The sequence below is a fragment of the Aplidium turbinatum genome, chromosome 2 (genome assembly GCF_918807975.1).
Source record: "Aplidium turbinatum chromosome 2, kaAplTurb1.1, whole genome shotgun sequence".
NCBI lineage: Eukaryota > Metazoa > Chordata > Ascidiacea > Aplousobranchia > Polyclinidae > Aplidium > Aplidium turbinatum.
Window position 1 is genome coordinate 37,138,315 of NC_137473.1, and position 72,089 is coordinate 37,210,403.

General features: G+C 37.8%; 2 protein-coding genes and 1 pseudogene across 4 annotated transcripts; 1 reads left to right on the plus strand and 2 right to left on the minus strand.

The window, feature by feature from the left end:
* The first annotated feature begins 14,030 nt into the window (after positions 1–14,030).
* On the plus strand, positions 14,031–41,262 carry LOC145765499 (vesicle-associated membrane protein 3-like). 3 transcript variants are annotated; one of them, XM_082577327.1, is made up of 7 exons: positions 14,031–14,515; positions 21,881–21,944; positions 23,362–23,452; positions 25,509–25,667; positions 26,018–26,069; positions 26,648–26,699; positions 38,378–41,262. In XM_082577327.1, the coding sequence occupies exons 2-7, from the start codon at positions 21,916–21,918 to the stop codon at positions 38,484–38,486; spliced, it is 492 nt and encodes a 163-aa protein (XP_082433453.1). In that variant the 5' UTR covers positions 14,031–14,515; positions 21,881–21,915; the 3' UTR covers positions 38,487–41,262. The 3 variants fall into 3 exon arrangements, with proteins under 3 accessions (XP_082433453.1, XP_082433455.1, XP_082433454.1); XM_082577329.1 differs by lacking the exon at positions 26,018–26,069; XM_082577328.1 differs by lacking the exon at positions 21,881–21,944.
* A 76-nt stretch (positions 41,263–41,338) lies between these two features.
* On the minus strand, positions 41,339–42,837 carry LOC145765498 (enkurin pseudogene; annotated as a pseudogene).
* A 6,540-nt stretch (positions 42,838–49,377) lies between these two features.
* LOC145764575 (pre-mRNA 3' end processing protein WDR33-like) lies at positions 49,378–63,673 on the minus strand. The gene is made up of 13 exons (XM_082576201.1): positions 63,483–63,673; positions 62,713–62,965; positions 62,362–62,529; positions 61,788–61,889; positions 58,473–58,627; positions 58,165–58,285; positions 57,732–57,835; positions 56,886–57,009; positions 55,084–55,193; positions 54,554–54,664; positions 51,907–52,046; positions 51,337–51,455; positions 49,378–50,947 (listed from the first exon to the last, which is right to left on the minus strand). Exons 1-13 carry the CDS (start codon positions 63,566–63,568, stop codon positions 49,928–49,930), a joined length of 2,613 nt encoding a protein of 870 aa, XP_082432327.1. The 5' UTR covers positions 63,569–63,673; the 3' UTR covers positions 49,378–49,927.
* Positions 63,674–72,089: the final 8,416 nt, after the last annotated feature.

The following is a 72,089-nucleotide window of genomic DNA, read 5'->3' on the forward strand; positions in this document are numbered from 1 at the left end:
GTGTGCAAGGATGGATTGGAGTAATCAATGATTATATCTGTAATGCGCACATACTTTTTATGCTCCACATAATGCTTTGTAGGACGACTTGACTTGTGATGACACCAGTCGCCAGTGCTAACATTAGTTGAATCATTATATATAATACTTTAGCTGTGCAGGCTACCATAACACTGGACCAGTATATATTTGTAAACATCAGAGTGGTTTTGTTGGTTGTCAACTATTTTTCTAGCCACTAGTTTTCTCTTTTGTCATTCTTTTTTTCCCGTTAGAGTCAAACTGTGAGGTTACATTCTTGCGTGTTTTGTAAGTAATTGATTGCATGTTTTACTTTCTGTACAACTGTATGGTTAATTGGACTGTGGGCTATAATACTATGACAATATTTGAAAAATGAAAATGCATGCACAACATCAATGTTGTTTCCAATGTGATTGATTCCTACAGCATTGTGTTGGTTGTCATTTGTCAATCAGTCTTTTTAACTTGATTTTTATACAGAATCTGTTTCTTCAGTATGAATCGAACTGTGATGGTACCCATAGGTGGGCAAAGTTACTTTCAAAAGTAACTGAGTTACAGTTACAGTTACTTGGCAAAAATAGTAACTGAGTTACCGTTACAGTTACCAATTTTAAAAACTAACTAGTTACCGTTACTAGTTACAGTTACTAGTTACTTTCAGTTACTCACAAATCTGAACATAAAATTCTGCACCTGGCCAGCTCTGCATGCAAGTCCAGTTTAACCGCAATGTTTGATATATAGTGTTAGAGCCATCCATGCTAACATAACAGCACAAGTACAATAACAACAAGGTTTTATTTACAAAAAATACTCAGTGGCTTATATGTTTATTTCCTTTGATAAATACGAACATTTCAAAGTGCTCGCTACTCAGGCCTGCCCTTTTGGGGTTTAAAATGTCCTTGCCCAATCGTCGTTGTCGTGTGAGCCTCTGGGGCCGAGAGTCTATCCTTTTACCGCCCCAAATTTACGATGTTCCCGGACTACATTGGAAAGCTACTAGAGAGCAACCAGTCTTTGGTTTCATCATTCATGACACGCAGACCTTCCACTCCGTTAGGTGGCTTGAAGATGTTACAGTCATTGATGATGTCCGTCCCGATAGTTCAATTGGTTAGCGCGTCACTTCTGGAACGAAGAAGCTTCAAGATCAAGCTGCACTGGTTCGACTCTCAGGGCATGCGCTTGAGCAACGCACGTTAAGGACTGCTCTCCATTTAGCGGCATCTAATAGATGGAATAATTTCCCGGCAACAAGACTTCAACAATCGGAAACGTCACTCTGTCAATCTTGGTGACCGGGCCTGCGTCAGTGATTTAAAGCCTTTAGTCTACAAGTATGCGAAACTGCCAGAATTTAGTTCTGCAAGAAGCTTTCCCAGTCTGATAAGAAAAAGATTTAATCAATCAATGATGTGGTCTGCGGTCTGTTCCTCGGCACCACATTCACAGGAGGAGGAAGAGGCCATTTTCCATTGGTGCATGGTTGAGCGGAAAAGCCCGACGCCCGTACGGAGACGGTTGAGGCGCACCCATGCCTGTCTTGGTGGTGTCAGGTCGATGGAGCGTGTGTCGGCGTCGGGGATGAACGAATAAAGTCTGGTGATGAACAAGTGCTGCAATGAAAACAATATTTCTACTGCAGCACTTGACGGAATGGGAGTGTTATGTTTTTAAAACAGTTTTTTTATCGGTCCAATTGTGAATGTGGATCCGCTTAACTTGTCCTCAGGGTCCACTTCCAAATACTCCTGTAACAGATTCAACGCGCATTGCTTTCTTTTCTTGGTTTTTGCTTAAAGTGGTGCAAAAAGTCCTCCGTGGCTCTACCTACCACGCAGAGGTGGGCAAAAAGTAGCGCTTCTCCCGCTACCGCTACTTTGGAAAAAAAGTAGCGCCGCTACTGCAGACATTATTCCAACTAAAAAGTAGCGCCGTTACCGCTACTTTTACCAAAAAAGTAGCGGTAGCGGAGAGGCGCTACTTTTTGCCCACCTCTGCTACCACGGTACCACCATCCACTTCAGTGTCGCTGCTACTCCCTTCTTCAGCAGAGCAGTTTGCTTCTTCAATTGCTTGAAGCATGTTCTGTTTTATTTTGGACTTCAATTCAGCAGTGTCGCTTAATTGTCAGGCATTAAACACAAATAAGTCTAAATTATGGGTGGAATGCAGTCGCAAGCTGAAAGTCGCTGTCCTCGAACCAATGACCAAATCTGGTGTGTATTGCTTCCACAAGAACGTCCACCATCGGCAAGCAAACAGCAATGCTGTTGCTGGTTTTAATGTCAGACAATCTTTTTAGAGGCATTGCAAGCGTTACACTAAATGCAATAAATTTCAACTTCTTGAAAGTAACTAACTAACTGACTATATAAGCATCAAGAAATTGCTTTTAATCGCTGCGTGTGTCTTGATGCTTATAGTCAGTTAGTTAGTTACCTTCAAGAAGTTGAAATTTACTGCATTTTTATAAATATTTTCAGGTTCCTGATGAGGGCTTAAGTTAAACCGAAAACGTTTGACTGTTAAACTCATTGTAAATATGTAAAATATATTATTATAATGCTCAACCCTGTTGTATTGTTGTGTCTTGCCTGTCTTTGGTACATATTGATTAATCGCCAAAAACAATTAATTTAGCCAAATCAGTTATCAAAAATCGCCAAAAAAGAGCCAAATCATAAATATGAAGCTAAACGTCTTAAAACATTGCCAGATTTCTGGACTTTGGCAATAAATTTGCCAATATGGCAAACCTTCTCCACCAAACCACAAAACAAAAGTAGAACTGCGCATGCGCAGTGCTGCGCCGATACATCTGCGAGAAAAATGCATTATTGCGTAAAACGCAGCTAACACGCACGAAGCAAGACACAAACACGTGCAGAGAAATAAACGGCAATTAAAAACTGAAATTTCAATACAAAAGTAACTTGTAACTGTAACTGTTGAAAAAGTGCTAAAATAGGAACTAGTTACCGCGTTTCGTTACTTTTGGAAAATAGTAACGAAGTTACCGTTACAGTTACTCAAAAAGTAACTAGTTACAGTAACTAGTTACTTTTGTAACTAGTTACTGCCCACCTCTGATGGTACCCTACTTTCTTGTTTGTTTTGTAGATACCTGACCAACCAAAGTTTAGGTTGATAGCATTAAAGAAAAATGTAGTAGGCTACAAGCTGACATGAACAGCATAGTCATCACTAATTAGGAGCTCCTATTGCTTTTTTTTTAATGAATTACAAACTGTTAGAACGCGACGTGAGAATTACCTACAAGTGACTTGTTTGGCTAGTTTTTGGCCTTTATTAGTTTAATGTTTGGCTTGTTTTTACAGTTTTATTGGCCTTTTTTTTTTTAAATTTAAAATCTGGCAACTTTGTTTCCGTCGCTTGATTTCTATTCTCGCCATTTTGGGAATTGGAGTTGGACCTATGGTTGGATGTGAGTGAAGTGAGTGAGTTAGTTCTCAATTCTTTTAGTAACAAAACAGTTGAACTTGAGTAGCAATGACAAAGTTCGACGGACAGTATGATTAAGCTTAGGCTAGTGGTATCCTTCCGGTTTAGAAAAGTTAGTTATAGCCTATGCTAACCTATTACCATATGGTGTCAAAATAATAGCCTAGAGCTAGCTAGGCTGTGTATGTGTATACAACATAGTGTACACAGTCAGACTGAGTCAGTATCCTGAAGTTTTTCATCAGTCTCAGATGATTGTGAAGACGTTACTGACAAGGAGAAAAAATAGATAGCCTGGCCTATAGTGTTAAGTTAGCGCATCAAGGAAAACTGTAATTAACACAAAAATAAATTTATTAATGGACTTTTTCTTGGTGTTTTTTCTCTTGTTTATAACTGCTTGTTGGTATTCTATTTCGTTTTTATTTTATTTAATACCGGTAATAGCCTATTGCTACGTAAGTTATCATGAAGGTGAAAAAGCACCACTGTACTTGCAACACCATTATTATTATAATGGATAGCTGCTTGACTAAAAAGCAGCTTGCTTGACCTAAGGGTGGCTGCTTGACTTGAAGACCTTGAACGGTCACTTCGCAGCCTCCCGATGCTGTGATGCTACCATCATTTTTTACTCATTTTTTTTTTTTTTTTAATTGTAAACTTTTCAACAGTTTTACTGTACATTGTGTTTTAATTTATTGTACATATTTTTCGCAGCGGCCAATAAACAAACCAATAAAAAAAAAAAAAAAAATTCGTTACTGGACATTTACCACCTCTACATTTTCAGTGTTAGGGATAGGTTAGAAGTCCGGGTGGAAAACATGGGAGTGGTAATTGATCAATGATGTCCAGGACTCCAGGTGGTAAATGTTCTAGAACTGACTAAGTTTTTTGGCTGAACAGTGAACAAAGGAAGTAAACCATGTTATTGTAAAATATGTGCTGCTTTTGTGCAGCCTAATGTTCTAATGAAACAACTTTTCTTCGACATTCTGGTGCTTTTGAAAAAAATTGTGATTAAAATAGCTTTAACTGAGATTGTAATATCTCTAAAGTTGTATTAGCACCTTTTTTAACTTAAATAACGTCAAAAATAACCTCACCTATGAAGGAAATTTTGAAGGATTTTTGACTGAGAAAAAAGGAATTTTTCAGGACAAAAAAGGAAACTGAAGAGGATTTATCAATTGTCAGAAGTGGAAGCACTGCATTGGTGTGTTCACTAGGGTGAGGCTGGTGCCCCTCAAAAATTAAAAACTTAAGCTAGTCATTCGGCCCTTTGTATATATGTTCTACAGCCTCTCTTTACTCACTATTTGAAAGAAAAGATGTGAAAAAGGACCATTTAAGGGTGCCAGTTTTGATTTGAAAATTTGAAAAAAATGGCGTTTTTGTTAAAAAAAACACATAAATTGCGTTTCTACGGTAATTCAATCAAAAATTTGTTTTTGCCAAATCATCAGCAAAAAAGAACTTCATTGTCAATACCATTTTTCACAGTTTTATGTTGTTGAAAAGATCCAAGGATAAAATAGGAATGATTTATAAAGTCAATTTGTGTCGTTTTCTTTGATTGGAGTCAACTTGCAGCACATTTTGAAAGTTTTCTTCCTGCCTACATCCACTGATAAAATCACTTGTGAGTTTAACACCTCTTTCTGCACAATCGTTGATAACCAGCAGAGATTTGATAACATCTTTGGCATTAAGAAAATTGATATCTGTTTTCCACAAGGAAACAGGCCACAAAAACTCTGTGTTGTTTAACACTTCAAAGAAAAACCAAGAGTCTTGTTCTTGTATGTAATTGAGTAGGTGAAAGTGCAAATATCAGGAACTGTGGTTTTCCAATAAACCCAGTGCCGTATCTTTTTAAGGGTTTTGATGTTTTTTTCAAAAGACAGCAATTTTGCACTTTTAGCTTGCTTGCCACTTTCATTTACTTTGTCACTGAACAAGATCATGAGGACAGATTCTGCTGTCAGATACCAAAGATGTTTTTTGAAGGCAAATAAAGCTGACTCTGCAATTTTTTCATCAATTTCTTTATAAAGGAGTATTTTTTTCAGAAGCTTGGTGTCATTGTAAGCAGCATCAGCAGAGGAACCACATTCTATCCACCAGTGAACATAAACAAACACAAGAAATTTTACAAAACGTTGAATTTTCTGCATTTGTTTTGGGGTACAAATAGTGTGACTCTTTGGAAGGGTAAGAATTTCTTCGGATAAAAGTGGCATTTTAATAGCATAAATCAGTTTTGCCATCCATCTGGCATCATGTATTGCCCCACAGCTCAAGAACGTGAACTTTTTGTGTACATCGGAGATGTCTGCTTGTAGGTAGAAGGCTGATAGCTCAATCAACTCTTTGTAATCATCTCTTGGTGTTTTCTTGGAATGTAAGATAGCTTTCATTACTATAATCAGCTCTTCTTTGTATATTTCAAGTTCAGGGTGAGCATCTTTGATATAGGAAAATTAAATTTTGTCTAAAACTACTATGCGACGAGGTGTTGAAGTTTTCTTTGAATCTTTAAAATATCATAACATCAGAAGATTTTGATGATTCTATTTGCCAACTATGAAACACCCGGCCGACAATTACTCACCTACGTGATGCCTGCATGCAATCCATGCCAAAGTAACGATTTATTTAACTAATTTTAGATGGCAATACAGCCAGCTGTGACGTGGCCAGTATTGGAGCTGGTGGTGTCAAACACCATAGCTCCCACTAATGCTTTGCAGTTCCACTCATCAAGCAGCTTTTCTGTTGCAGTACCGATCAATTCTCCCATAGGCTCTGATGAGCTAGCAGGTAACTTATGCGTTCCTAACAGTTTAACACCACTAGGACCAGAAACAAGGACAGGTAGCCTTTCATCAATAACTTTTAAATTGAGGCTGGACATCAGCTTTCTATCCCAATGTAGGGATCCAGTTCCAGGTAACGGAGGTTGCTACTTTCCTTTAATGGCACTGGCAGTTTCTTTAGCTGTTTTGGTGCGATGCCTCAGTGCCTGTGTATAATTAAAGTTCACCTTCGACATGTCTCCACCACACGCAGTGATACATTCCCTTATCATTGTGGAAGCGGTCACAGGGCTAATTTTGTTCCTATCCAACTCACCCAACTATCTAAGGGTGTTTGAGAATATCATAAGGCACCCGAATCGTTGTGCCATCTTTAACGATTTGACGATGACACCTATTGGAAGATGTTGGCAAAGTAGCTTCAGTTCCCGAGTCATTATCAGATGAAAAGTCTGCTGTTTCATCAAGTGTTTTGTCTATGAATGTATCTAACTTTTTCATGTCTTCTTCCTTTTTAGCTAATTCTACAAAGTGCTGCTCTCGTTCCATTTTTCTTTTTGTTTTTCTTATTGTTACCATGTCTCGACCTGCAAATGTGGCAATCCTGTCTGTCATCATACTTTCTAAACATTTGACATCTTCTTCCTCCTTAAGCAACTTGAATATGTTTTAAGTCCAAAACGGCATAGTCGATTAAAACAAAACATTCTAAAAATTATTATTGCTGTATTGTGATCACGATCAGCGGCATTTATTTTTTGAAACTTATTTAAATCTTTGTCATAAAAATTAACAATTTTTTCCTCCATATGCTTTTGGGTACCGGTAATTACATTTATGTTTGCAAGTGAATATAATCTAACTATTTGATTAGCACCTTTTTTGGCAGCAAAGTTAGTGCTGGTGATTAGTGATTATTACACTTTTATACAAACTGCTCTACTGATAGATATATTTCTTCAATGGTAAGTTTGGTATGTTAAGCCACTGTGCTGTGTGTACCTCTGTACATAATTCATAGTATCGCCATAGTAGGCTACATAGATCCATGTTCTATGTTTCTGTAGGCTGAACTGAAATGAATTGAGAACCTACTGCAAATTGTTGACTACATTAGCCTTATACAGTACGTATATAGCGTATGTTGCTGCCTTTTTGTTCTGCTATGCTGATGGTAGGTAGCCTCCCTCCAAGTAATGCCTCCAATTCTCATGTATATATTACAAGCGGTATGACCATTACCTCACCTTGATGATATTCTTGGCCTGTTGAGTAGATCCGAAATTGATTAACATTGCTAAAAATGGCTATTTCTTTAGATTTTGCTATACGAAGCTGGAGGGTATGCATAGCACACCACTGCAGGAATTTGAACATGAAACTGGCACCCCAAGGGGTCAACCAATTTTGTTGAAACTTTGGATTTTTACTATTTATATGATGTAGAACATTTGTTAAAAGGGCCAGAAAAATTGGGAGTCATAGGGGCATCAGCCTCACCCTAGTGTTCACTTCATCCAGTTCCACTGTTTTGTGAAGTCCACATATTGCCACATATAGTCCTTGAGGTTGGTAGTCGGTACATTGGATATTGTTAGATAATGTTATTTAATTGGTATTTTTATCATAAAAGCAACAAATAAAAAAATGCGTAGTCATGTACATGTTGGTTGTTGTGCCACTAGTAGGCCTAAACCTTAAGCCATGTACTTCTAGACTACCTAGAAGGGTAGTCTAGAAGTACATGCCTAAGCTGCACTGAGGTACCGGTAGGTAGGTGTCTGCATAAGCAATGGTGTCGAGTTTGAAACCAAATTAGGCTATTTATTTGCATCAGTGCCTATTAGTAAATCGCTTTCAAGCAAGGGAAAAGAAAACAGCTCGTACCCTAACTTAAAGTCTTTAGCCAAAAAACGTTTGGAAGTTGGAATAAAGTTTAGGCCTACTTTATAGCTATTTAACAAATTTTTGAAGTACAGTACAATCAAGTAATATTTTGTTTTTAATTTTTCTTCAGATGGCAAGCTCAGGACGTTCTGGAATTTGGAAGCATTTCAATAAAGTTAACGAAAGCAATGATTGTTTTTTAGTGTGCAATTTATATAAAAAGAAGTACAAGCATACAGACAGAAGTACCACAGGCGCTAGACAACACCTTAAGCTCAAACTTATTGATTTGCATGAACAGATGAAGACAGAGGATCAAAAGAGACAAAGCGTAAAACGACAGAAGTCATCAGTTGACGTTGGTACAAAGCAGTCAAACAACTGTCATGGAGTTCATAAGGTTAAAGTGGAAACCATCATCTCAGGAACAAGAGATACTTGCACAGCTTATACAGACGAAATCGGTTAATCGTATCACCTATTTGCCAGACGTTTTGATACGATTATACAATTGATTCGTTTAACCAATTTGCTAAAAAAAAGTTCGTTGTGAATGGCGTAATTGTTGAGAAGACGTCTGTGCTGACTAGACTGCAACGCATATTACAACCAGAGGTGGGCAGTAGCGCGCTACTTTTTTGGTAGCGGTAGCGGCGCTACTTTTTAGTTGGAGTAGCGGCTGCAGTAGCGGCGCTATTTTTTTTCTGAAGTAGCGGAAGCGGGAGAAGCGCTACTTTTTTTCAGTTGCACTCCCGCTACCCGCTACTTTTTAATTTAAATTGAAAAAAAATGCTTGTTTTTTTGACAATGCTGGTGTGGTCAAGCAGCTATATAATCGGTTTGGTTGCAAAGCTTTGGTCTTTTCTAGCTGACGTCAACTTCTTCGTCGAATATCTCCGTGTGATGAAGCCTATCTGCCAGGCTTTAGACATTCTCCAGGGCCAGTCCAAGGCGTATTACAGAGTCTTGCTTCCAACCATCACAATTTTCGCGAAGAAGTTGACCGAGATCAGTGATCTTGTGACCTGTGAGGAGTTGAAAGTGAAAGTCCTTGAAGGGGTGAAGAAATGATTCAACAAGTGCTTCAACGACATGAAATGCGTTATGGCATCATGTCTTCATCCCTCCTTCAAGACGTCGTGGCTACAATTTCTGCACTACGTTTCCACGGATGATGCTAACGCACTGCGAGAAAAAGTCAAGACAGATGTAATTCGACTGTTGCGGAGACATCAAGCCAGGTTGATACCGAGAAGAATGACACCAACACCAGTCATGACTCCGAGGATGTATTTTTTGGAGTGTATGCGCCATCCCGTGAAACGTCGGTGCAGAAGGAAGCAGCAATTGTGGACACCTTTTTTTCGAACAAGAGCAAGTCCTTGAGCTTTTCAAATACCGAGTTAAAACATCTGTTCATTAAATACAACTCCCCCATACCTTCTAGTGCTGCGGTGGAGAGACTTTTCTCTGTTGGAAAAGATGTGCTTAAGCGAAAGCGGGCAGGACTTACTTAGTGACTCTCATTTTGAAACGTTCGATCGTGTCTTTGAAAGATGCGTAACAATAAATTTCCCTTACAATGTGTTTTCTATAACGACGTTAAAATGACAGCGTAAACGAATGATAACATTCGTTTTCAAGGTCATTTTTGCGTCACTAGGGACTTGAGTGTTTCTTAGTGTCATTTTTGACAAAAGTAGTGGAAGAAGTAGCGGTAGCACGCGCTACTTTGGCCCGAGTAGCGGTAGCGGGTAGCGCTACTTTTTTAAATTGGTAGCGGTAGCGCGTGCTATTTTGGTCCTAGTCATTGGCGTAATTTTTTTTAAAAATTTGTCGAAATTAGGGGTGCTCTAACTCTAAGTTATCTTATGAAAATTGTCAATATAGGCTAATCAATTGAAAACCTGACCGATGGAAAATGTTAAAACAAATGACTCAATCTAATAGTAAATTCAACCATGTTTAGCCTACGTCATGAAACGTCGAATCAACATAAAAGATAATTTTGTCGTATGTGTAATCGAATAGACTGCAGCGGTGTGTCAAACGATCAGATAGAAATGAAAACAAGTATTACATGCGAGGCGAAAGTGATCTTACATTGAATATTGAAATATATTCGACTTTAATTTGTTCACGTCTGCCTTATAATGCGGCTTGCTATAAATTAATTACATCCAAATTTGTTTCTGCGGGTCGTTGTCTTGGAAACAAACTCCGTGACAAGTTCTTCCATGTTTAATTTCTCCGCCAATTCGCGATGACTACCCTACCTATAACGGCCAAATTGTTCAGTCGTTGTTGCGTTTGAGTGCTGCGAAGGTAGGTCTTCAAGCGCCGTAATAACGAAAAGGAACGTTCGGCTTCACAGGAAGAAGTCGGCATAACAATGTAAGTTACCAAAGCTGCATATATATTTGGCATTATATCGACCATTGACGGCTGTGCAATGAAGTTCTGACGTAGAGTATTCACTGTCACAACATCACCGTCACGTTTGCAACAAGCGAACCACTGTTTGCGTTCACGCAGCAAATCCTTGCGTTCCCAATCACCATCATAAAATTGGCTTACTTTCGTAACATCGGCTTCTTTCATTGTGGGATTCTCTAGCAGCTCTCGTAGCAAGTCTGCCATTCGGTATGATGAACAAGGGAAACGGCTAACGATTGCATCTGACGCCGTTTGCAGAATGTTTTTGTAGACGTTTGAGTAGAAAACAGCAATTTTCTTCGAGCCAGACAAATTGTTTTCTCTCGAACGGCACTTCTTGACGCAGTGCGCGTGTTTGTGCTTAATTGTTACGCAATAGTACAATCATGTCTGCCTTTGATATGTGTGGCGCTGCGTGCCACACACAAATGTAAAACACTGAAAATATTGCGCTTTGGTGAAACGACTTTCAAGAAAGAAAAAAAACGTTATTTAGCAATTTAGCAAAAAATGCAAATTTCCATTTGAATCGGTGTATTTTGTATGCAAACCAGGACCCAGGGGTGCTCTCGCATTTATGTTGTTAATTCAGATTTTCATTTTGGGGTGCTCAAGCACCCTTCGCACCCCTGAAATGACGCCTATGGTCCTACTAGCGGTAGCGGGTAGCGCGCTACTTTAAAAGTAGCGGGTGCCCAGTGCCCACCTCTGATTACAACTGATACTTCCTACAACTGTTTACACTTCTGGTTAAACTTTAACGAGTTTACTAGTTTTCTGTTACATAACACTATGTGATATGTTCCAGCCAGCAAAACGGGTTCTTTTTACATTGATTTATCGTGTGCAGACGTTGAATCAATGTAAAACATACCAGCTTTGCTGACTGGGAAGAGATTGTATGACTGCGGCAATCGGACTTGTTTTCATCTCACCGATCTCTGTGACATCACAACGCGAACTTTGACCGTTTAAGTTTTTGATTCAAGCGTGCTATTTTAGCCTACCAGCTGTGTAGTTTTGAGAACGGAATGTGGCCTACAAAAATAGAGATATGGTAGAAAAACACGGCTCACACTTATTGTTTGTTTTGAAATCACAAAGGTTTTTTTTTCAAGTCTTTTGCGCTGTTTGGTAAAATAATTAATTTGCAATGTTCTTCAACTAAACGAAACTGCACAAATGAAATTACGCACTGCATTTCACAACATTAGGCTACTTTTATTCAGCAATTTTAAAAAAATTCTCCAAAGTTTTCTGGTTTAAACTTTTGGACATGCTTCCCTTTCAAGTCGAAAAAATTTGTCGTCCTCCATTCCTTGGAAGGCTAGTCGCAGACGGATGACATAAAAAGCATTTGAACTTCTTAATTGGGAAGTGTGATTATTCCTTTTGTCTGCTCTTCTGTTGTAATGAAGCCCAGCTGTGCGAAAATTGGTTGTTTGCAGTGCGATGTCTAGCACATAAGATTATGGCCTGAGATTACAGACACGTGTCTTTGTTTTGATCGCTTGTGTCTGTCACACCTTTGCTTCATTTCGCCTTTGAACATTGCAGACAAAAAGAGACATTCTCTTTTTGCTTGCGTGTACAATTATACGATTAAATGAATGAAGTATGCAAACGTGAAGCAAATCCTGATGCTTTTATCCGACTTATTCTTTTAAGCGGTATACGCTTAACCGATGTTTTTACTTAACATTAGATTGGATTTGGTTTGGGATTTCAGGTTTTGATTCAAATAAACGATTGATACGTTTAAGCGGTATACTATTAATCGATTTTGTCTGTATTAGCAATGATTTTAAAATAAAACCTCCCATTTTCATTTGTTGACGAGACAACGTGTAAGGCGCTGTCGCGCTGATACAAGAATTGATACCGGCCAAGTGAAATTCCTGGAAGGAAAGTATTTTCTACCACTCATTTGGAAACTGCTATGCAAAAGCAAGTGCAAAGTCTATGAGAAAAGATTAGGCAGTGCAATCCACACTGAATTGCTTTCATTTCGGATGTTTGACCAATCCAAAAGCTGTGACTTAGGTTATGTGACTTTATCTGTCGCAATAGAAAAAAGGATTGTGATAACTTTATGGGCCATTAACTTCATTGAAACAAGGGCTGTCAATATAAATCCACAGATCATACACAAAAGTTAAGAAGAATTGATTGTAAAGCTGGTTTGAGATGCATATTGCATATTATCTGCTAAAAAGGCATGAATTAACTGCTGATTCCCACAATAAGCTGCATCATATCCTCTTCACTAATGAAAGTTAAAGTAAAAAAATGATGTTGGACAATTAAACACGAATTTTTTTTAAGATTGTTATTTATACCAGTGGGTCTAGAGCAGCGGTTCTTAACCTTTACTAACCTGCCGAACCCTTACGCTAAGCTGCAAGCTTTCGTTGAACCCCAAATTTTCGCTGAGTCACAAAATCAAAAATCTACCACATTTTATAGTAATAGGCTACATTACTGTATCAATGAGACTTCTGTTGTTGTTTTTCTGAGACCAATAGTGAGATTCGAGGCTTTGTCTCGGAAACAGCAATTCTCATGTCATTTTCGCATGCAAGCCTGTTTCGTTTTTTTTGCTTTAAACATCCACCAGAATAGAAAACGTATGCTCGCATAAATAAGTGGTTACAAATGGCATGAGAACTTCAATGACAACTTTTGTAATAAAAGAATAACTTTCCATTTGTTGGCACCAAAACGACTGAAGATTTGTTGTGTTGAAGTTTCTTTTTTGCATCTCGCTTTCTGGAAGCTCGATAATGTCATCCACGTTACGTATGGACTGTTTATATCTGCTGTTGTAGTATCATAAGCAAATGGTTGACGTATCCATGCTGGATAGTGCGTTTGTTCAAGAAACTAGTTTTGAAATGAATTTTGCAACTTCTGCAAATGCTCAGTAAATATTGGCTTAAGCCTCTGAACTTCTGCAACTGAAGAAGGTGGTGCCACCACGTTTTATATTAAATGTTTCATGGCAAAAGTTGCTGCAATTTCCTGTGAAAAGCACTCATTTACTGTTCAGCTTCTATTGTATACATTTTTACCACCTTCTCGCATTTGGTAGTTCAGCTGATTGAGGGCACCAAAGATGTAAGCTAAATAAGCCAAAGTAAGGATAAAACTTGTCCTCAATGAATGCCGATGGTTGTGACTTTTCAAAAACTCTAATAATTCTGTACACAAAACAAAAACGCGATTCATCACTTTTCCCCTCAATAACCATCGTACTTCAGTGTGGTTCAAAAATATTTCAAAAAACATTCTCTGATATACCATTCATAGGCCGTGTGTTAATGTTTCAGAAGATGTTCGCGCCGAACCCCTGAAACAGCTTCATCGAACCCCAAGGGTTCGATCGAACCCTGGTTAAGAACCACTGGTCTAGAGTAATAGTCATAAATGTGTTGCTCTTCTGTTAGCGAGGACACCTAGTGGCAGTATATAAATTATGCGATATCTTGAAAACCACTTACCCAATTTTCATAAAATTGGTGTCATTTTTCTCAGCATAATGAGAGAAATAAAATAAGCCAAGAAAAATATTGCATGGTTCCAATGCCCGTTCGAATTATAATGAAATGACCCTAGCCCTAGATGGACATATATCAAATAGTTTAAGAAGGTTTGCTTTAATCTATGTTTCAAAAATATTTTGCAGGTATTATAGGAAAAATCGGCAAGAAAGTACCATTAAAAACTTTCGTACTTGTGTTACAAAGAGCAAAGGCGTAAAATTTTTCAAGAAAACAACTATTATTGCTGATTTTGAAAGCAGTTTCAACTAAGAATTTTCACTCACCAGTATATGCAACTTGGTTAATTAGTAGCTTCCATATTTGAGTTGTCATGTAAGTATTATATTTTATTTTGTTATCAGATATGCTATGAGTTGGGCCATATGTGGTTTGGGCCATAAAATTTAGTTTCCTTTAACTCCTTCATGACCACAGACGTGCCTATACATTCAGGGTGGAATGGTTAAAAATTTTAATGATGGTTGAAACATTTTGTGCTTAAAGAACTGTTTTACCTTGAATGCATGAGCGCATCCTTGGTCGCCATGGCAAAATTCCTAAGAGGTATACACACGTCCGTGGTCGCAAAAGAGTTAACATCTGGAAATAATGTCCTCATTACTCAAATTCAACATAGTTATTTTAGTGTACATGAAATATTTATTTATACCATGGTCAAACTTTTGAAAGCAAATCCATAGTTTTAGATTTATCGCAATGCTTTCAGTCTATTCTCACTCTGCCATATGTCAGGATGTGACAGGAAACACTTGTGATATTAGATGACATCCTGTTCTCGAAAGTTAGATTTAGTCTTATATTTCCAGTATCTTGGGTTAGTGCAAAAACTAGTTATTTCTGAGTCTGCAAATTTGGTTTCAAAGCTTTGTTAGGTCATGTGTGAGTCACTGGAAAATGGTTATACAATTTCGATTAATGGGACTGGTAAAGTGTTAGAATTATATAATTAAATGTTAAAAAAGGTGGTTACTTTGCTTCTAATCTCTATGGTTATCATGCAGGCCTCGAAATTCGTTTTTGTTGACGCCGGACAAACGTGTCCAGTCTGAGCAGCTATCTCGGCGGACAAATTAAGTCTTACGGCGGACACACCAGTTTTAACGTCGATCGTCATACTTAATCCCTTTATCTTGATAAGTCTTCGCCATTTGAGAACCATAGCTACGGTTTAGGCTTTTTAAAATTTCAGCGAAGTCACTCTGAAAGGCTTTCATCAGACCAATGACGTGCGCTTGACGCCGTGTAGCTACTAAATATGATGATGATGATGATAATATGATGATTGTTAAAAACTTAAAGTCTATGGACTTTTTGTGTCTGATGCAAATAAATAATAAAAAAATAATCCGCCGCATAACTGATTAACTTCCACCGAACGAGGTCGTGTGGCTTCTTGCGTCACAATGCTCTGGGCACGAGTCGGAAAACTTCTACACTAACGCGTAACGCTACTATTTTCTAATGTACAAAGTTTCACTAAGCTTTTTTCTTTAGGTTTATTTTTGCGTGACATGTGAGCGAAAGTGACGAAAAGAACAAACAAAACATTAGAAAAAGCACAATTATTTTTTCCCCTCTCTGTGATGCGGTCGCCTCTCCAAAATAGTATCAGTATTCCACGAGACCACGGCAGGCTCGGAGTTATAATCAGCGCAGTCAAGGCCATTCAAACAAATGCGCATGATTAGAGCTTCAATAACATCGATCTTCAAAGACGTGCGCCAATCTCCACGAGATCACTGCTTGTCGTTAAGATACGTGATACCAAGATCTATTCCGTGTCTTTTCTCCAGACCGGCTAGTTGAGGGAAAAGCGTAAATGCGAGCTCTTCTTTAGCGATAAAATATGCGATTTCAAACAACCTCTTAATTTTGATTTTTTTTTTGTCACTCATATTGTCGATGGCCTTGATGACCGGAAATTGATGGCTTGGGGTAAACGATGTGTTGTGATCTTTGACAGAGCTAATCCTTACATTTGTTGTTCCTTTAATATATGCGTCTATCACCACTAAAATTCCTAGTAGTAGGTTGATCGCCCTCATTCTCACTTTCAGAAATTTCCCTGGGCCTCTTCTTTCTTACTGTAATACCATAACTTAGTTTTGCGGCATCTTGCTGTAGTAGCCTATACTCTTATAATCTAACTTTGTAACCAACCTTGCCTTATCAATATTACTCGGAGATCAAAGCCAGACATTGTGACTTAAGACTTGAACTAAGTTGCGTGTGATTAGTGTAGAAGTACCGGTACTCCCATCAATTCTTAGCTAAGAATTCACCTCTGTTACGCTGATTCAATGTCATTAATCGTTGAAGCAACGTAAAATTCGAAAGTTTTTCTGCTTGAATGGAAGCTAAGAGATACAGTATTAACTTTTTCTAGATGCGCGCTTGGAATGCGATAATTTCGCATTCCCAGCGCAAATTATATTCTTGCAACAGTTGTTCGTGCTATGCAATGACGATTTGTATCGCCAGTTTCTGCGATATTTCTCGGCGGACAAAATACGGAATGGCCCGTTTCGGCGAGTCCGATTCGACGAGTCCGATTCGACTAGTCCGATTCGGCGAGTTCCCTATTCGGCGAGAGCCTTTTTCGGCGAGTGCCCTATTCGGCGAGTTTTTGAAATTTTTAAAAGGAAATTATCGGGTACCCTAGCCTCATAGGCGCCGACTTTTCATAAAACCTTAGGGCGAGAAAGGTGATGACGTCATAACCGTAACGCTATTTTACTCAATTAAAATAGTCTTTGATTAAGCTTAGTGTCTTGTTTATATTGACAAATAGGTCGCAAACCGAGTTTATTAGAACCGCTGCTTGAAAGGATTAGTTTTACGTATAGTCGTAAAAATGTTGATATTGTTAGCTCATAATTGGAACTGTTGGAAAACAAGCCGATTCATTTCCTTTTCGTGCGAGTGAACAACAACGATCAAGACAGTGAAGTTATCGAAATAAAACGCAAAAAATCATGATCTCAAGCAGAGTGGAAACCCGCTATCAGTTTTATTAACTTCGTTTCGCTAATTACTTACTTTCAAAGTGTTAACAACGGCGAAGTGTTTTCTCTTCTGTTTTTTATCAAAAGTCTTTGTAGTCTTTTATTGAATACAGTAGGGCAGTAGGATATATATTCGAGTAAAGGTCTAGATGTTCGCAAGTGATTTTCACCTCAAAAAGGCAAGTTCAACTAACACAGGACATGCTGTTGTCTCCAGCTCGGCAGTTTTCAAAATGAACGCACTAAAAATCATTGTCGACGTAGATTACGGATTGTGAAATCGCGTCGGCCTAAGTAAAAGTTTTGAATACGTTTATTTGCAGTGATTCAAACTTAATTTTCAAATTCAATGATTTTTTGTCAATTCTAAACTTTATGCACTTGTTGAGCTATATGCAAAGCTCACGAAACAAAACAGAAAGAGCTGTTTTAAGAAATCATTTTTTTATTTTTGCGTGTAGGATATAATCGTTCTTATTATTACGTAACATTCCATGATCGTTAAAGTCGATGTCAAACCTTAGCGGCCGCATAAAACAATGTCAGGTTGGCTAGGTGATAATAGCGGTAAGAGACGTCGTTAATGCAGGCAATATCTGCGACCAAGACCATTAAACACCTTTTCTTTTTATCGGTTTTCGATTTAATTCTCACACATTGCGAAGAAAACAATGCGTTCTGTTGAATCATAATTGTCTCACAGCGGAAAGACCTCGTTGAAAATAGCGCGTCTAATTTAGCTGGTTTACTGAATATTGCCGTGAATAGTTACGTGACTATTCCAGCAGCGTAAGTTACTCTACCATCTGCTTTTAATTTCCATACCGTGTGAGAAAGCCATGCGATCAGCTGCTGTTTTGCGGGCAAGAGCAACGCAGGCTTTTCTTGCTTTCGGCATTCTTTAAGTCCGTTTAAATTATCTAAATCTCTTTCGCGAAGTGTTTTAACTTTAAAACACCACTTGTAATCACCATTTTTGTTGCCCCTCAACCATAAATTTACGGGGGGCGCCGGCCCCCCCGGAAGTCGGCGCGTATGCCTAGCCTAATTACAACTGCCGTTTTTACATAGTTTTAACGTCGCTAAACGTTGAAATCGTGCAGAAAGGAATAAAAATAAAATGTTTGAACTATTAAATTAAAATTCGTCATGTCAGTTCAGTTGTTTTTATTTTTGACCATCATATCAAAAACAATACACGTCGACATAGCAAAGGTGTAGAAAAAGGTAGAAGCGACAAAACGCGAACGTTAAAACGTGCTTGTGACCGAAGTATCATAATTATTGAGTTGAAAGAAATTTGGCACGGTCGCAACACCTTCAGAAAAATTTAAGATATGAAGGGAAAATAAAACAAAGAAAATGTTACAAAAAAAATCATGCTTATGTGTATAAGTTAGTACTTTTGAATAGTTAAAATGATTAGTTTGGATCAACAAATGAGAACCCATTGTAGTAACAGAATGAAAAGGCTAACCAAATGTGTGGCCTATCGTTTTAACGTCGCTAAACGTTGAAATCCTGTAGAAAAGAGAACTTTGCTGACTAGGATACGTTGAAACTGAAAAACATTCACAGAAGCCCTACGATACGTTGCATTTTTAAGATAATGTATTCAGACGTTGAATCAATGTACAAATAAAATGTTATGCTAAATGGGTTCTTGGAACAATTCGAAGGGCTTCTGTGAATGTTTCTCAGCTTCAACGTATCCTAGTCAGCAAAGTTCTCTTTTCTACACGATTTCAACAGTTAGCGACGTTAAAACGATGTAAAAACGGAAATTTTTGCTGGTTGGGATAACTGGGCTACGGTACCCGATAATTTCTTTTAAATCCAAGCTGTAGGCCACACATTTGTTGATCCAAACTAATCATTTTAACTATTCAAAAGTGCTAACTTACAGACATAAACATGATTTATTTATTTATTTTTTTGTAACATTTTCTTTGTTTTATTTTCCCTTCATATCTTAAATTTTTCTGAAGGTGTTGCGACCGTGCCAAATTTCTTTCCATAGGCGCCGACTTTTCAAAAAACCTTGGGGGGCGAGAAAGGTGATAACGTCATAACCATAGCGCTATTTACTCGGTTAAAATAGTCTTTGATTAAGCTTAGTGTCGTGTTTATATTAACAAATAGGTCGCAAACCGAATTTATTAGAACCGCTGCTTGAAAGGATTAGTTTTACGCACGCAGTACGCCTAGTCATAAAAATTTTGATATTGTTAGCTCATAATTGGAACTGTTGGAAAACAAGCCGATTCATGTCCTTTTCGTGCGAGTGAACAACAACGATCAAGACAGTGAAGTTATCGAAATAAAACGCAAAAAATCATGATCTCAAGCAGAGTGAAAACCCGGTATCAGTTTTATTAACCTCGTTTCGCTAATTACTTACTTTCAAAGCGTTGACAACGGCGAAGTGTTTTCTCTTCTGTTTTTTATCGAAAGTCTTTATAGTCTTTTATTGAATACAGTAGGCTATACTCGAGTAAAGATCGAGATGTTCGCAAGTGATTTTCACCTCAAAAAGACAAGTTCAACTAACACGGGACAAGCTGTTGTCTCCAGCTCAGCAATTTTCAAAATAAACGCACTAAAAATCATTGTCGACGTAGATTACGGATTGTGAAATCGCGTCGGCTTAAGTGAAAGTTTTGAATACGTTTATTTGCAGTGATTCAAACTTAATTTTCAAATTCAATGATTTCTTGTCAATTCTAAACTTTGTGCACTTGTTGAGCAATATGCAAAGCTCACGAGACAAAACAGAAAGAGATCATTTTTTTATTTTTGCGTGTAGGATATAATCGTTCTTATTATTACGTAACATTCCATGATCGTTAAAGTCGATGTCAAACCTTAGCGGCCGCATAAAACAATGATGTCAGGTTAGCTAGGTGATAATAGCGGTAAGAGACGTCGTTAATGCAGGCAATATCTGCGACCAAGACCATTAAACACCTTTTCTTTTATCGGTTTTCGATTTAATTCTCACACATTGCAAAAACAATGCGTTCTGTTGAATCATAATTGATCTCACAGAGGGAAGATCTCGTTGAAAATAGCGCGTCAAGCCGTCTAATTTAGCTGGTTTACTTAATATTGCAGTGAATAGTTACGTGACTATTCCAGCAGTACTCTACCATCTACTTTGAAATTTCCATACCGTATGAGATAGCCATGCGAGCTGCTGTTTTGCGGGCAAGAGCAACGTAGGCTTTTCTTGCTTTCCGCATTTTTTAAGTCCGTTTAAATTATCTAAATCTCCTTCGCGAAGTGTTTTATCTTTGAAACACCACTTGTCATCACCATTTTTGTTGCCCCTCAACCATAAATTTACGGGGGGCGCCGGCCCCCCCTGAAGTCGGCGCGTATGTTTCTTTCAACTCAATAACTTACTCCGGTTACAAGCACGTTTTAACGTTCGCGTTTTGTCGCTTCTACCTTTTTTACACCTTTGCTATGTTGACGTGTATTGTTTTTCATATGATGGTCAGAAATAAAAACAACTGAACTGACATGACGAATTTTAATTTAATAGTTCAAACATTTTATTTTTATTCCTTTCTGCACAATTTCAACGTTTAGCGACGTTAAAACTATGTAAAAACGGCAATTATAATTAGGCTACGGTACCCGATAATTTCCTTTCAAAAATTTCAAAAACTCGCCGAATAGGGCACTCGCCGAAAAAGGCTCTCGCCGAATAGGGAACTCGCCGAATCGGACTAGTCGAATCGGACTCGCCGAATCGGACTCGCCGAATAGTAGCAGACCCGACAAAATATGACCGATCTAGAGGGTACTTCCCGCTGACATCACATGCTGTGACGGCGGACATGTCCGCGGTGAATTTCGAGGCCTGTTATCATGTTATAGTAATGAAAGTAACAATAAAAATAGCTGCAATCTCTGTTATCAATTATGTTTTTGATTTGTTCAGTCTTGTTGATGCTATCATGTGATAATAAAATACTGCAATTCTTCTAACCATGCACAGTTTGTCTTTGTTTTGATTTGACTAAAGAGCATGTCTATATTTACAGTGAGAGGTTACAGTTTGTTTTAATGTTGCATGCATTTTTGTGATACATTGCTAGTTAAAATGCTTCATCATTTTTTCATGTTGCACTGTGTAATGTGTGTATGCATGTTGTGCATATGAATGATATTTTTATGCTAGACAAACAGGCATAATATGAGAAATTCTAAAGCGATATGGATGTTGTAAACTGCAACTTTTTAACTTGCTCATATACACAATTTTATACATATATTATAAACTTGCTACAATTGTGTAGTCTTTTCTTCAGGTATTTTTTTTGAAATCTATAAAAGCTTTCATTGTATTTTAATATATTTTACAATGCATTTTCGTGCCCTGCATGCATAATTGCATATACTTCCATATACCGGTATATGTGATACATGCATGCAATGTGTTTGCATGGTATGAAGTTAACATTATAATAAAGTGTGCTGTCTAGTCGTTCAATAGCAGTGGTTATATATTCAAGTGCATGATTGTGCAGTGTCTAAATGTCAGGAACGGTGAGCAGTTAACTAAATCGACAAACTTATCAGTGAAAAGTTAATATATAGGCTATAGCCTACCATAAATAATTATTGTCTGAGTTTTAAAAATATTTTACTAATCTTTATGCAGTGCTTTTGAGACAATTAGTGGCAGATTCATAGATCATGGCTGGATACCAACCAGTTGACACAAGGTAAAAAGTAATCTGTTTTGGCAACTGTTCATTTTTTTTACTTTTTATATATATATATTTTTGTCAAAAGCTGATTTTTATTTATTGTGAACACATTTTTACAAACATACATGATCGCTACTCAAGAAGAACCATATTTAACAGCCAAAATAATGACAGAATGCCCACAGTTTGTTGCTGCCAGGCAGTGTTAACAGTGTCATGTGTCAATGTGTCATGAATTCATCATGTGCAAATGCACGCTAACTATTCTGATGCTTTTTACTTATTTTTTATATAGAATATTTCGTTGGCATCTCAATGCAATATTTATTCAATCCATGGCCTGGATCAATCCCAACAGTGAAAATGAATCTTTTGCACCTAAACCTGAAATCCTAATTGATAAACTGTCTCTTAGAATAAATGTTGCAACTTTTAAAAGATTCTCATAATGATTGATTGGTAGTTGTTTTCATTTAGATTTTGAGGGTCTACAAAACGTATAAAAACATTGGATAAATTTCTTGTTGTAGGCTTGTTGCATCTCACATAAATATTCAAGTACTTCCCTTGTTGAAGATTTTCCCTAAGTTAACTTACTTATGCAAAGATGCATGTGTGTTGTGAATTCACACCAATACATAAAAGAAAGCATGGCCATCACTTTGCTTCACTTTTGTTTTTTACAATTTAACAATCTGTTTCCAAACTTGTCATAATTTGTCTTGAAACGTTTAAATACCATCAATGCTTTGCTGTTTCTTGCTTGGGTACACATTTGCATACCTTTATCTAAATGTGCGATTGTGCGTGTTGTGAATAATAGTGCTGCTTTAGTGTACAACTCATTGGTTGTGTGATTTCAAGTTCATGAGTTAAGGTTCATGTATAATAATCAATCCTAACCAATACCTTAATGCATTAATATGAGTGAGATCACATCTTGCAAGTTAAATGGCTTACCGAAGTAGTTTCAGAGAGACTAGCCTTTTAGATTTGTTATTAAATGTGCATTACATACGGTATTGCATTTGTTCTGTCGCAATGTCTAGACGCTTTCTATTTTTACTAACGGCTTGCTTTTCATTAGCAAATGATGATAGTTAACATGGTGTCATTATTATACTTTTAGATTAGACATATTTTATTGTATAACTTTGTTCAAATAAAATATATATATATATAGTTAACTCATATATAAGTTAAATAATGCGAATGAATTTATGCAAGTTTTCTTGCTATAATATCTATATATGCTGTATTTCAAATGCACACAGAATAGCTTCTGGTCTTTGTTAAATTAGCCATGGTTGTCAAGTAGTAGTAGTAGTAGTCCAGTTTTAATTCGGTGATGTCCCCGTTACCGAGGGTGGCCGGATTCACCTCCAAGTGCCGCAATCGTCTTCACAAATACATTGTTATTCGTTATTTTCAGGTCTTATGGTGGAACTTCAAATCCGGATGCTCCTCAGCCATCGAGTGGCTCATCTAAGAAATTGCAGCAAACACAAGCTCAAGTTGATGATGTAATAATACTTTTCATTTTTTCGAAAATGTTTTTGTTGTTTATTTACATTGTCATCTTTAACGTTTTGAGTTACTGTAATAGACCTACTGTATTTGTTATGTGTTTCCAGTGATGTACACTTACAGGGTCATCAATAATTAACGTTACAAGAGATCCAATTAAAAAACTGGCAAAGGAGGCGAACGTGGCCTGTGGAACCATGTTCACAGTTCTCAAGGATTTAAAGATGAGTCCATTCAAACACATGAAGAAACAGCTGCTAAATGCCGTAATATCATTGAGAAACGTCTCTCCAGAGCCAGACTTCTGCTCTCACGCATTGAAGGAGGAGGCACGCTGCCAATTGCGAAGTCTTGTGTTCAGCGATGAGAAGAAATTTGATGTCCAGCATCATTTTAACAGTCAGAATGATCGTATTTGGTCAAGAGATGGTGACGTGGAACCCCAGGTAATCACTCGGAGATAAGGGGCAGCATCAGTGATGGTGTCAGCCCCAGACAACGAATCAGGAAGGAGTCCATTGGACCAAGGAATGAAATTGAACCAAGAAAACTACCGAAATGATATTCTTGAGGGTTCATTTTTGCCTTGGGCAAAGAAACACTTCAAAAAACGTATATTGGTCATTCCAACAAGATTCCGCCCCTTCACATAAAGCTAAGAGAACACAATACTGGCTTGCAGCCAATGTGCCGTTCTTCATTTCCAAGAAAGAATGGCCTCCTTCATCCCCAGACCTGACCCCCTTAGACTTTGGCATCTGGTCTTACCTGGAGAACAAGGTATCGACTAAACACCACCAAAGTTTGGAAGCGCTGAAGGCTAATAATCTGCATAAAGAATGGACCTAAACACCTCAAAAAGTTAAAATATCCGTGACTCTTGCAGGTCCTTTTCAAAGCGTCCCGACTTGTTATCGACGCAAATGGTGGACACATTGAGTAAAACTTGTTTTTTCTAAATATTTATAATATTTATTTGCCAATAATATTATATGTTTATTATTCAAAATTTGTCTACCATTTGTTAAATACAGTTGTTTGAAGTTGTAATGTTAATTGATGACACTGTATAAATAAACAAAATGTACTCTTATTTTTCAATATATCCTCACTTTGCCTTCACCAAACGCCTTAATCTGTTGTGCACTTGACTGCATGAGGCACGTATGGTGTTTGATGATATTTTTTCCCAACAAGTGCGCAATTTTGCCTTCAGAGCAGGAACGCTTGAATGATTTAAGGAACAGGCTTCACTCTCCAAGATACTCCATATTGCGAAGTCCATTGCGTTTAAATTGGAGAGGATGGTGGCCATAATTCCTTTGGTCAAAACCCTGCCGTATTCTACTTACACCAACCCTGGACAAGATTCGCTGTGTGGAACGTAGCCCCGTCTTGTTGAAGAATTATTCAGTCTTCTCCAAATGCTGCATTGATCCAGGGAATTAATTATTCCTTCAACATTTTCAAACGTGTTGATTAACCTATAATCCCTCTTCAATGAAGAAGAGGGGAGTTTTTTCACCAGTTAAAGTTACCCCACCCCAAACCATCACAGAGGCTGGTTTCTGTCTCCGGAACATCAGCCTTTCATTCACTGGCGTACCGGTATCTTCTTTATTCTTTGCATAAATACGGTTATTCTGATGATTATGCACAGCCTGGACATTGAATAACTTTTCGTCTGTCCAAAGAATGGTGGTTGCGTGCCTCATGCAGTCAAGTGCACAACAGACTAAGGCGTTTGGTGAAGACAAAGGGAGGATATATTGAAAAATGAGAGTACATTTAGTTTATTTATACTTTTCTTTATATGTGTAATTTTTTTCCTGTTTGGATGTATATACTGTTATTTCAAGAAATATTTGTCTACACTTGACTTGATCACCCTGTGCTGTAATACTAAAGTGGCAAACTTAATTTAGAAGAATACTACTTAAACCCTTTAACCTTGTTTTTATATCTGATATATTCACTGAACTGCAGCGTGTAGCCAATAGCCATCTATCAATACATACCAGTTCTTTTTTATTATATTATTATATATCATAGGTCGTTGGCATCATGAGGACAAATGTTGATAAAGTTTTAGAAAGAGATCAGAAGCTATGCGAGCTGGACGATAGAGCTGATGCTCTTCAACAAGGGGCCTCACAGTTTGAAACGCAAGCTGCCAAACTGAAACGAAAATATTGGTGGAAAAACTGCAAGGTAGTCGATGTGCAATTGAAAGTTGTAAATGCAATGTTATCATGAAACATTAACTGTAATGTGGTTTGTAGGATAATTTTATTCTTCTCAAAGCAAAATTAATTTCTTTGTGATGGCAACTGCAGAAGTTGTGCTGAAGTAAAACCAGCACAAGAAAACTTTGTACATCAGAAAGGATTAATTGATGGTGATTTGATTTACAAACCTTTAGTTAACTTGTTTAAGGTTAGGCATAACATTCTAACCATGATGTTTATTTAAAAAATAAATACTACCGTGCGATGATTTGTTGATAATAATTTCATCCAAACTGTCTAATTTTCTTTAACAACTTTGTTTATCACCTGCAGATGATAATCATGCTTTCCGTGGTTGTCGCAGTTATCGTACTAGTAGTGATCAGTAAGTAATGAAAGTGCATTGATGAAGGTGTCGTGGATATCAGGGTCTGTTGTCGTCCTCCTGTTTGTTGCACATTGTTCACAATAAAAGGCCAAAGTCTTTTTATTGCATTTATTGAATGAAACGTTTTAGGGAGATATCACACAGTATGTTACAACACCTTGAACAGGATTCGCATTCTTTTTCAAATTAATTTGATAGTCTTGTTGAATTTAGTGCAGAAATTTGGTGCTTGGGGTTTTGCAATTTCAATTTTCGTAGATTGTGATAACAGATTATGACTGATCGCTAACATTTATTATTGTGTGTTTCAGACTATTTTCAAATAATAAAGTTTAAAAATATATCTACAAATTAAAAACTAAAGGATTTTTTTTATTGAAACTGATGCTGGCCTTCTCGTGAACTCGTTTTGCTCTGTATTTTTTTTTAAAGGTTGCAACACAGCAATTAGCATGGGGAGTCGACAGACCTTTCAATCCAAAGCAAACACAGCACTACATTGCACGTTGTTGTAATGTTGTATACATGACATCATTGTATTTACTGAGTGTTGTATATTTGTTGTATATTTACAGATGTGGGCCATACTCATCGTTATCATATTAGTAATTATCATCATTATAATTGGTAAGTTACTAAAATTACTTTAAGTTAAACATCCGTTTTTAAGTTGTTTACATCCGTGTTTAAGTTGTTTTAATAACAACTTCCGATATGAAATCCGTCGTGACATTTTGTTTGAACGTAGAATATTGATTTTTCAAAATATTTTGATAAAATTATTCTTTCGTTGGAATTTCCTTCAACACTGAGGGTTTCATTGCAAATCATTTCACGGCTACGGAAAAGTGTAGTGAAGTAAAAAGGCGGTATTGTAGTGCAGGCTAAACATTGCATAGCGAAGTCGAAGCTTAACGTTTTTCACCTCCACTTCAGTCAAAGTCCTTCTGTCTATGTCAACTTTGTCACGGTGTAACTATGAGTTATGAAGTCATTTTTGCTTTGTATTCACTATAATATAATATTAAAGCGCAGTGATCTGAACGGCTTCCTTTCTGTCAATGCACGTATTGACTTATTTATGAGATCAGTAAGGTGCCGCCGGGGCTTGGTCGTTTCTTTGATTCAGTGTAGGCAACTGACTACAACGAACGTTACTGACTTGATTTCAGCGCTTCCCCTGCTTGCGTGTTTGTTATTATCCATCCGAAACTAGCGTTCTGCAGGCATATGTTCAGTTGCACATTCACATCATGGTTTGCTTCCAGTTTGAAGCTCGAATTATTTTGGTTAATTTTTGCCTAAATTCAAAATATAGTTCTCATCGACTCGTATGCTTTGTGAACTTACTTCCATAACTGTTTTCTGCTGTAAATCGCTGTGCTGTGAACGAACTTTATCAACACTATCTGGTTGTGAAAAGTGTAGATAGTTCGACAGGTGTTAGCATGACTGTGTGTGTGTATACTGTATAGTTGGCCATGTTATCAATAGGTATCGTTGAATTGACGTGAAATTAAGGTCTCTCCATACTTGCACTTTGGCTTGTTTCGTGTTGTGCTGCTGACAATGTTATCAATTTTGTTCAAATTTGAACTATCTTTGACAAATCTACTTTCTTTTCCATACATTCGAGTGGGTCATGCGGAATGAAGGTGTTGCCATTCGCTCTTTTTTTCTTGCAGTTGGTTTCTTATGATTTTAACCTTTTCTTGAGCATCGATTTTTTTCTACAATCGGCTTAAAGCAGCGTATAGAGACGATGAGACGCGTTTTTTACCTTTGCAATTGCTTGATTACTTATCGAACTCTTAATTAGGTCGTTTCAAATTTTATCGATTTGTCCTTGCATGTGTGTGGAAGGGGTTAGGTGATTGGCCTTTCCAGATAAAAACAATGTTTTAACGTCTACGCACGTTTAATTAATGTAAAAACGAATCGATATGCAGCTTAAGTTGCCTTGCCTGTTGCAGACAGTTCGAATAATCTTCAGAGCTTGGCATGGCATCTTTTCAATATGGATTTACACGCCCTACTGTCTTTGCTAATCGGGAATGATTCCTACCAGCTGCGGTTAAAAAAGTGCTTTTAAACTTGTCAGTTGTCACTAAAATCCTGCTTTTTTATACTTTACAGAAAAACAGACACGGTAACTAGGCTGTTTTAATATCAAGTCTTTCACAGTTTCTTCATTATGGGTTTGCCAGTATTGCTTTTAAAATGCTGTTGATGGTATTTTATCAGTCGGTTTGAAATCGAACTAAACCACATATTTTTGTGTGTAAAAATTTAGCAAGTAAAGCATTATGTCACAACATCAACCGTTGAAAATTCTGGCAAGAAAAAGTTGCCTTGAAATTTACATACTGAAACGCTTGTTCAAGCACACATTATGGTTTCTTGTAATGTGATTATACCAATATTTTTTTTCTGTTCGGTTAGTAGCTGCAGCATATTGTACCTACCGTATATACTCGAGTATGTGGTCATTGACATTCAGTGAGAAAATTTCGAAGTAGAGCAACTTAAGCTGCCCCAACCATCATGGTGTTACCAACAGCCGATAAACCACAAAACAGAAAGTCAACTATTATTTATCGCAATAAAAAGTGAACTGGATAAATAATACGCTCAATTCACGAATGAAGTCTTCCGCTGTGAGATCAATTATGACACTACAGAACGGATTGTTTTGTTATCAGATGCACAAGTAACTTGTAAACAGCAACGTTAAACAGAAACCTGCTTAACCATTGTTGAATTGTGTGACGTTTTCGGACAAAAATCGAATAGCCTACTGTAAATAATTGTTGACAATGGCACAGCGGTAATATTTATCTGCGACCAAGACTATTTAAACATCTTTTCTTTTATGATATCAGTTTTTTTTTTCATTTAATTCTTACACATTTCTAGTAACTTTACGTGTTATGTGTTGCCGTGACAAAAATGTCATAGCAAACTTTATCGCATATTTTGCTGACCTAGTTTTGTTTGAAATCAATAGCTTTGATTGTTTGGTCTTTCTTCCAAGGCAGCACTTTTCCAGCTGTTTTAAACTGAACGCTCACACCGCGAATTATGCTTGTCGGGTTGGTTGCTGAACACGCTTTTTTTAACGTCTACTCTATAGTCAGGTTCGTTATGTAATTTCGTTCAAATTTTTTGGAGATTAGCAAACCTATACATTTTCGGAAAGCTTAGACCATGAGGAATCCGAAAAACGTTGATTACATTTGCAGAAATGTCCCCATGGCCGCCATTTTGAATTTTCAAAATGGCCGCCGCAGAATATATATTTTGATATATCTCGGCTCCTAATAAACTTAGAAACTTTATCAAACATGCTAATTCTATATTTTAAGGGTCAAGAAATCCATTAGAAGCATACCTAGATACCAAGCGTTAAGTGCTTTGCAATTATCCGCCATATTGGTTTTCAAAATGGCCGCAGAAATTATATTTCGTTACATTACTACTTATATACAGTGTTACGTCGTGTCTGTCCGTAATTAAGTATAAAAAATGAAAATAATGAAATGAAAAAGTATTTATTCGTATTTGTTGTCCGCGTACTGGAAAGGCACCACACAATGGAACAATCACTGTAGTGTATCAGAAAGCAAATGTTCCAGGATAACTAGTCGCACCAAAGCTCGAACTTACTGCAGGTAAGAACTTATCAATCCTTCCATATCATGTGCACATTAAGCCATGTGCCAAGCCAAAACCAGAACTTGACAACAGAGCACGGAGGTTTGAGGCCAACACAACAGGCGTTGCTCAGTCAAATGAACTGACCCAGTTAGGGTGGGTCACAGCATGTACTTTGTCCAGAGCAAGAGAAAATGATAAACAGAGCAAGATTCCCGGATGGGCAGAATACAAGTCACTCATCTCATCTTGCCAACCACTCACTCACGTTGGTGCACTGCCACTGCTACCTGAAGTTGCCACGAGTGGCCTACTATGCTGACTGTGATTCTACAAGTAGACTATCCCAGCAGAAGACGTTAGTCGTTGGTCAGGGGTACTCAACTGTGATAACCTTCGACATGGCCCTCTACGAAAAGGCAGTATAGTTGCTAGACGCAAGGGTCGACCTGAAAAGAGAAATTGTTTCCAGATTGGGTGAGCTGCATGCTGTGATGGCTGCACTAAGAGCTCTCGGAACTTCCATAGAGAACTCTGGGGTTGATGATGCCTGGATCGAAGCCGATGTGTATAGATCTGCGATCACAAGACAAATTCTCAAGTGTGCGCACTACAAGAGAACTCTTCGTGCACACATCCACACTTAAATAGCTTTGTAAAACTGGCCTTGGATCAGTTTTTCACAGAGAAGCCACATCTGAAGATTATCTGCTCAAAATCAGCAGATAACGTCCAGAAGGCATGTACATCGTTATCTGATAACAGAAACATTACTCTTGAATCCATCTCGACTGCTCATGACCATCTGGAACGAATCCTCATAGATGAAGATGTGATGCAGCAATCGAAAGCATGGAAAACGGAAAAGTCCTCTAATGCGATGTTCAAGTCAATGATGAACTATGTTCACTGTGAGGAAACAATCTTATTATTTGTCGAGGCGTCCCGGAATGCAGATCTCAATCTCCATTTGCAAGTTGGTGAAGAACTGAATAAGCCCTAGATCGGATAAAGTACAAGCGCCTTTGGCCACGGTATATTGCAGATATGCATGACCTGAAAATCAACCACCCAGAGACTTGGTGTGAACTTCAAGAAGGCAATGTGTCTGTTACCAAGGGTGAGATTCCATTTGTGTCCATTGGTGCAGATCGTGCATGAGAGAAGTTCAACAAGATGATGAAAGTCCGCTCTGGACTAATTGGCATTCTAACAACACGAATTAGGGACAGTAGAATATCGGAAAGCGCAACTACATCCGCTTTTGGCTTATCCGCAACACTAGAAGGGTTACGATTTTTTCTGATTTACAAAATAATGTACATTTTATAGGTTATATAAGAAAAATGAAGTTGGTTTTAAAGTAATTTAAGGTTTTTAGTTAAAAACAAGCGAGCAACAAAGCGTGAAAAAAATGTCAAATTGGCAATTGACCCTTCTAATGTTGGCGGAACAACGGAGTTGCGCGTCCCGTAATCTACCGTCCCTAAACACGAATGCCCGGCAACGTTTTCCTGGCTGCACCAAAGATGTTGCGCCTCTGAGAAAAGTTCAAAGAGCAGTTTGGAGACACTTCTTCCAAAAAAAAGTCACCCTGAAGTACAACCAGCCATTGTCAGGAAGGAGCATGAAGCTGTTGACAAGATAAAAGCTACCATACTGAGTCACGGAAATCCATTCGCAGTTGAAGGTGATGAGTTGTATAACTTCATCACACACGCATGTGTTCCACAAGAAAATGTCAAACAGATCCTGACCGTCGATGAGCAGGGACAACAGCTCTACAAAGAGTATGCTGCAGAACGCATTAATGGCGATGTCAGCTTATGGGCACCAGTTAAGAAGCAGAACAACCCCATGTACATGTCAAAAAACAAGTAGGAAACAGTCAAGGTTCGTGACCAGTCGGTCGATCTGAAAGAAACAAAAGATCCCTACGGGCGCTTCATGGTCCTATCCAGATCAAGCCGGGACATTGACCAGAAGAATGCTATCAGTAACTATGAGTTCACCCTCACACCGAGAGCACTATTCGCTCCAGATGGATCAGTTCTACCGTGCACTGATAAATCAAAGCTCATCCATTGCCTGCAGCATCTGGTTGAAACTGATGGAACAGAGCATGATGCGCATGAACCAGCATCGGGTGGACAGAGAGTTCACACTGCTAATGCAGAACTGTTACCATCGGCATCGCACATGAGTCAGAAAATTGCCATTGTCAATAGCATGGTGGTCGTCCAGAAGATAACTAGAGCAAGACGACGAAAAGACAAAGATCCCGTCTAATACCAAATCATGGATGACACCAGAACCAAGCACATATACCACTGAGTAGGTTCCTGTCCCATGACCAAACGAAAGCAGATTTGACATAGTATCTTGCTGAAGAAGTAATCGGATACAACAAGCATTCTCCAAAGCTGGTGATACTTCAGCGTCAGGCCACACCAGAAGCAATCTTCAAACATCACGTTTGAAGTGAACAATCACGAAGCTGACACCTTGATGATCTGCCCCCCAGCATCACAGCGGAGTCTTGGTGCGCAGTTAATCTTCTTCAGTCTGGACACAGACGTTCTTGTCCTTGCTGTTGCAAACTACGACCAACTCTGCAAACACTCGTCCATTTCCATGCTATCAGGTACACTGGTGATCGCACCAATATGGAGAGCTGTAGGACAAGAGAAGGCAAAAGCATTACCCGTATTCCATACTTTCAGTGGAGCTGATAATGTTGGCAGATTCTCAGGATTGGATAAAACCAAGTGGTTCCAACAGTAGGCTACTTGAAGGCAGGAATGGAAACAATCAGTGCACTAATACACTTACCTGAGGACAGCACACTATCTCCGAATGTTAAAGAAATGCTGGCAGCTTTGTCTGCACGATATGCTGCCTGAAGGGTGTCCACATAAACAACAATCCATAACTGAGGTGGCACCTGTTTTGCAAGAACTTGGAGGCAAATCAAAACTTTCCTCCAACAATTGGTGCATTAGAGGAGCACATTGAATGCGTGCGAGTTCAGAGTCGTGTCTGGTGCCACACTAACTGTCATGTGGCAACAGCTCCTTCATCCACTTCGGCATGGCTACCATCAGCATGGAAGTGGGATTTCACCTATCACCACAAAGATTCTACCTGCACCACAAGCCATTATTCAGCTAGACCGATGCCAATGCAAAACCAACTGCTCAACCCAGAGATGTTCGTGTCGAAGGAACAACTTGACCTCCACCGACTTGTGCCTGTGCGGGATAGACTGCGAAAATGACGTTGACTGTAATGCTGGAAATAAGACTCAGGACAGCAGCTGTTGGAAAATGTTTGTCCAAAATATGACAGTGGCGTGCAGGCTTGCTTCTAATGATTTTCTTAGTCAACATAACTTAGTACTAGCATGTTATTGTTGAATGTAGTTTATATCTCAACTAGTAATTAGTAATGTAACGAAATATAATTTCTGCGGCCATTTTGAAAACCAATATGACGGATAATGGCAAAGTGGTTAACGCTTGGTATCTAGGTATGCTTCTAATGGATTTCTTGACCCTTAAAACATAGAATTAGCATGTTTGATAAAGTTTCTAAGTTTATTAGGAGCCGAGATATATCAAAATATATATTTTGCGGCGGCCATTTTGAAAGTTCAAAATGGCGGCCAAGCAGACATCTCTGCAAATGTAATCAACGTTTTTCGGATTCCTCATGATCTAAGCTTTCCGAAAATGTATAGGTTTGCTAATCTCCAAAAAATTTAAACGAAACTCTTTTTTTTGACATAGTGAACCTGACTACTACAAGCGTTGATTCAACGCAAAGAGTGATTGGCTGTTTGCTTTGCTGACTGATTTCTGTAATCAACAGAGATTTGCGTGTCACTTTTTTGTTCACGCAGTTCATTATTTTGTTTGATCATTTCGGCATTCGGCAATTGCTAACCCTAAAAAAAGCGAGTGATAAAAGGTCATGCAAAGGAACCGTAATGGAGACAAAATCTTGTCCCATGTAGGCCTATAGGTTGAGCCCTGCTTTTTGAGGTGAAAATCACTTGCGAAAATCTCACCTATATTCGAGTACGGTATACTATATATACGGTAGTCGCCGAACTGAAAAATATACTGGAAGAATTATAGGCTATGTCCTAGTGAGAAAATTATCTATATTTTAAGCTGATGTACTTTGTGAACAAATGAAAAAGTACAAGGCTTAATATGTATATAAGCTATGTGAGCAGTTTCAGAGAAACTTTATGAATTATTTAATTTGGTTTTGCTTGGATAATTATATCACTATAGTAGGCCAGTAGGGTAGGCTACTACTGTGTAATGTGCATTGGACGTGTTCCACACAACATAAAATACTTCGCTCTGGAGTAAGGGTGATAAACCTATTGACATTGCGGGCAATAATGAAGTTCTTTCTGCAAGCGCTGATAGGATGGTCATTTTATTGATTTTTGAAATCTTTTCGTTGAACTCGGTTGATCTGGGAGCGCGACGGTATTATTCCATAACTTTCTAGTAAAGTCATTCCAAACTATGTCATGCCTAGTCTGCAAAGAAGTTTACAGAATAGTGCCATTTTAGTAATCTTGTCCCTGTTGAGTTTTGTAATTTTAAAATGTTGCATTTGAGTTTACATCCTGCTTTTCTGGAAATTGTTTGATCTTCTGTTACTTTTCTTGTTACATCTGGTCTTGCGCAGTTGCCGATAAAGTTGTTTTCTGGCAAGCGATTACCGGTACCAAATGAACACACATGGTTTGGATAACGTTAAGTATGGTTTGTTTCTTGATGTCCCTGCATCTCAAACCTTGTAGAATCACCAAACATTTTGCAACTTTTTTAAATCAATGACATGGTGATAGTTGAAACCGCCCGTAATGCAGTGCACTTCTTAGTCAAATAAATTTCTTTTAATCCACGTAGAGTCGTAGGCCGGTATACACAGGACTTACCAACGTGCAAGGTACAAATTTGACTGGAGGCTGATTCTACACTTTATTAGTCAGAATCGCTGGTACAGATTGCTAGTGTGACTAGCAGTTGATAGATGTAGTCTCTTGGTATATTTTACGTGATTTTGGGTTACTTTTGTGCTACGGTGGCCATGCAAATACTGAACTAGATTTTAGAACTTGTGGTGTAACTCCGAAGAGCATCTGGTAATAGAAAAAGAGTTGCCATTTTTTAAAATGAAACCAGGAGTTTTACAGTGATTTGAGATAGAGGGGGAGTTAATCGTTTTTTTTTTAAATTTAACTTTAGCCCTGGTTTTGGAATACAACAAGACATTCTAAGACCTCTGAAAGAAAAATTGAAATTTTTGTCCAAAACCCCCCTTCGCTACCCTGAAAACTACTTTTCGTGTTTAATTGCCTAATATCGTATGGACGTCACTTTTTTGTTTATGGCATTTAAAGTTAAAATATTATTTGTTACAGTACTAATACACAAAAGTCGCTATTAGCTTGTTTTGTGATGACAACTGATTTAACTGATAAAACGTCTTTTGCTTCGTCTTCAAACACTTCCTTTGCATTTTCGATTCAAGCTCTCATTCTGAGATTCTCCGGTTAATCCCTCTCCATCTATTTATCTATATTATCTGCTGGTTTCAGCTTAAGCACGTAAATTGACTTCACTTAGCTTCTGCTGCGACAACCAATTGAAAACTTCAGGCTGACAACTGATGCTTAAGAGTCAAGATGCTTCTCAACAGCAAGTTGTAAAATGTAATGGATGTTGTTTGTCGTATCCATGCTTACACCTGGTGGTTAAAGATTTACATTAAGTGGACGGGAAGGCAAGGAAGCCAATCTTTATGTCCACCTTCACTCCTTCAGGCATGCCTTTAAGTGTCCTGCCAAAGACACAGCCGCATGTTTTTGAGCAGTGTCGAACCGGCGCCCTTTCTATTGCCGTTCGAGGGCTCTCACCACTCAGGTATGCAGCCGACGACGAATGAATGTTTGTTGACGCGAAGTGGTTCTTGAGAAAACTCTATCTAAAGGACACCACGCAATGCGCTGATTCTCTGAAGTGAACTTTCAGAAGGTCTTTCCTTGAATTCCATTACAATGCACGGCATTGCACTCCAGGCAAGAAAAAGCAAAATTTAAGGAATAAACAGTTTTTTCTATAAACCTGGAGAGGGTTTTCGACGAAAATTCAACAAATAATTTCTAGAGGTCTTAGAATGTACTATTGTATCCTAAAATTAAAATTAACCGCCTCCCTATTTTAGATTCAGAAATTACACTTTAGTTATTTAGTTTCTCACAATTATCATTTCGAAGATATATAAAGGACATTTAGCGTAAAGTTTAAAATCAAATTTACATCAGCTTCCGCCCTTCAGTCATTATTATAGTATATATATGTACTGCAAGTTTGTAGGTTTTTAAGACCTGTATATGCAATATGCATGTGGTTATGTTTTAAATTTTAACACACAACCTGTAGCTGTTGCTTGGTAAAAATGTTACTTCTGTTATAGAAGTCTCGTATTATTTTTGTTTGTGGACGTGGCTGCAATGCTGGGATATAACTGTGAATGTAACAGTAGAAAAGCCATATTAAACGTTGGAAGTTTGTAATTTGCATTTTTCCTAAGTTGGTTTTTGAATAAATACGACCCTAAGTCATACCCGAATCGAATTTAGGAGCACAAGTTTACAGAAAAAAACGTTGCTTCTTTGAATATTGGGATTGTTTAGTAACAATTTGCAGAATTATCAGTATCGTTTGTTAGTTATCTACTTCAGCATGGACGGAAATTATCCCGGAAACGTCATTATATACAGTCGTGTGTTGTGTCTCTGTGCGGTGTGCATGTTTGTGTCTCTTTCATCAGTCATCACAAATGAAAAACTTCTATTTAAACTACAACCGAACACAAATAAACCAATTCAGAAACTCTGACCGTTTTGCTTTGATTCAACGTGTACAGACATTGAATCGATGTAAAAACAACTTGTTTGCTGATTGGGAAAGCGTGTTGCAACAGAACAACGTTGCCGCAAATGTATGTGTGATCGCTTGGTTATAATTTTGTAAGATCACTTTAAACTGTTTTGATCTAGCAGTAAAAGGGAAGTGCTTTTCAATGCGCTGATGTTATCATTCACTGTTGCCTTGTAAAATTGCTAATGCACTTTTATTTTCTATGCTTGCTCTGCAGTCTACTTTACCACGAAATAAGCTACAGGTACAGGTGATTATGCAATACATTGAGTTTCGCTTGTAGCAGCATGATCGTTGTTTACTACACAAATGTAGACACAAACGACCTGTTTTAGCCTGACATCAGGCTAAAACCAGCAGCATCAGGCTGAAACAGGTCGTTTGTGTCTACATTTGTTCTGCAAACAGGCGATTCTGCTCATGTCGTTTAGCTAAACCCATCACAATAAGTCTTGAACTTGACACCATAAACCAGGCTTTAAAAGTGCACATATTAATATAAAAACTGAATTACGTATGATTATTCCCAATGTCATTTTTAAGAACTTTGGTTTTTCGAATGCCGTATTAGTAGTTATAAGCTCAACTTCAGTGGAAAACATTTACATTCTTACCTAACATAACCCATGTACTATGTAGCCTTACTGTTGTGCAGTGTGCACTAGTATAAAACTCAGTGTTCATTTCAGTCACAGCAGTGGTTCACATATTCTTTGTAGTCATGGACCTCTTTGCAATACTTTCTGTGGACCTCGCTATAGTTCAACGTGAAACTTGAAGCCGATGTTATGCTGCTTTGCAATTGTGTAGCATGTTAGTGCCTGTTAGAATTGCTTTAATGAATAAGAAAAGGTTGATGAACAATCATTAGATCAGATATACGATAAACTGTACTACGCAAGAGATGTTGAACAGTGAACACAAGAGAGGACAGACCCCAAGAGCCCCGTGAACCCAGAGAAGGGGCAACGACGTGCTCGACCAGTCTTGTCTGTGACGCTTCAGTCCATCGCTACTCGACTTGGTTGTGCTTCTGATGAAAATTTTATGAGTATCATGTTTTTTGATTTGCCTCAATTATCCCAGCAGTTAAAGATAAAAAAAGAGTGGTGTGTTTAGATATGCCGTGTTGTTGCATCACTCTTTGAAGTAAAAGCGGGTCTGAGCAATTTAAACTATGCTGATTTTTTCACTTTCAAGCAAAATAGTTAAATCGGCTGAATGTTGTTTTGGTTTTAAATAAAACACACACATCCGAGACATAGTAATAGTTTTCGTGGCCGTTGTCTAACCTTTATGGTTTCTGATTGCTGAGGCATGAAATCGGTCTCGGCAATGCTATTGTTTGGATCAGAAGTGGATCTAAAGAGGGGAGGAGGCGATCGCTCCCCTAAAACACAGAGTATCAAGTTTATTCATGGTTATTTGTAATGTCGATCAATGTAAACCTATAGGTATTGTGTTTTGTTAAAATCACCCCTCCCTTAGGCTACTTGCTTGATTCGCCCCTGGTTTAGATATGCAATCTGGAAATCAACTTACCGAAGAAAAAATTTATCACTATTGAAAAAAACTTTGTTGCTTTTATTTTGTTAAAAGGTACAGTTCGTGCATTGTTAATGTTAAAGCAAGAAAAGAATAAAACAAAATAATTTCAAACTTATTTTATTTTGATTTCAGTCAGTGTCGTCACATCACAACAAAAAAGCAAATGATCTTTTCACAACTGACAAGAAAAGAAGTAACATACCTGCCCCATGCAAGTATTTTATCGAAGTACACTTTCTGATAGCTGAAGACTTAATGTTTTTGTATGTTTCACATATCTTTGCAATTGCTGAAGTATTTGCTGTTTTTGTTACATGATTATTGTTGTCGTTGTATTAACTAGCTTTCTCTGGATTCACTCTTAAATCACTAAAATAGTTAATGACGTCACGTAAAGATGTACATAGTACAGGTTGGACTTGTAGAGGTTTCATTCAATTTACTGGTTCTTCCTGAAAACATAAATTATTTTTCACTGAACATGTTCATTTAATAACTGGTTCCGTGTAAGCAAAATTACGAAGACTTGACGTTCGATATTTGTTGGAAAAAAGGTTTTGAAATTAATTGGAATTATTGTGCTGTTTGATCAATGAAAACTGTTCAGCTTTTATCTAGCTCTGAAATAAAGGAAACTAAAATCGATATTTCGACTACCCGCTTTGCTGTCATCTTAGCTAATAAAATCAATTTTTACTCATATGTTCAATATATACAAGCGTTAAAATCAACGTCAAAAAATTGGGTTTGTTGCCCTTATCTTGAAGCCTAAAAGTCATATAGGTACGCCAGTTTTTATTTTTAACGGTGGTCAAATCCATCTCAAGTCTAATTAAACCCACAAACATGCAACATTCTTGTACAGTAAATTAACATTGAAAAAACTGTTTTAGCCCAAATATTACCCCTTTGTTTTTTTCTTTTAACCTAACACGAAAAGATGTTAAACTGCAGTGCTCCTGTTGAATTTATTTGATTGATGTTTGCCGACTGTACTTCAACTTCGAATTGTCAAATTTTATCTCAATGGGAATTTATTTTAAATCACCGTGCAATTTGTTCTTACTCAGTCATTTCCCTATATTTGATGCAGTATAATGATATATTGTTTGTGCAAACTACGACTCTTTAGGGTCCTCTTTAAAAAGCGAATACGAAAAGAATTGTTCTGGTATCAGTATTGTGATGGAAGCAGTTTTATATGTACGTACATGTGCACTTCACCTCTGCCATGTATGTTTGTCGTAAGATCGCGTTGTTCGGTTCATGACGATACAGGTTGTAATCTCAGATCTGTATCAATAAAAAAAAAAATTGTATTGAAATACCGTACTTCAATTTATTAGGAGCATCCAACGTTACTTTTTAGACCAACGTGGCAAAATAAAATACTAATTGGCCTTGCTGGTAATATCCTCTTATGCCCGGCAATCGTCATCAATATTTCAGTGCATCGCTTTTATCAAAGTAATCGTATTGTCCCAGACAACAAAATCGTCAATTTTTCATTGATTTAACGTTTAATGACAGATTTTGCTCTCTGAGGTCTTTTTGTGACTGCAATATCTTTTGTGTGTACGGAGCTATGTTTAGGTAAATGTTACGTACATTCGACGTAGCATAACTCATGTTCATCGTTACGTCAATTGCTTTTTTGGATAACTTGTCCGATTAATCAAGCTAGCTTCACAATGTAGATATTAACGACCTGTTTTAGCCTGATGCGGCGAGTTCGCTGTGGTAACACAGTTTCGAAAGCTAGTGCAATTCGCCATTACCACTGCGAACTCGCAGCATCAGGCCAAAATAGGTCGTTAATATCTACATTGTGAAATCAGCAACAATCATGCTGCTAAACGCGGAATTCAATCTATTCCATAATCAAGCTATCAGTGACGTTGATTTAACTCATAAAAGCTAAAAATTTGAAACAAGATTGGTTTGCTTTGTAATTTCAACATCAGATCCAAAATATCATTGAAATGTCTTGAAGTTGTCTCTCGATTTTGAGACTTGTGTCATTGATTTAGCGTTATTTGCCTATTATTATTACGTTACTCAGTGTTTGGTATAAAATAATTTGATTTGTAAGTTCTATGTTGTTCTAAGTCCCTTCACACCCATGTAGATTAAACCGTAGCTGTTTTATGCACTTTTCTGCATTGAAAAAAAGAGTGTCCGACAAATTGTTCGTAAGCAATTGTTCGTAAAACAATTGTTCGTAAAATTAATTCTTCGTAAAACAATTCTTCCTAAAGCATTTTTTCGTGCATGCTGTTAAAATTTGATGCATACGAAGAAATGCTTTACGAAGAATTGTTTTACGGATTTCATTTTACGAAAAACAGTTTACGAACAATTGTTTTACGAACAATTGCTTACGAACAATTGCTTTACGAACAATTGGTTACGAACAATTTGCCTATAACCGAAAAAAAGCAATGATGAAATTACTGCTGACACCTTGACATGGTGCGGTTGGAGTCTTGAGAACTTGAAACATCGCATTGTTTCATCATAGATTTTTAGTTTGCAATAATATTGTTTTGAAATGTATTCTATCGTTTCTATAAATTTGACATCTCACAATTTATTTTTCATAAATATTTGTTTCACATGTTCTGCTTGATTTCAAGTCAAACGTCCCAATAATTTGAAGAATATCTTTAGGGTTTGTTCAAATGTCATAAAATGCTATTTTTTTTCACCCCTGTATGAAAGCCTATCAAATATAACATTTGTCAACTACCAATCTGATGCAGCCTTTCCAAGGCCATCATATGATGCTTGGACACTTGGAGAGCCTGGGAACGCAGAAAACAATAGAGGTTGTGTTGATTCTCGATCAATGTTTCGGAAGCAATATTCATGGAAGTAGCCCATGGCAAACCTAGACACTTCTAACTATCGCAAGTTCTTTGTGCAAGCATGCATGCGTTTGTAATGTCGTTCATCCGTTGTACTGTGCCAGCTTGCTTGTTGTCAATATAACTTTTCTTGTGTTGACTGAACTATTATGACAAAGGAATGATGAGAACGAGATGATGAAGATAGAGCACAACAAGGACTTTTTTAAGCATAATAGCCTATTGGAAAAGTTAAAAACGTTTTTATTGTAAAAAAAAACAAGCCCATTTTGGAAATATATCAACCTCATTAGTTGTTGAATTTTTCAAACTTTTTTCTTCTGTAGTTTAGAATTGAACCTTGCTTCAATCAACTATAAACTTAAAACTAATAAAGGCCTAGGCTACATTTCAAAAGTAAAAACAGCAAAATACTATATATTTACAAAAAAATATAGTTAGGTCTAGCAGGATTTTCTTATCTAGATTACCAATAAACAATATTGAATCAAGGACAGTCCAACAAATATTCTTACCAAAATGTACAGTAGGTGAATCGTAGAAACTTAATTTAACAAATCTCTAAAAACTAATTGGCCAATATTTTCTTGAAGCAGTAGCCTATACTAATTTTAATCCTACAGCAATAAAACTCCAGCAAATGACTATATAGCCTAAGATTTTTCAGCTACATTTTTACCAAGATATTACAGTGTTAGCTTAATAAGTCAAATCATGGCAACCTTTATGCAAGTCAAACCATTAGGCAACTGATAAAAAGTTGTTTAGCCTACTAACGGCAGAAAAAGTAGCTTAAAAATCTCAAACGTCATTGATAGCACAAACTAATTATCTCCCAGATAAATGACTTGATGTCGTTCAATTAGGTCGATGTCTCTTTCAATCTGTTTCATTTCAGCCTCCATGCGTTCCTTACGATTCTTTTTTGGAGCTGTATCAGTTACAACAGACAGCCCTTGGTAGTGATGGAGAAGCTCTTCCCAATTTTGCTTTAATCCTTCAATCATTTCTTCCCGTTCTTCATCTGATATTTGCTGCATTGACCCTTGTCTCATTCTTTCATGTATGTAAGCATCATATTCTTCTTGCGCTTGTTTTACTTCTTCTTTACGTTTAATTAGATAATGGGGCACTATTCCATAATCTGTTTTCTTGCTATATTTTGGAACAAGTCCAGATGGATCGAGTGGTCGATTATCTCCAATACGTGTATCTACGTATTTTGGTTGAGGTTTTTTTGCAACAGACATAATAGTCTCCACAGCATTGTTAGTGATAAAATCTTTGTTTGTTCTTATTCCCATTAATGGTTTTTCAAAACGTCTGGGAACTGGAGGTTTCTTAGCATTTCTGTTTAAATAATTTCTTTCTTTACATGCATTTCTTTTTTTTCTATCTTTTAGGAGAAGTTCGCTGAAACCCTTTTTCAGAAAGTTTTCTGGTGTTTTAACTTCAACTTTTGCTGGACCCATAGTTTTGTTTGGAGACTTGTTTTTTTTTATTTCATCCATCACGGTTGGCTTAAATTTTGAGTTATAACGGAATGGTTTTTCCCGGTCATCTAATGGCTGTGGAACAAGATTATAAATACTCTCTTCAACGTCATCCATGTTTTGGATTCAAAATTATTATAGTTTCAGTGCAATAGATTAAAAATTAAACAGTAACTTTATCAAAATTCAAACTAACCGCAATAATAATGTTGTCTGCATTGACGGTGTTGCAGTTGCTATGGACAAAATACAGTAATAGACTCAAAACAGCCTAACAGGCATTCAAATGTTTTTTCATTTAATTTTTTGTTGGGATTTTGAGGATATATTTGAAACAAATTAACTTATATGAAAATCGATTGAACAATAATTTTTTTACAAATTTTAGATTCAATAATACTACTAAGTAGGCCTAGCAAGCATAGACTTACAGGCGAACGCATCAGAATAAAATAAGACACTAAAAATAGGATACTTTACTGGAATTTTTAAGTGATAAACTTAGGCTAAGCATAAAAGCATATTTAGGTGTTGCAACCGTGCCATATTTTAAACTGATTGTCTTGTTTTGGTATCAAGCACGTTATTAACGTTCGTGGTGTGTCGCTTCTACCTTTTTCTAGACTTCTGCTACATTTTGCATAGTTTTTTCCGCGGAATCTTTTGTTGTGATGGTCAGAAATAAAAACAAACTGAAGTGAACTGAACATTAATTTGTGTTTTTAGATTATGGCTACACTACACCTTTTATTGCAATAAAACAAAATGATTTTAATGGCTTACGTTCATCAAAATAAACAAAACTTCAAGTAACATCGAGCTGCTGTCATGCTATCATCATTTTCTTTTTTTAATTACTGTAGCCTACATTGTGTTTTGATTTATCGTACATCTTTTTTTGCAGCAGCCAATAAACATCTAGGCCTATCTATCTATTTCTATCATGGTTAGTTTGTTTAACATAGCAGCTTCGATCAAGGAGTAGATAAAAGCAATATTTCGAAAATAACATTGACTTAGTAAATCAGTATGCCTAGCCACTCTAACGTGTCAATTTTCAGTAGCCCAAGATCCAATGACACTGCCAAGTGCCAACCAATCAAAACATGTTGAAGTGGCTAGTGTCCAATTGTGACCCTTCTAGCACTCAGCCATAGATTTGATCTGTGTTTTGAAAACTTTGTTTGGTACTTACAAAAAAAGAGATATAGGCCTAACAGGGGTGGGAATCTAACCAACGTCATTGAAATGTATTTCCTAGCGCTAATCCTCTAGACCAGGGGTGCGCAAATAGTGAGATTGGGTCGCGAGACCATCCACAGTGGGTCGCAAAACGGTTTAAACTTACTATAGCCTAAATATAACTTGTATGGAAAAAGACATGCAATCATATACTCTTTGATGTGCTGAGTTTCGTACAATTTTGTACAAAAAATTATAGGCTACTTTCAATTGTAGTGCAGTAGTCCGCACTTATTAAGCCCACGATTATAAAGCCTAAAAGACACCTTGTCCTTGAGCCTGGACATAAAAACTCTCTCAGCTTATCTTCAGAACTGGCGGCTGAAACTCAGCGAAACCAAAACTGTGTCAGCAGCTTTCCACCTACACAGTCCGGAAGCTGATCGTGAGCTATATGTTCAGAACAATGGAAAACCTCTGTTCTTCTGCCCCGAACCAAAATATCTTGTGGTGACACTAAACAGATCACTCACATATCACCACCATTTGGTGCCACTGCGCAAGAAACTGACATCCCGCGCTGCTCTACTCAAGCGCCTGACAGGTTCCAGTTGGGGGACGAGAGCTGACACTTTGAGTATATCAGCGTTAGCCCTTGTCTACTCTTCAGCAGAGTAAAGTGCACCTGTTTGGTGCTGAAGTGCTCACACTACCACAACATCGACACTGCCATAAACAGTGCTCTGCGCATAGTGACCGTATGCCTGCGTCCCACACCATTGGACAATTTTTCATTCTTGCTAGCATCCCACCTGCTGAGCTTCGTCGCGAAGAAACCACACCCTGTCTCTCGGCCGACGGGGCACTGGAGCCTAACCATCTTCTCCATCACAAGATTTCTGCTCCCCCATACGAGTATACCCCGACGACTGAAACCAAGACACCCATTTGTGCCAACCGCTCAACTTCTGATCAATGAAGCTGATGAACAAGACGTCTCTGCAGCTATTGGGCGGCCTATAAATGGAATTTTGATTGGAGGTAAAGTACCACCAGACTTCATTCGTTCATCCCCGACGCCGACACATGCCCCATCGGCCTGACACTACAAAGACAAGCATGGGTGCGCTTCAACCCTCTTCGTACAGGCGTCGGGCTTTTCCGCTCAACCATGTTCCAATGGGGAATGTTCTTTTTCTCCTCCTATAAACGTGGTGCCGAGTAACAGACCGCAGACTACATCATCAATGACTGTACCATCTTCAAGCCACCTAACGGAGTAGAAGGTCTACGGGTCATGGATGATTAAATCAAAGACTCTCTAGTAGCCTTCCAGTGTAGTCCGGGAACATCGTGAGTCTGGGGTGGTAAAAAGATAGACCCTCGGCCCCAGAGGCTTACACGACGACGACGGCGAAGCCCACGGTTAATAGGTCCACCCGCTTATTAAGCCCAATTTGCTCTATTCCGGAATTACTGAAGGTACCGTATAGGAGTGGTGGAAAATTGTCCTCCACTTAATAAGCCTAAAATAGTCAGGTTCCGATGTAGGCTTAATAAGCGGGGACGACTGTATTGAAATTGATGTTAAATTGCAAAGTACTTTGCGCACAATTATATGCTTCTGAAACGTTTGGGTCGCGAAAAATTCGAAAGATTATTTTTTGGGGTCGCGCCAACAAGTATTTGCGGACCCCTGCTCTAGACCACATTGGCTACGGCGGAGCGTTCGCTTAATATACTTTCTATTCAAGCTGTTTTTCTTTGGTTTACCTCTGATTGGTTAAAACGCTATTCTACTTGAACCTCTGATTGGTTGATTGCTTTGAAGCTATACTGACTTATACAAAAAAGTTGAAGTGGCTACCTAGTAAATCAATGTGACGCGATAGATTCTGAAATTTTTTGGTGTGCCATAGTCCAAAAAGGCTCGAAAACTCCTGCTCTACCTACAGCCAGAGATGGGCAAGATCACCAGTATTGGAGATCTTGAAGATCAAGATCACCAAGAATAGGTGATCTTGAAGATCAAGATCACCAAACTATGTGATCTTGAAGATCAAGATCACTTTCAAGATCACTTTTTGTGTACTTGAAAAAAAATAAAGTTTTTGATCAATGATGTTGCAAAAAATAATAACTATAAGCAATCTGGGTAAAGGTATATAGTTGGTATTGCTAACTTTTACTTTTAACTACTCGATCGCTGGCCTAAGAACTGTAATAAGTTAGTGACTGTTGCTATTATGGGCCTATCAATTGTTGACGTAGTTTGCTTAGAATCGCAACGTTACCCCCAAGGCCGAGGTTAATTAGAGTAGTTCTGAAAAGTCGTAAAATTTGCAATTAGTTTTATACTTTTTATTTATAATAAATAAATAAAAATAAACTTTGAACCGCATCATTTTTTACCAAATTTTTGTCTGGTTCATGTGGGAGTTTTTATTCGTGTTACTAAGTAGTTTTAACTTTCACTGCATTATGTAAATGTTTATTGCACCATTTACCCACCTGGCAACTTTGATACTGTTGTCTGCTATTATAAAAGTTCAGAGGTTTGCGGTCCGACAAACCGCTCCATACTCAGACCCTAAACAAGTCTTGGTCTGGTTGATTTGCTGCAATAAACCACTTTACATGACCAAAGTCGGCTAGAATCCAGATTTTTTATCACCGCCATTCTAGACTTTTGAAACATCTAAAATTGAGTCAATAAAAGCAAACATTTCTTTAAAATTCACATTAAATCATTTTTTATTATACGTCAACATAAAGTACACGGAAGTTGACTTCTTTATTATGACCAACACAGAAAACTTTTTCAATTTTGAAATGGCAACACTGACCAGATTAGATGGAGACTTTAAATCGTCTTTTGTTGGGCACATATCATATTAACAGTGGCTTAATGTTAGTAGTTGCCACTACCTACTTTGTACAGTACGAGTTCTAAAAAATGCCTCTATGTAGGAAGTAAAATTCAATTTTAAAGTGATTTTGATCTTATTGTTCTTCAAGATCAAGATCACACGAAAAAAAGTGATCTTAGATCAAGATCAAGATCACCAAAAAAAAGTGATCTTGAAGATCAAGATCACGCCCATCTCTGCCTACAGCATATAGACTACAACTCTCAAATGCGATTCTTTCGATAGTAACCAAAGGTGTACAGAGTCACGTTTCCTGTTCCGCACCCCTAACTCTGTGACTCCAAACTTTACTCCTGCTCCAAATATTTTTGGGATATTGATTCTAAACTCCAGTTCAACTCCGAGCGCAAACCATAAATCAGGTTTTTTATACTATACCGTAACAGTAACACTTATACCTTCCTTTAGTCTCTGTCATGAAACGAAAAACATATTTTTAAATAAAAAAATAACTGTTTGGAAAATAAAACGACAAAAGCACACTAGGGGAGATCAGGGACCAGTGGGACAAAAATAGCTTTTTGTTTAATAATTCAAATAATTTACAAACAATGTGTAGCCAACCACATTTTTCATATAATTCCACTTTTTACTCACATCTTCAAAACTTTTCAACAATTTTTTAAAATATTTTTATGTTTATTTTTAAGTTTTAGGGAGCAGTGAGACACTTCAGAAGTGTGCGTTTAGTGCAACAAGAAACTAATTGCAAATTAAAAACAGAGATTTTACATCGCTTTTATGCATGCATTTGTGTATTAGAAGACATAATTGTTTCAAGACTGATGTACATCAAAGAAACGTTGAAATAAATAGTTTTAATGAATTGACTCAGTAGGCCTAAAACTCTCAAACTTACAAAACAATCACTACCGTAGGCTACTCAAAATAAAACAGAATGCACAATGGAGTTGTTTAAATGTCCAATGACTTTTTTGAAAAAAAGGATTTGTTTACACCATCGTATTCTAAGGTAAAACCTACGTAATTTGATACAATTGATTGATTGAATCTTTATCCTCGGACTGAGAAAGCTTCTTGCAGAGCTGCTTATCCTGGCAGTTTCGCATACTTGTAGAGGTTTTGAATCAATAACGCAGGCCCGGTCACGAAAATTGTTTTCCCACGAACTTATGCCTCATTTGCATATTTCTGTAAGTGTAGCCATTACTGGTTACCCCGAGGCGCGCGTTACTGTTTTTACCGATTTTTCAAAGTTAGCAGCCAATTTTCGCCCTCCAGGTCAAAATCTAAACATTGAACTTGAAAAATAACGTAGCCTATAGAGTCACACCTAGTCTAGCTTAAAAAAGTTGAGAAAAGAAATTGATTCTGGTCACTCTAAAAGTAAGATTTTCCGAATTGATTAAGAATTAACCCTACTTTTTTTGAAAAGCTTTTGTACACCACAAAAATTAGTTAAAAAAAAAAATTGACTTTAATGGGCGTCGAACCGTTATCCTCACGAACATAAGGCAAAAGATGAAACCACTGAACCAAACACGCCAACGAAAAACGTTTGCATTCACACGGTATAAATACAAACTCTATAGCCTACGAGGTAACAAAAAGTTCGTGGGAAAAAAATTTTGCGGCCCGGTCACCGAGATTGACAGAGTAGAGTTTCCGATTGTTGAAGTGCTGTTGCCGGCGAATTATTCCATTCATCAGGTGCCGCTCAATGGGGAGCAGTCCTTAGGGTGCGTTGCTCAAGCGCACATCCTGAGAGTCGAACCAGCGCCGCTTGATCATGAAGCTTCTTCGGTTCAGAAGTTACGCGCTAACCAACTGAGCTATCGGGGTGGATTCAAACCACCATACCATGTGTAATTCAAACCACCTCTTTAATTTGGCACTGATGCATCAATTTTTTATTCTTTAACCCCTACAATTAAGTAGCCTATTAATGTCAGATAGCGTTTAATTTTGTTTTTGCAAATAGCGACAGTTTTTTTTTGATTTTGCAAACACGTTTTGCAAAATCAAAAAAAAAATTACATTACAATAATCCAATAACGCTTCCTTAAATAAACTGATGATGATGCATCAGAGCAGCTTATTTGGTAAATTTATATTTTTCATATTGTCCGCAAATTGCTATGAACAGCTTAAAATTCGCAACAACCATTGCGTTGATAAATTGCGAGCTTTTTTGGAATTATTGATTTAACAAGCATAACTTCACTTTTCAAGAATGGCGCTCAGCAATGCGAAAGGTTGCAACGACATGAAATAATAGTTGCAGAGTTTAAAGGCGAATTGACGTGAGCCAAACAGAAAATTTGCTCTTTTTGTGGAGTTCAAATTCTTTTATTATTTCTACTGTAGGCCAATCTACCGGCGATTTCCAAATTATCCGATTTCCGTTGTCTTCATAATACGCCTATGTTGATTTCTGTCATGTTGAACAGTTCAAATATCCTACAACGTAATTTTTGTTAACCCTTTTAACTCTTCACTGTGCCAATCACTCACAAAAGGATCATGTGATGAATCGCATCTAAAATGGAAGCGTCTGATAGAAATTTTGTGTGTGTACAACTGTACTACATCTAATTCTTAATGCAATGCACGCTTGTCAAAGCTTTAGCGATATCAATTTGCTTTTAAATTACTACCAGAAGGCTACGTAATTACTACTTGCAACTCTCTCAGACCAGTGACTTGCAAAATTCAATTTATTTCGCAAAGTTACAGAGTGCGAAAATTGGTCTGAAAAACAGATGTCCATTTTTGACAGCATCATCAATAAGCCTCACAGCATTTAGAGACAATCTCCTGTAAAACCCTTTTATCAAATACGTAAACTTTCCACAAAAATTTGGCAGTTTCAATTTGCAAGCTAGAGGCCTCGGCGAGTAGTTTGTGAGATTCGAACTCGGCCAACGTAGATGCATGGATTGTAAAAACCTATATAATAGACTTACTCTTTCTTTGTTAAACAATATAACGCTGCAAACTGAGCGAAGAATTGAATGATGAAAGCCAAGTTAACATTGCCTATAAATATCAAACTTCAAATTACACGGATAGGAGTTTCGGAAAAAATTAATGTCGTGCACTAGCGAAGTGCTCGCTTTTTAATGCTATTTCTGCACGTGGTTGAGCCTCATCAGACACAAAAGTCAGATAAGCGGCCTGTGAGACATCCTTCCATTTCCTTTGATACGGTAATTGAGCTTTGCCAACGTACTAATCAAAACATTCATTTCAATCAAATCCTCCACGATGCATATTTCTTCGCATTCTTCCTCGCTCGTTTTGATCCATGGAAAATCTTGGCCCTCCGCGACCTCTATCTCTTCCACGTTGACCACCTCTGAAAAATCCCCTAGGTTTGTCTGGGCCCCTTCTAGGGGGACCATCTGGTGGAAAATTACCATCTCTTTTACTCCGGGCCATTGCTTCCTGCTGTAGGTCAAAGTTTGCCAGTATGGCTTCTTCAAATTCCTGATCCATGGCCAACAGCTCTGCGTAGTCTGAGCCATACAACGCTTCAGGATTTAACGGCACGCCGCTTTCACTAAACAAAGGTTCATTGGAAACAGCTGAAACCGGCTGGTTCCAGTTATTCATTTCGGACGGAGGCGGTCGGTGATCCGAAAAGTCTCTGCCGCGCCCTCTATTTGACCTTGAGCTATGCGGCGGCATGCCTTCAACAGGGGGGATGTCTGTGGGAGCAAACGGTGGTTCGTTACTAGTGTTTTGTAAGTTGGGATCAAGAGTCTTGTCACCAAACTTCTCAAAGTTTGACGAGGGATTAAAATCAGTTGCGTTTGGGTCGTTAAACTGGGGCCTCTCGCCTGGCCGCTGGTCATGCATAAGTCTCTTGTTTTGAAAGTTGTCATTTTGAAACGGTTGCTCGTTTAATTCTCGTGGTGGCTCTCTGCGTTCTGCTGGAGGAGGAGGTTTAGGTGGAAACTCCACGGGAAGTAGTCGTTCCTCCACCGGAGGACGAGAAACATGACTTTGATCCATGGCCGGATGGCGATCTTCTGGGACAAAATCATCAGGACGACGAGGCCTGACAGAAGAACGATGTCCTCTCGGAGGAGGATCTTTCCTTCTCCACCCGGAGGGAGGATCATTATATCGATGAGGAGAAGGAGAACGAGATTTCCTCCGTCGTGTTACTTCCTTGTTTGATTCCCAAGCGGCAGCAAACGATCGGGGAACAGGTCGGGCGTACGGGATTTTCTTTCGACTATCATTGTGAGAAGAAATGATCATCTGAACACGAAAAATAAAAAATATTTTTAAATGCTCTGCATATGAAACAAGTTAGTTCAACTCCAACTCTACACTATTGGTTACCCTTTTTTGCTTTCCTGCTCTTTAATAGTGAGCACTGTTGCATTCTGTGCTGGTTAAAACTTAATTTAATAGAAGCAGACTGATGTTGTACGTTTCTTATTAAGTTCCATAATTATACATCAGTAGTGTCTAGTAAGAATTTTTACACCAGAACACGTTAAACAAGGTAAGCCAATTTTAAGCATGTAACTATATTAAACGCTGCTACTTCAGCTTGTGAGCCATGTAACCAATGTTGGTATGCTGAACAATGTGGAATCACTAAAATTGCCAGTCAGTAAGTTGTAACTCTGAATGAAACAGACCTTCCTTTCAAATTCGTTTTTCTCTTCAAACGACCAATCCAGACCAGGTATGCCAGACTTCTGTTGTTCCTCTTCGCGCTTGGCAATCTCTGCTGCGACGGCATCAGTGTCTCCCATACCTGCAAGAAACCCAGCGACACTTTAGCTCTTCTCCTGAATCCTGATTGTGCGATAGAAAATGGCCAACCAAGTTTTCAAGCTACTGAGTTTGAAACTGATGAGACACAGGAGGCAGTGCAATGGTGAACACGGCCAAACGGAAAGTGGCTTTATTCAACAGGTGACCAATTAGTAATTAATTTCGATTAAAATTATTGGAACTTTTGAGCTCGCTATGAGGCAGGTGCTATAATGGAGTGATTAACACGTGAGAAATTGAAAATCATTTTCACAATAGATCAGAAATTGTGAGGGAATGAGCTCCACCTCCTGTGCATCAGTTTTGTGTTTTTATAAGATACAATCGGCACCCGTGCTGGGTATTTTGTAAACTAACGAAGGATGGTAGAATATCTAATCTCACACGTTTTGCTTTGAACATTTTTCTCAAATTTTCTTCAAGAGCCTTACCTGGTATGTGAGTAACTTCAGAATTAACAACGTTAGAAGTCGCCGTTGCACTCTTGGATGACGTGTTATCTTCGGTACCGGGAAATAGATTATAACGATCTTTCATCGAGTCTCCAGGGCGGTTGCGTGTCCAAAATTTCCTACAAACAATATCAATCGTTTAAAAAGCGACCATCAAGGCGTAACCGTTTGCTCACTGGTGTTGGACGCTATGGTGCAGACATGTTGCGCTGGGGCTTGGCAGAGAGTGCTGCTTGTGAGTGTGGTGAAATGCAGACGGCAGCCCACATTATCAACGATTGCCAGCTATACAGACCACCTCATGGTATGGAAGGCCTAGTTTCTATCGATGACAACACCAGGCAGTGGCTAACCAACGGATGCCCTGACATATAGCGACAACACCAGAGAAGAACAAGCGACCAATGTCAGCGTGCACGTGTAAAATAAAACCTGTAGAAACTGCTAGGGTCCGATACAACTTTAATACAAGAAAACGAGATATACTCGCCCAGTTGGTTTGCATCTCATCGATTTTGTTCTTCAACGCCAGCATTTAGCAAAACGATACATTTATTTTAACATTATTGTTTATTAGGCAAGCGTCAATTTCACTGGGGTAGTGAAAGTTGGGACTCGTGTTCATACGCGCCGACTTCCGGGGGGGCCGGCGCCCCCCGTAAATTTATGGTTAAGGGGCAACAAAAATGGCTACTACAAGTGGTGTTTCAAAGAAAAAATACTTCGCAAGAGATTTAGATCATTTAAACGGACTTAAAGAATGCCGAAAGCGAAAAACAGCCTACGCTGCTCTTGTCTCGATTTCGAAACACAGTTCCGTACTAATGTGAAATGACGAGTGACCGCTACTACCACAGCCAACCCGCAGCATCAGGCTAAAACAAATCGTTTGTATCTACACTCGTGAAGCATCAGGAGAAAGATCTTGCCCCCAAAACAGCAGCTGATCGCATGGCTTTCTCTGGAACGTGAACTACTACTGAGATGCGCACGGCGCATCTTCCGCGCGTGAGGAGCAACTTCAAAGTCAAAACGCGTGGTAGTGAAAAAGCGAATGCGAGGTTGAACGTTTTTTCTCATTTCACGAGTTATCCAAACGTCCGTTAGATTTTTTGTGACTTCAAACATGAAATTGATTTTAGCAAACTTTATCGAGTTGAAACTACGACACAACGAACAATTACGTAAATACAGCTTGAAAATCATACGGTATGGAAATTTCAAAGTAGAGCGTAGAGTAACTTACGCTGCTGGAATAGTCACGTAACTATTTACGGCAATATTAAGTAAACCAACTAAATTAGACGCGCTATTTTCAACGAGGTCTTCCCACTGTGAGATCAATTATGATTCAACAGAACACATTGTTTTGTTCGCAATTGTGAGAATTAAATCGAAAACCGATAAAAAAAACGGTGTTTAATGGTCTTGGTCGCAGATATTGCCTGCATTAACGACGTCTCTTACCGATAATATCACCTAGCCTAGCCAACCTGACATCATTTTATGCGGCCGCTAAGGTGTGACATCGACTTCAACGATCATGGAATGTTACGTAATAAAAACGATTATATCCTACATGCAAAAATAAAAAAATTGATCTCTTAAAACAGCTCCTTTTGTTGTTTTGTTTCGTGAGCTTTGCATATTGTTCAAAAGTGCATAAAGTTTAGAATTGACAAGGAATCATTAAATTTGAAAATTAAGTTTGAATCTATGCAAAAAAACGTATTCAAAACTTTACTTCGGCCGACGCCATTTCACAATCCGTAATCTACGTCGGCAATTATTTTGCCGCAGCAAAAATGCGTTCATTTTGAAAATTGCCGAGCTGGGGACAACAGCTTGTCCCGTGTATAAGTTCGGAATGGCCCGTTTCGGTGAGTCCGATTCGGTGAGTCCGATCCCTTAATGGGGGATTTTTTCAATTTTAAATTATTAGGTACCGTAGCCTAATTATCATTGCCGTTTTAGGGTTAGAAGTTAGGAACTCACCGAATCGGACTCACCAAAGACTACTTTATTTGAGTAAAATAGCGTTATGGTTATGACGTCATCACCTTTCTCGCCCCCCAAGGTTTTTTGAAAAGTCGGCGCCTATGCTCGTGTTGCCAACCTCCTCGTGGTGAGTCCTGGTAATTCACGTTTGTGAAGCGAATGGCAACAATCAGAGACGTAACCCATAGTGCACCCCAGGCGGAAGCGGTAAAAGAATAAAGCCTCGGCCAAGCTGTGCATCGAGAGGAAGTCATTATCCTGAACCTGAGCAAGTGCACTTTTTATTGCAGGCAATTCTACCTGTCGTACGATGCAGTTAAACGAGGAAGGCCTCACCAAAGCTAAATGCAACTGCGATAGTGAGAATTGAGCGCAACAAAATATTGTGAAAAAGTTTAGGTCAGATTGTAAAGTTGATGAGTCGCGTGCAAAAGCGAGGAAACCGAAGTTCGTGTTCAAATGAGTAATGGAATGTGGCACTGAACAAAAATATACGTTGACGGAGGGCGCCATCGAACCGGTAATCATTCGAATGTCAATCAGATGACGCTCTTGGAAGTGTGCGGACCGGTGAGAAACAACATTAGGTATAACACTGTAGTGTATAAGCCCGAAGTATGCAACTCACGTGCTATGGTCGTTGGATCCGGAAACTAAAACGTGACCGAGGGGATGCCATGCCAGGCTCCATATGAGACTGTCGTGGGCGCCTTCTAAAATTCCTACCTCTTTGTCTTCCCTAAAAAAATCAAGAAGTTCCTTAATTTGCATGCTTGCAACCAGAGCATAACAACGCGGCCTTTTTTAGTAAACTAAAAAATGTAACAGAATCTTTGACAAGACCTCGAAACACAATCAAGTGAATCGAAGAAAAGTCATTTAACTACACAGCCCTGCTTACAACCAGGAAGCTGTTTTGTGGTGAAAGGAACTCTTCAAAGAGATTGAAAGACGACTAGGTGCACTTTGTAAGTACGGTACTGTAATTACATTTACGACAAAACGTGCAACAATTTGACAGCTTCGAACAAACAATAAATGACATCTTCACATGATGAAAAACCAATGTAGTCCCATTCTACTGTACTAATTATTATCATCAATGATATTACAAAAAAGATATTTGCACAGCAAAAAGTAAGGCTCCACAAGACATACCCGACTTGCCAATACAGAATGCTACCTTCCGAACCGCCACTAGCAAACATGTCTTCATGGATTGGATGCCAAGCCACAGAAAAAGCTTCTTTTTTGTGACCGCGAAAGACCTTTGTAGAAAGATACGCAAATATTAGTTAAAGCTACACAAACATAGTGATGTGAAGATGTTCCTTAGCACGGAATGGCCCGTTTCGGTAAGTCCGATCCCTATTCGGTGATCTTTTTCAATTTTTTTTTTTAAATTATTGGGTAACGTAGCCTAATTATCATTGCCGTTTCAGGGTTAGGGGGTTAGAGGTTAGGAACTCACCGAATAGTAGCAGACCCTCCTCAGCAAGTGTCGAACTAACAACCTTACCCAGCTGGTAACTCTTCCTATATTAGTTTTGGTAACGTTATTTCACTGAAAGCCCTACACCTAAAAGGGTATTGCTTGAAATACATGAATATTGAACATCACTAATGACTTAGCATAGCAGTTAGAACATAACAAGCGTCTTCACGCAAAGATTTGAAATAATATACCAGTTGAAATTCGCAAATCTTCCTTCACAATTTAAAAAAAAAATACAAAAAAAAAGTTATTGACACATATTAGGCAAATGCTAAATCGCTAATCAGACTTGTAATTGTAATATAGACTAGTGATGCAAGACGCGCTGCGCCGCGTGCGCGGCCGCTTATGACTTTTTCGCCGCGTGCCGCGCCGCGTGGAAAGTTGAAATGAAAAGCCGCGCCGCGCCGCTTGCCGCGTAAACTTTCAAGAAATTAAACTTTCGTAAACTTTCAACTTTTCAAGAAAATCAGTTATGAAACTTCAAATTTAAATTGGAAACACGGATCAGTTTTTTTTCGGAAACCCTAAGCTGGAAAGCTCAAAGCTATGCAAATGGCTTGCAGTTGACAGGGTTTTTGGTGCTGGCTTGTGAGGAAGCTGTACGAGTGTTTTTGGTGAATAGCCTAGCTGATAAGCTCAGTTACCAGGCTATAGGCCTAGCGCAACTACCGCATTAGTTACTGTAACAGTTAGCCTAGTGAGTTCAGGCTATAAGTTTTACTCTTGACATCTTGTCTGTCTGTGTAGTATGTAGGCTAGTTCATACAGCCACTGACATTAAAATTGCATTATTGCTTACAAAAACTGTTCAAAAGTCTTGATACTGGATCCAGGAACATTCTATTCAAAAAAGCATGAAGTCTTAGAACTTAGATGCATTGCTGGTAAGAGAATATGATCTGGTTAGCCTAGTCATTATAGTGCACAACTGTACCGGTAGGTTACCAATACCAGTTATATGCCCTGGGTGCTTTTTGTCACAATTGACTTTCTAAAAAATAACGCGTAAAACATTTTTTGAAAATTTTGTAATTTGCGGTGTGCGGTGCGGTGCAGTGTTAAAGTTCCAGATAAATTGCGGTGTGCGGATAGGTGATTCAGTTGCGGTGCGGTGTGCGGATAAAAATTTTGGGTTCGCTGCATCTCTAATATAGACTACGTGGGCCTACACAAGTTTTTAATTTCTTATCATCTTGGACAGCTTCACTATTATTTATTTGTCTCAATTAGCCAATTGTAATTATCATTGATGAGTTTGAGGGTGGCTGCTTGACCTGAAGACCTTGAATGGTCACTTCGCAGCCTCCCGTTGCTGTAATGCTATTATTATTTGCTTTTTTTAATTGTGATCTTTTCAAAAGTTTTACTGTGCACATTGTGTTTTGATTCATCGTACATCTTTTTCGCAGCAACCAATAAACATCTATCTATTCACACACGAGTAACCATAATGTACTGTTACCTGACGTTCTTCCTTCATATTTCTGATGTCGTACAATTTAATGAGATGGTCACGTGACGCAGTGAGGAACCAATTCCCGTTCCTGTTGAATTTCACATCCATGACTGTGCCTTTGTGAGCATGGCTACAAATAAATAAATACACTGTCGGTAGGTCTAGCCATGGAGAAAATCGACTGCAGATTGCAAAATGGAATGTGACAAAAAGCTGCATGGCGATCGCTTGTTTCTCGATCAGTCATGTCTGGCTCTTCCTATTGAACAAGGGTGACAGTTTTCGTAGAATCACATTGCAGACTGCTTAGAGGGATCACTTTGCAGACAATTTTAGAGTAGATATAAAATGAAAAATGTTTTCCCCAACGCAAAGCTCCCATCAATATAGTATAGCTTCATCTTTAATTTGACCTTGATTCTACAAACCAAGAGGAAATCTCTGTATGTGATTGGCCAATGAGCTCGTGAATGTTGTTAAGTGATATGAAACAAATGTTGCAATAAAACATAAACAAAGTTTATTGCACAAAACATTTTTATTATATTTTGTGAAGCTTCATGTTTGCAAACTGTATTTCCGAAAGCAAAGTGACTTGACGCAGCAGTTTTAGTATTGGCGCATGTGTTCAATGGAGAACAAATATTGCAAATTTCTAGTTACTGAAACTACTAAGTTAAGCACTACTGGTACAACTGCCCGATAATCATCAGTCACAATCACTACATGAGAATGCAAGTTAAAAATATCGCAAAGCTTCTATCTTCTATTTATACCAACAATTCTACTTACAAAAGTTCGTATCTTAATGTGTAAAAGATAATCTACATGTGCGGGTGCACATACACTTACATTGTGGCTAGACTTTGTCCGACCCTTGGGTCCCATAATTTTACTGGTGTATGCAAATCTTTTGACGCTGAAGCAATCAGACATTTTTGTGGGTGCCAATCCACCTTGCAAATAAAAAAAATATGAAAGTTTTGTCACAAGCGATGAAAGTTGTCAAAACCTTGTTAGCAAAAGTTATATTTTTGTAAGTCATCTAATATAAGTGTAGTACAATGGCTCACCATACTAAGAAATTGGCAATACTGCAAGCTTTAACGAAATAGATTCTGGTTCATTATCGTACTATAAAAAGTCGGCCAGGTGGTAAGAACGTCTATATCTCAACAAACAATGGCAAGGCTCGTTGCATTCTCACCTACTTGAACCAAATCTATACATGAGCTTGATGAAAAGCAATAAACATTGTTGCGCACTGCACAGTAACACAACAAACCTGCTTTACGTCAGCACCATGACCGCGGAGAATGTGCTCCTCATGACATCTCAAGAAGTCCCAAACTCTTACTGTGCCATCATCACTGGCAGTCACAAACTTAGAATCCGTAGGCCCGAAACTAAAAGCACAATTTTCTTTGTAATGTTCAAGGACAGATAAAGATCTAATGACGTACTATGATGATGCAAGGTTGCACAAATACGATTTGGAAAAATCACACTTATGTAATATGTAGATGGCATGTTTTGAAACTACGTAAGTGAGTAGGTACTTTAAACACGCAAACTAAGTGTTATTTCCCTTACCACACAGATCTGCAAGCTTGATCCTTGTGAGCCTGATACATCTTCACATTGTTCATGTTCAATTGCCAATACTTTATATAACCTTGGTTGTCTCCAGTGATTAACCAGGCGTCGTTACGAGACCAAGACATGGCGCGGACAGGGCTGTCATGAGCCTGGACACAGTGAACTTTAGTTAGAAATAGAGCCAGCTAAATGGACAAGTAAACAATTTATTTAGGGCTGCATGCGCAGCAACGTTGGCTTATTTTTCTCGGATATCTTTCAGCAAAATTTGAAAAACTGAAGAAAGATTTAAAAAATAGAATTAAACTAACTCATAAACTAATTTATAATTACCGGTATATAAAAACTAAAATAAATTATGTCTAAAAATTAAAATTTACCCACTCAAAATCGCTGCTGAAAATAAGCTTACATTACAACAATAAATAAACTTTCAACTCCGCATTAAATACACTTAACCCTCTTGATAATTTTAAAAACCATCTACACATTACTGCAAAAAGTCCATGCCACTTCTGCTGTTGTTACGCAAAAGTATATAGAAAACAAAAATTTGGAACCACTGAATACTGCATATCACGGCGGACACACCAGTTTTAGCGTCGATCGTCATGCTTAATCCCTTTATCTTGATACTTCTTCGCCATTTGAGAACTATAGCTACGGTTTAGAAGGCTTTTCAAAATTTCAACGAAGTCACTTGACTCTGAAAAGCTTTCATCAGACCAACGACTTGCGCTTGAAGAGCCAAAGCGCCGTATAGCTGCTTAATATGCCGCATAACTGATTAACTTCCACCGAACGAGGTCGTGTGGCTTCTTGCGTCACAATGCTCTGGGCACGAGTCGTAAAACTTCTACACTAAAGCTACTATTAAACTTAACAAATTTTGCTGGATCTTGCTGTAATAGCCTACTTGTATAATCTATATATAATATTACTCGGAGATCAAAGCCAGACATTGTGACGTAAGACTTGAACTAAAGTTGCGAGTGATTAGTGTAAAAGTACCGGTAACTCCCATAGGCTCTTAGCGAAGAATTCACCTTTGTTACGTTGATTCAATGTCACCAATCATTGAAGCAACGTAAAAATCGAAAGTTTTCCTGCTTGAATGGAAGCTAAGGGATACAGTATTCACATTTTCTAGATGCGCGCTACTTGCTACCATGCGCGGGAAATTATATATTCGCAAGTCGCAACAATTGTTCATGCTATACAACAGTGGTTCCCAACCTTTTTGACCTTGCGGCACCCTATCAAAGAGATAAATAGTTTGCGGCACCCTGGCAAAACTGGGTCAATTTTATGAGACTTCTGTATTTCAAATAACTGTATGAAATAACACAGAATGAGTTGTACAGTATAACGCGCGTAAATAAATGTATTTATTCAAAAGTTAGTGTGAAACTTGGGCTTGACTTCTTGCACAAAGTTCCTTAATATCTGGGGGCACATTCGACAATGCCACCCACATTTCTTCCTCGACTACAAGCAGGCGTTCTCGTTTTTTAGTTTTAATGTTCGTTTGTACGGAAAATCCACTAATTTGGAGACCCAATTGTAATCGCAAAGCAATTCACAAAATATATTCATAAGTAGGGGGAAGGTGGGGTAAAGCGGACCAACGGGGCAAAGTGGAACCCTGCCTTTTTTTTCTATTAAAGTTTCACCAATGTGCGGATACCATTAAGTTTAGTGAAGCATGACGATAAGTAGCTACACACGCCATTATTCAAGGTTTCATGGTTTAGAAGACCAAAAAAAGCACGGAAATTAGTTTTTGCACCATCTGATCTATTGAAAGATATGTAGTATGGAAACCTAAATTGTATCTTATGTACATAAGGTAGAAGTTTTTTTGAATGATAAAAATGAGCCTCACTATATCACGTACGCATTACGTAGATTCAATCTTGTTGTTGACTAGCCTAAATTTGGCCAACAGTTAAATTAGTAGTAATGTAGAGCTGGGGTAAAGTGGACCAGTGATGGCAGAGCAGCTTCCAGATCAGCTTTCCAGCTTCCAGATCACCAACGCATCAGAAGCAAGACACTATCAATGAAAGTGGAACTAACACTGATGCTGAATTCAGAGAATGATGGGTGGATCCAGTGTTCCAAATGTTTGCGGTGGGCGCATGAAGCCTGCGCTGGTTGCAATGAAGAGGATGACAAATTTATCTGTGAACTCTTTCTTCAAAGTTTAGTTCGTAATGGACTTATGAACTGCAGTTGTGAAGTTTCATAATTTTTTCGCTAATGATGCTAGTTGTAAATAATTTGATTGTGTGGAAAAAAATTACGGAATTTGCTCAAAACTTACAACGGTCCAGTTTACCCCACATATGTGGGGTAAAGTGGACTATTGGAGGTAATTTTAAAATTAAAAAAATGTATATAAAAAAGCTGGCTGTCATCAATAGTGCACTTTAAAAATTGTTGAAATATGTTAGAGTTAACGCTCAAATAAAAAAAGTTAAATTTTTTGGCAAAATCAGTGAACGGTACTGAATTAACCCTTAGGTATTCCACTTTACCCCACCTTCCCCTAGGCTATAAAGAACAAATCAATTTAATATAACTTAGCCTTTTCTCGATTAGCTATGTATCGTGTTTGTATGCGCAGGTATCCCTCATGGAAAAGTTTCTATTTTATAATGGTTCGCAAACAATCGTGCAATTTTATAATCGTGCTGGGTCACACAATCCGATAATCCATCACTGCAATTTGACTATGTGCTCCTTGAAAAGCAAAATAAAATCATGAAACCTGGCAATAATGATGCGTTTCAAACGTTTTTATGGAAAAAACAGCAACGAGTCAAAATCTCTTTCGCGCTGTTTTTCCTGGGCGAGAAAACAAAGGCTTACCGTGGATTAGAGTTAAAATAAATAAATAAATTCCACACTTAACGGGTTAAAGTTAAAATAAAGAATGGGCCGCAGTATTGCAATATCTCGCGGCACCCTTGAGCATTGCAATTGGCACCCTGGTTGGGAACCACTGCTATACAATGACGATTTGTATCGCTAATTCTCGGCGGACAAATATGACCGATCTAGATGGTACTTCCCGCGGACATCACATGCTGTGACGGCGGACATGACCGCCGTGTCCGCCGTGAATTTCGAGGCCTGTACCATACTTCTGATAATTATCAGAAATTATAATTTGCCAGTGGGTTCTCATTGAGAACATGATAATGTAAAAAATACAGTACACCGGTGGAGCTTTATGCTGTTCAGCTTTATTGACTCAAGAAGCAGCCAAGAACCTTTACAAACACAAGATGAGGACACAATCACCTGCAAAATGGTTTCGAAGTTGAATGCAGTTCCATTCCACAAAGTAAACTCTCCACTAGCTGAGCCTGTGACCAGTCGTCTTCCATCAGGTGTCCAAACCACCTGTTATATAGACATATAGTGTTTTTTTTCATAAAAACCTTCTTTATGAGAGTTATTGGTAGATCATAATAATCAATTTAAACAGTACAACACGTTTGATGCTTTATTCATTGCAAACGGTATTTTTAACCAAATATAATTTCAAAATATTTCAAAAGTAGTCAAATCTGTGTGAATGTCTTATTGAAACATTGATCTGTTCTGAGTATAACAACAAATGGTGGAAAACAAAAAAACTTATTTTCTATCAAAACTATATGACTATAAGCAACTCTAAAGATATCGTCAAGCAATAAAAATATACATTTATCAAATGCAAAAATATCAAATGCATTTATCAAATTTATTAAATTTAACAAATAAGGTTAAAAGACTTATAATTTTATTAACAAAATTCACCTTTAAAGTAAACTCGAAGTATAACGGTAAACAGTTAAACCCTATTAAAAGTTGTAAGCAATAATTTGCAAACCTTGTAGACAGGACATTTCATTTTGTTTGTGGCGCTTCGAACAAACTTTGTGGCCACACTCGATGCTGAAGTATTTTTATAAGCCATAGTCGCTTGCATCTCTATTGAAAATGTTGGGTCAGGAAGCAGTGAAGGGACATCTTCAAATTCTCTCTGCCATCGCCTTCTCTGTTATAACATGATGATTGATGATGCAAGAGAAATAAAAAATCAGTTCATTGTCTGGTGAATGATAAGTCAAATATATGTTTAATTATTTTTATAGGGTACTGCTACCTTATATTCTTTAAATTTTAAGAGAAAGAAAAGGTATATGTATGATACAAATTCAAAAATATTAAGGCCTGATACCTCAAGATAGATAGCACATGAAGAAGTCCAATCAATAACTTTTCTGCCAGATTTTTTTCTGTTGATCATTTCATCAACAACTGTTTGTGGTAAAGAACTTGCCAGAGCAGAATTATTTGATCGTAAAGTAAGTTGTATAGAGGGCGTAGGGCCAGAGTCACCATGTTGCCCCAAGTGTGCTGCTTTTTCTAGATCACGTTGCCTCATTTGTTGCTTTAAGAAGTTGGGTTGGAAGACATATGGCTGATAAGTCCTACAAAATCAAAAGATTGAGAAGAAATGAAAAACATTTGGTATAGCTAATCAAAATTTCTGCAATGTTGCTTCTGAGCATACAATGTAAAGCTCTTTGAAATTTGTACTTAAAAAAAAAAATTAAGCTATGATTACTAAGAAAAATTCATTTTACGACAAGTAATATCTGTCAAGTTTCAGCTATTTTATTTAAAAAGGTAAAGATGGTCTCATTGAATGCAAGTGTCAGGGATGAGAATACAAGATTCTCATTGTACTATACTAAGCCTTCAGCACTTAAGAGAGTAGGGTGGCCAGTTCCTTTTGCTTGATTGCCTTTCCTTCAGCAATTATGCTGATCTAATGTATTACACCCGGTACACTAGGTAGAGGTGAGCAGTGTTTTCAACAACCAGCTTAAGCCAGGAATCAAACCAGGTTTTACATTATTGAAAATCCAACGCTTTATCTGCTGCACATCCCTTTTATGTATCAAGTGATAAAAACTGTACTAGCAAGTTAACTAAAAGTTTTACCTGTTTTGGTATCGTTGTCCTGGTTGAGTAATGTCCATTTTTTGAGGTGAAGCTGAAACAGCAGTATTGGGAAGCATCGTGGCCATTGTAATGGGAATAAATATTATTGAGAAATACTACAGTTCTATTGTAATTTAATTAGACTTGTAAACTAATCAAACATGTAAAGCAAATCACAAACAACCTGAAGTTGTGGCATCTGAAAAGCACAATTTACTCATGCTGGTGGGGCATGTCAGATTTAATAATGCACTTGATCAGAATCACACTTAACGATGCTGTACACTTGAAACATACAGCTATCAAATGTGCATGCTATATCATTGCAAAAGTGTTTACTACCTTAGTACTCACACATATTACCAGTGTAATGCTATAGAAGTTTCCAGAATTGCCACATACTATATTTACTAATTTATATAGAAAAGTCATGTCATATTGATGGGTGACATACATCATTCTGTGACACCTGACTGCAGCCGACCTGTCGCAGAGACCAGGGGATTAATTGGCACAAATTCTACATTATTCTTGCATTGAGCAGATATTTTATGCAATGTCTCTGCATTATTTGCTGATCTTACTAATCTGATTAACGCTTCTTTACTACTGCATGCTTGTAGCTCGTTTGACTCAAACCTTGGACATACGGCATGTAGATCTATAATTTATAAAACAGCAACAAAGTAATCTTAAACTTTTAACACCAATACCAGTTGGTTGCTTATTTTTGTAATATTGTTATAGAACAATTACAAAATTTTTGTTTACTTCAATTTACTTAAGCTTAACTTTTATGTTGTCGTGGTGTAGTTAATATAACCTTTCGCAAAAGAAAGTAAAAAAGGCTCTTGAATGACGTGGTGAATGAAGAAACATTTTTTCCAAAAGTTTATGAAATGGATAACTATAAAAAATTATAATTTTAACCCATTAGTGCCCGGTCAGCATTCTAGTTGGAATATTTTTACAAAAAGTTGTATGTAAGGTCTATATGTTGCAGGCCTCGAAATATCCGGCGGTCATGGCGGACATGACCTCCGGAATGACCTCGAATGTCTGCCGAAGCCGACTCATTGGTCGGTCATAAATGACCGCCGCAAAATTCTTGACAAAAATAGAGCTAATGCAGCAAAAATATATTTTAAATTTGAATTGTTACAATTGTTTGTTTAACGCGAACAAATACGGAGCTGAAACAATCATACAGTAGTACAGGCAATTGCTTTAAAGATCACATTAGAGTGGCGTAGTTAAACGAGCTGATGGCAAAAGTAGCCATTTTTACATCACTTCAACGCCTTGCAATGTTGCCTTGAAAAAAGTTGTCTGAACTTTTCGGCAGGATATGTATTCTAATTTTAACAATGAGGATTATTGCGTTACATTGATCGTTTGTTAAAAAGAAACGTCACAGAGAAGCAAGTCTCAGCTAGGTTCCGCACGTGCTTAGGCGAATGTGGAGACCTTATTCACGCTGATACAGTTCATGCAAAAAATATGTCCGGTTGAGATATTAAATGTCCGCTGAAAGGGCCAGTCCGGTAGGACATGCTTGACCGCCGGAAAAAAGTACAAATTTCGAGGCCTGTGTTGAATATGAATATTTAAAAGAAATATTTCTGATATCTGTACCAGGAATGCAGAAAATGGTATGTCCCTGGACGTTCCTATGGACGCTTGGGAATTCGTACGAATGCTTGATGAAAATAAACAAAATTAGCATTTTCCGGTAATGGGGATTTTTGAAGTCATAAAAAGCTACACTAAGATACGTTAAAAATGAATATCTAATAAAATGCATCGCTTTTCCATAACAATTATTGAGAACCATAGGCATATGAAGCCGAGCAACGTGATCAAGTTTAACATCTTCAAGTTTATTACATTTACATAAACATAAAACTACGCAACAAATTACCGTATTTTACAGACCATAAGGCGCACTTTAAATTCTTTTTTTTCCTCATAAATTGATCGTGCGCCTTATGGCCCGATGCGCCTTATGTATGGATCAAGTGCGGTAGTGCTTTATTGCCTACACTCAAAACCAGTACCGATATACTATTATATATGGTCCGGTGCGCCTTATGGTCCAGTGCGCCTTATAGTCCGGTGCGCCTTATGTATGAACAAAAAACTAATCAAAGCAATTTATTGACAGTGCGCCTTATAGTCCGGTGCGCCTTATGGTCCGTAAAATACGGTAAGTATCGAACGTTTTCGACATCACAAGATGTCCTCTTAAGGAATAATATACATACAAAGTAACTACATCTGAAAAAAATACAATGTCTAGAGGCAGGTCTGAGTATCAAACTAAGATCTTGGAAGCCTTGTACATAAAACGTCACAATCCACTTTTGAACAGACAATTGTATGCTTGCGGCTCGTCTTTCTTGCTCTCTGTATTTTAAAATTAGTTTTTTCGCACCTTGCCTTTCTACCATATCATGTGATCTGTTAACACCTTTTGATGCAGTTAATTTTGCTTCTTGTGGAGCCTATATCGTTGAGCTTGAGCTAGTCAGAAGTACTGTATAGTTTTTGTCTTTTTCTGTTTATAGATTTAGATAACCATTGTATTTTTTTCAGATGTAGTTAATTTGTATGTATATTATTCCTGAAGAGGACATCTTGTGATGTCGAAAACGTTCGATACTTAATTTGTTGCGTAGTTTTATGTTTATATAAATGTAATAAACTTGAAGATGTTAAACTTGATCACGTTGCTCGGCTACGTATGCCTATGGTTCAACAAGACAAACTCTCTACCGAAGCTCAATTATTGAGAAACGAACAAACGAAACTCGATCTAAACAGATAAATGATCTATCAAATCCAGGCTCGTGAAAAGATCGTCGCACACAACCTTCGAACCAGGAATCAGTTGAGCACTTTCCACAAGGCCATAAACAACGTCAGGCCCCTGACTCAATCCCTACTTACAAATGTTTGTTTTTGCTCCAGCATAGGTGGCACATTGGATTAGCTCTCCAGAGGGGGTGCATATAGACAAAATTTTAAAACCGAATCTTGTTGGTTTGCCTTTTATAAATTGCTTAAGAGGGTGGGAATCAAATAACGGATCATCGATTTGTCTACAGCTGCGTACTCAACAGATTTGGCTGCTATCTCATTCAAAGTCTCAAAAAGAAGGGCAACTTTCCAAAATGGATTGTCTTTAGAGTGATTTGAGTTGACGAAATGGGTATAGCCCATTACCTCATCAAAACGATTCATTGACATGGCTCTTCTTGCTATCACATTGCTTGTATCTTCTCTCCTCACCCAATACATCCTGCGTGTGAAAGGAGTGATGTATCCTGTCATAAACATTATTGCATGACTTGCTCTTATTAAAGAATTATCCACCTTTGACTGGAAGGCCAATTAGTTTTGTTGTTCTGCATATCTCTGGGTTTCTCTCACTACTTTGTTCACAAAACCATCCGAGATGAAGAGTTTCATAACACCATACAGCATTTTCACATTATCAGGACCAATGGGTAAACTATCATTTCTGAATTTTTCAGCTTTAGGAAAAGGAGGAATTTTTCCCCCCAGCTGATTTTTGGCGATAGACTGGATCCTATCTTTGTTTCTGACACGTACAACAAGCGGTATATTTTCTTCTGTTAACTCTTCTTTACTTGTTGATGAGCTAGGAAAAACAATTTTTTTTGGACGGCTCTTCCTTTTTTTAGTTGCGCAAGTGTGACTTTTCCAGTTTGTTAGCGGCTCTGTTTCATCGTTATCAAATGTAGGCCTCTTCTTATCTTCAACAAAATCCATGTCCTGAGTATCTTCATTATGATGAATCACTACTTCGCCTTTCTGGTTCAGGATCTCTTCTCCGACATTGTTAACGTTTTTGACACCCTCATCTTCATTTGCACTGTCCTCATTGCTCACGTTGCGGATTCATCAGGAGGAAAAATTAGAATATCTGTGGGATCCTTGGGTGGAGCCTCTTCCAAAATTGCCAAAATTTCTTGAAGAGTGAAATGAATTTTCTTATGAAGTGCAAAAATTTAATTATACATGAACTTCTTTTAAAGATAAATTAAATGAACATTTACAGCAAGACCTCAATTTACCATGCAAAAACAGTGAAACCCTTAGATTCTAAAGCACCACCAATTCACCATCTGCACACGAAATGATGACCTAGCCTACTTCCCCAACTAAAACGCACGGTTTTGGAAATTGAATATCAGCGTGCTACAAATAACCTTCGTTTTTCCACCAAACATGAAAACATACGAAATCCTGTAGCATTATGCAAACCTGCCTATATGTCTACAGTTCAGCAAAAAATGTCCGGGCCAGTGCCCAAGCGTCCCTACAAGTACAAGGACTCACCTAACTTCTAACTTATATTCAGAAAAAATTGTAAGAGAAAAATGAAATATTTCGCTTTGGGCACATAGCTATTCATATTAATAGATTTATCAAAACATAAAGTTGATTAAAAAATAATGTTACAAAGCTCGATTTGTAGGTTGCAGTTCGTGTACCATGTACTGGCTTCACATCTCACAAAAGGTCAACCTTGAGCATTATATAGTGAACACTAACACATATTCAAGATAATACTCTTGAGCTGTTTCTATAGCTACAATGCTATTCTAACCAAAGAAAAAACAGAAGTTATTATCAGCAATCTAAAGAAAACAATTCGGAATCTAAAATACCCCCTTTTCATGTCCTTGTAGGGACGTGGGCCCTAATGGGTTAAAGCCTTTATTTTGTTTTTAATAAATTGTTTTCTTTCTTCTTTGGTTTATTTGATTGAGTATACAGTACTTTAAAGATAATGCAACTATGATACATTTTTAATAAAAAGTTGCTTTGCAAGCAGTTCATGAAAAATACCAATGCACCAATACAAATTTTGCGGTGGCCTTGCTCGCTAGTTGCACCATCAAATTTTCAGATGTGTTTGCTGGTAGGCCCTAAGGTTAAAAACTTCTCATGCTGAAATGACATGTGGAGTGCGGACCATACATTACAGGTAGCTTTGGAAGTTAGTTCCTTTTATCGCAGCTTATGGACCAATAGCATCTGCATAAAAAAACATGTAAGGCTAGTTTACATAGCCTAGAGCAATATCAAAAGGCTTGCCATTATGTACTTGAGCAAATTATAAGGTTGGTTTGAAAGTAGGTTTATCACAGGGGTGGGCAAACTTGTTCAATTAAAGAATCACTGCCATTAGCCAAAAACTACAATGTTGAGCCGCAAATGTGTGGTGACTGTAAAATATGTACACAATGCAAGCTTTACATAAAACAACTTAACAGAAACAAAAAACACAGCATTACGGTACCATAGGTTTTAGTTTCATTTGCTAATCTCTAAAAAGTTTGGATGATGTGTTGTTAAAACTGTAGGCCTACGAATAAATTCTCCCAAGTGTTTATTGGGTGCAACCTAATTCGTACCATGAACAATTTGTACCGTCAGTTCGTACCTTGAAAAGATCAAGAAAAAAAATTAAAAAAAGCCGAAGTCTCTGATCGCAGTTTCCGCAAACATTTTAAAAGGGTTAGCGTGTTTCCGCAAACAAACAACTAAAAAGATTGAGAGAAAAAAATAGAACATTGCTAATCACAGTTTCCGTTTTTCCGCAAACATTTTAAAATTTCCAGTAATGATCCTAAGAGTTTGCCGAAGTCGCTGATCGCAGTTCCGCAAACATTTTTAAATGGTTAGGGTTGATCGGAGTTTCCACAAACATTTTGAAAGGGTTACGGTTCATCGAAGTTTGCGCAAACATTTAGAATTTCTGGTAATGACTAATGATCCTAAGAGTTTTTGTTTGTTTGCAGAAAATTTTAATACGTTTGCCGAAACTGCGATCAGCGACTTCAGCTCTTTTTAATTTTTTCTCTTGATCTTTTCAAGGTACGAACTGGCGGTACGAATTAGGTTGCATCCGTGTTTATTGGCTGGGATTGCAGGATGTTTTGATTTTACAAACTGTAATTTTAGAAGAGATTCACAAAAATATGTCCTGCTAAATACAGAAATGTCATAGAATGGTGTTTTGCTTTCTGTCCAGAACCTTTTGTCCAAAACTCATAGTGTGGCATTAACTAAATTTTGTATATCATTGACCACATTATCATTGAATGGATTTACAAGGATATCAAAACATTGTTTTAGCTCCTACAAATCTGGCCAGGATCTCCTCCAGTAGTCCTTGCAATTTATTTTAGTATTTGTCTACTTTGTGGTCTGAATTTGCCTCTTTAAGAAAGCATTTATTCTCATTCTAACATTAAGAAAATGACAGAATGTTTTCGACATTATGTTTCTTTAAAAAAGTTTGACTTTGTTTTGAAAACATAAAACCGTTTGAGCTGCGTCTGATATAAGCTTTTGAGTTGTGAGGTAACAGCACAAATGTGTTGTTATACACTCGGCCTATTCCAAATTGTCAATGTTGTCCTGTTAGCTCAGTGGTTACGCGCCCGGCTCAAGATCACGCCACGCTGGTTCGACTCTCGGGGTGTGCACTTGAGCAATGCATTTCAGGACTGCTCTCCATTCAGCGGCATCTAGTAAATGGCATCTAGTAAACGCAACAACACTTCAACAATCAGAAAACTTCACTCTGCCAATCTCGGTAACCGGCCCTGTGTCAAGAGCCTCTACAAGTAGGCAAAACTAGACCAGGAATAACCTATTAAGGCTTTGTCAGTTCAAGGATAAAGATTCAAAACCAACCAGGTTGAGTGTATTATACTATTCAGATAGAAAAGCCGTAAAAGAATATGTCGGCGAGCCGCAGTTTGGCCACTGTTGGACGTGTGACTTTTTACCTAGTCACATTGATATTACATAGCTGTTTACTTTTGTGTGTCTATCACTGTTGATACCTCTGTTAATCTTAATTGTTATTATCTTTATTAGTTTTTTTTCTTATTAGTTATTATCTTTAGTTATTATTTTATTAGTTTCATTTTAGTTGTTTACGTACTGTACATGATTGAAAGATGAATAAGCACTCTGCTTTACAACATCTCATATATTATTATAATGTTACTTGATCATGACAATCTTGTTGTCAATATCAACAAAGAAGTTCTATATAATTTTAAATTTTTTTGCAATGAAATTAGTGAAAATCATATGGTACATCTGTCAAGAACAAATTTAATAACATGGTAAGCCTAATCCTTATAACCAAAATTTGACTTTATACTTTTAAAAAGGCTTTGCAAAGGACAGAATTTTGTTATAATGTTTAAATGAAGCTAGGATAATTTTTCCGAAGTTTCCTCAAATGTGAGAAATCTGGAGTCAAGTTCCTGGGACTTTTTATTCACAGAGATTCAAGATTGCCAGATATTTTTTATATCTCCAGCCCAACTGCTAGTTCAGTTTATTTTTATTTCTGACCATCACAGCGAAAAAACAATATATGACAAACATAGCAGAGGTCTAGAAAACGGTAGAAGCGACAAAAGCGGACGTTATAGCGTGCACCGTGCATGATATCAAAGCAGGATAATCAGTTTAAAATATGGCACAGTCGCTATCAATAAGTAATTCAATGATTTGCAAAGTGAAACAAGCTCACAACCAAAAGTAGCCCAATATGTGAAATGTTGCTCAAGTAAAAGCAAAAACGAGATTTTTAGCCACAAATAGCACTTATTTTGTGAAATTTAGTTTGAAATGAAACAAAACTAATCAAAATCAAGCAGCCCATGACCCGTGGGCCGTGGCTACTAAAAATGTCCAACAACTTCGAAACAAAATTTGTCCAATTTCGCAGAAAAACTCTGTAACTGGCAACTTTGCAAAGACAGATTTTCGAGACAATGGAAAATGAATTTCCCCCACCTCCGTTCCGATAGCTCAGTTGGATAACGCGTGACTTTGTGAACAAAGAATCTTCAAGATCAAGCGGCGCTGATTCGACTCTCGAGGTGTGCGCTTGAGCAACGCATTCTAAGGACTGCTCTCTATTCAGCGGCATCTAATGGATGGAATAATTCCCCGGCAATAACACTTTGTAACATGTAGGCCTACCATGTTTTTAACTAACAAATTAAATTATGAGAACATTTGGTCGAAACCTATGTGAACTGCAATTTGCAAATAGCCTACACTTCATTTCAACCGTGAAAATTCAAAACCTAAATTCTGCTCTTACGGAATTTAGGTAGCGCTTTCTGTTAACAATAATGCCATTCTCACGGAATTTAGCTTACCACATCCGTAGCCTATTTCTAAAACGAATGGTCATTTTATTTTTGTTTGGATGCGAAACGTACATAGGTAAAACAAAAACGTACAGTGTGCATCCAATGAGAGAGTGCGAAAGACCGTAACCCTGAAGGCGTAGGAGGCCGTCGAGTCTGCACCAGTGGCGTATATTCAGGGTGTTCAAGGTGTGCACTGCACACCTCAAGAAATCCAGAAAAAAAGAAAATTTCCATCGGTTGTCGATGTTCTTTACTTTCATGATATTCTAACATCTTGCTGCATGCGGATTGCTTTCTTTTCAATTGCAAAACTCTTCCCTTCTAATTTTAATACTCCAAATTTTAATACTTCTAATTTTAATACTTTTAATACTCATTTTAATAC

Excerpts from the sequence above, each read along its gene's own strand:
- LOC145765499 (XM_082577327.1), top strand. The coding sequence starts at position 21,916 with ATGGCTGGATACCAACCAGTTGACACAAG. Across the intron at positions 21,945-23,361 it reads TACCAACCAGTTGACACAAG|GTCTTATGGTGGAACTTCAA; the intron begins GTAAAAAGTAAT and ends CGTTATTTTCAG. Across the intron at positions 23,453-25,508 it reads CACAAGCTCAAGTTGATGAT|GTCGTTGGCATCATGAGGAC; the intron begins GTAATAATACTT and ends TATATATCATAG.
- LOC145764575 (XM_082576201.1), bottom strand. The coding sequence starts at position 63,568 with ATGGCCACGATGCTTCCCAATACTGCTGTTTCAGCTTCACCTCAAAAA. Across the intron at positions 62,530-62,712 it reads CATGTGCTATCTATCTTGAG|AGAAGGCGATGGCAGAGAGA; the intron begins GTATCAGGCCTT and ends ATGTTATAACAG. Across the intron at positions 50,948-51,336 it reads AAAACGAATTTGAAAGGAAG|ATGATCATTTCTTCTCACAA; the intron begins GTCTGTTTCATT and ends TTTCGTGTTCAG.